Below are 72,089 nucleotides of genomic sequence, written 5' to 3'. Positions count from 1 at the left end.
GTTATTAAAGAAATTTACACCCTACTTTTAGATGTATAATTAGCATTTCTCTAAATCAAAATTTGAATTTAAATAAACTTTCTAAACTTCAGTTATTAAAGAAGTTTACACCCTACTTTTGGATGTATAATTAGCATTTCTCTTTTGCCAAGTTACAACACACAAACAGATGCTGTGTCCCAACAGGGGTAGTGTGAGGCTGACTAGTGCAGTGCCATGAGGTTGAAAGTATCTTTACCAGTATAAGCTTCCAGCATCCTTCAAATTCTGCCAAGTTACTAATAATTTCATCTAGAAACAAATAATGTATGGACAAATCATGACATTAATCTGGGGCAAACTTAACCTTGAGACTCAGGGATTACAAGTTCTCCCTGAAAAAGAAAAATTTTAAAAGAACAGAGGCTATACCAAGCAAAACTTAGTAAGCAGTAAGCACCACCATGTTTTCTCAGCAAACATAAGACTAATACCATTTTTTTAACATAGGCCTAATGTTATGCTTATACAGATAAAACTGTACCTCATTAGATACAAAGGCAAGATGCGCCTGTTTCCGCCCAATCTAGATGATGACCATTCAAAACGGTTTCTATACAGGATTGAAGGAAAAGTCATCAGCTCTTACCAAGGAAGACAAGGAAACGGGCTAAATGCGCATCATGAAAATAAAGATGATGCATTGCATGAAGAACTTCAAATGGTCAAAGTCATGAGGATCCCTTTGTCGGCCTCGGTGGCATGTTTTTGGGGCTAGTGAACCAGGTAGTATAGAGGAATTGCTTGTGAGGTCCATCGTGGTTGCATATTAGCCGCAGCTTTTGCCGCTCCCTCATCCATCTCAATACTATTTTCATGTGCCTTTTGCTCGTCAAACCTCTCAGACCAACATCCTGTAACAAGTTCCCACAGAAACCGAATAAGACCGAAGTCATACTTAAGGAAAAGTTAATATGCAACAATGTTATTTAGAAGGGTACAACAAAATACCATCATCCACCGCATTGTTCACCGCTCTAGTTTTGCCACAGCAATTATAAAACAGTAACCAGGACTTCCTCAGAGGCTTTCGCGGCCTTTACACATGGAAACATAAGGATACTTTTTATCTTATTACACTTCAAATTTTTCCCAGCATACTAGACCTTCTACTTATTTACTCTAAATACATCCATCTACAGAAAGCAATTCCCAGTCAAAACTAGAGAATGTCCAAATTTACGAATTCAGAATTGCTTCACAATGAACAAACCATCCACAAAGGCAATTATAAAAAATAAAAAATAAAAAAACAGGAAGACAGAGGAGTTAGCGGAGCGGGAGGGGCATGAGGTGCAGAACTGCGCAGGCTACAAAGGTCCAACAGAGTGAGACTGTAGTACACTGAATTTTTAAATGAAGTAAAACAAAATAAAATAGTAGCTAAAAAGTACAAAATATTGACGCTTGTTTATTCCCATACACTGAGGCTAGTTCTAAAATTTCATAGCGATCTAACACCCGAAATGCCAGAACAGAAGAATCAAAGCATTCAAATTAAGAGAAATTATTTTGTGGGTCAAACAACCTCGAAATGCCACAAAGAATGCACCGTTAGGTTGAGAAAATTATTTTCAGATTGGTTCTAAAGTTTTGCATCGTACCAACACTCGAGCGGTTAAAACAGAATCCAACAATGGTCCGCAGGACTTTTGCTCAGAAGGACATTTGACAATAAAAGTTGCTTGGAAACTTAAATAAAATATTGAAATTATCACTCATTATCTTTAGTTGAGCCAACATATCAAATTTTAGCCTAAACCAACCACCTAAAGAGCCACAATTAAGCCAAACAAGTTGAAATTACATGAAACTATAAATTTGAGAAGTTTAGGGAATTTTCTGCAAAATGGCTGAACCAGCCCTTTCTTCTTCCTCCAGCCGAGCGAAAATCTCTCTTTTTTCTAATTTCCCTATTTTCTCCAATTCCCTCTCTCACTTCTACATAAAACTATTAAAGAAACCAAGGAAAAATTTGTAGAAAATCTTGTTAGCAGCCAATTAAAGCTGGGATCATCCAACTAGTTCAAAGAAAAGAGTTGGGAAAAACCTAGATTTCTACCTTAGAGGCAAGTGCTTCATAGGTTTTAAAATTGATAATTTTTATGGGTTTGTTTAATTTACAATATGATGAGTTTAAGCTCTTGATACTTCATCTGAAATGGATTTTATGATGTTTACAAGATGTGAGGAGTATTCATGAATGTAAGGTTAAGAATTTCCTTTAAGTTACGATAAATGGGTATTTTATTGAAACGTTGGTTCAACATGTAATTAAAAATATTTCAGTACAATTTGCTAATCTAAGCATTACGTAAATAGTTCTCAAACTTGAACCTTAAAATGACTAAGTAGGAATTTCATTATAGTTTACAAATTGATATGGTACATAAATCCAAATACTAATATATTGTAGTAGCAAAATTTGATGAGAATATAACCTAGAAATTTATTCTGGTTTTAGGTCTGGCAAAATCAGAGAGGCCCGGCCAAGTTCCAAATTAGGGATTTTTGAGGCTTCATGTTGATAAGGTGGGTACTCAATCCGAAACTGGTTTAGCTTGCCCAAGTCTAAATTCTTGTTCAATATAGCTCATTTTGTTCTTGAAGTTGAAACTTGTATTATGTGGATTCCTTTATATGATTCCCTATGCGCATTTAAGTTGAAAATTGTAATTCTTGTTTAAATAGCACGTGTATTCCTGTTTGAAAATCTTCGATGTGCCTATATGTCGAGTATATACTTTCGTATTATGTTCTAAAGGCATATGGTCGTTTATATCTAGTAAGCATGTATTGTTGAAACTAGAGGTAGTCACCTTATTGATAATAATCCATTGCTTGAGAGTCAATTATGTTGGATTTGAGATTGAAATCGACATCAGTAAATATTATTGATCATGTGCATGTGAATTGCCGCTAGAATTCGCGCAAGCTTAAAACACCTCCTTTCAAGGATCGCAATCTTGTGCTAGTTGCTCTCCGGAGGCGAGTATGTTGGCTATCGGGGGTCAGTTTCCAGTTGATCATGGCGTAACGGGAGAAACTGGAGGCGGAACCGCCTGCACAATTGAACGATGCAAGACCTGAAAGATATTGGGCCCACATCGACTGGCAGTCCTGAGCTAGGTTAGCGGATCTGACAAGGACGTCACTACCCAAACAATGAAAGTTTACGACACTCTAATAATCTCACACACACACGCACTATATATATATATATATATATATATATATATATATATATATATATATATATATATANCGGCTGTTTAGGCCCAATAAGTTACTAATACTAGCGGATTGGGTCGAGTCGTTATATTTGGTGAATCAGAAAGCGTGAGAACTAAGTGCAATACACCACGGACATTGTGCGAGCCACCTATTTGAATTTGTAGAAGAAGTCGCATCTAGAATCTAACATCGCCTCGGCAGTCCTATATGGTGTTAGAATCATAAAGCATACTCATTGAGGCAAATCAACAAACAGGTGGTGATCATCAACACCGACTGAAAGGCGAAAACTAAAGACGGCGTTAGAAAGAGGGCGGGGATGGCGTTGTTTTACCTTGAGGTGCTCCCAGGTGTCAGCGATGGTGAGGGGGCCGTGCTCTTTAACGATGTCGAAGATGGTGCGGGTGATGGACTGCGTCTGCTCCGGCGGCGTCTTCAGCTCGATCGGCTTCATCTTCGGCTTCCCCTTCTTCGCCGCCCACCGCGCCGCCGTCGCGAACATTGTTGCTCGCCCTGCCGGCAGCTCGAACGCACGGGTGCAGGCAGTGCGGGGAATTCACACTGTGACCCACGGCGTGCGTCTCGCTGAAGCGGTGAACCGTCTTCGGTGCCGGATTTGCCTTTTAACTACACCATTCGGCTCCTCCGAAATTTACCCCATCCGTCACTTTGGGCCGGGCCCATTTGTAAATATTTTATTTTAGGGGCAATTGCCTATATATTCCGGAAAAGTTCCCGGTTTCTTATTTACCCCTCTTAAAAGACTAATATTGAAAATATTCTTTTTATGTTTCAAGTCTTTCTAATATATTCCTGGAGTTAAGTTCCATTAATAAGCTGCCGTTATCTCTGAAAAATTATCATTTTGTCCATTCTAATATACCCTTGTACCGTAACTAACTTTTCTTATATATCCTTCATATGGCAAATACTTGTCTTATTTGCCCTTCAAATATCAATTAATTCATTAAGCACGTCGGGAGCGAGCAGATAAACGGATGAGATCGATCGCAGCTAAACCAACCTTGGTGGCTGGAGGCATAGTTAGTTAATTCGGATTCGGCAAAAATTCGGTACGGATATAATTCGGATAAAATTCGTCTTTTAATTTTTAAATTCGTTGAAAAATACGGCTAAAAAACTGATTCGGCAATTATTCGGATACGTGATTTATACGGGTATTATACGTTCACCAATTAAAAATTCGGAATAAAAAATTTGACTATATAATAAATATATAATAATTAATATACTATATATATTATTATTATAATTTTTATATATAGATTAAATATATTTAAAATTATAATAAACATATATTAATAATATATAAGAGTTATATATTTAAAAATATTAATAAATAATTACAAATTTATAAATAAAATATTATATAATAATATTTCTATATAAAAATAAAATACTATATGAATAAATCTATTTATAAATAAAATTTTATGATATTATATAATATATAAGTATATATATATATAATTAAAATGAGAGGAGGCATCCACCCTTTTCCCGACTGCGCAGCACCCACTGCTCCCCTCTGCGCACACCGCCGCCATTTCTTTTCCTGCGCGCAACACCGCGCCCATTAATGCAAACCTAAAAATCCAAACTTTGATAGAAAAAGCACAAGTTAACAACTAATAAGAAGAGATACGAAGTGCCCAAATCCTACAAATTGGTTAGTGAACAACTAAACCCAAACACCAAACGAACGCCATCTAATGCAAACCCCTAAAATCGACTTTGAACAAAGAACACAAGTACACAACTAAAAAGAGAATAGAAGGACCCAAATCCTCAAATGGTTCGTGAACAACTAAATCCAAAACACCAAGATGAACGAACACCATTAATGCGAAACCCTAAAAATCCAAACTTTGACGACCATAGCAAAGGGAAGAGGTTGGGTTTCCTGGAAAACACTATCGCGGAGGGCATTATTAAAACCAAAGAGAAATGCCGGACGAGAATATCTCCCCCCCCCCGCCCCCCTTCCCTTCCCCCCCCCCCTGGCGTTGTGAGAACGTAGCGACCTGCTCGGTCGCGGTGGCATGCGGACGGCCTGGGCGAGACGGCATCGTCGCTGCGGCCCTCTTGCTGCCGGTGCCAGCTAAGGCGGCGGAGGAGGAGGACAAAGATGACGATAGCTGTAATAACCGAGATTTTTAATAATAAAAATTAAACCCTTTGTTGACGATGTTTTTGTGTGTAATATAATTACGAAAGCACTCGTCAAATTTCAGGTGAAAACGAGTTAAAATGGAGAAGTTACGCGACCCGAACCGATAACTTAAGTGAATAGTAACTCCGGCTTTTCGGGTGAGCCAGTGAGTAGAGAAGGGTTCTGGTGCGTATTGGACTCCGAACATAGGACTCCAATAGCTCGTTTCGAACAGATCAACTGTTCTGGACCCAATGGCACTGACAGAATTGGGTTCTGATGCACGGTTGTCGAGAAAAAGGGGTTTGATTGGCTTCACATGTATTATTACAAGTGGTCACATAGTGGAAACAAAAGAGGGTTTGTTTTGTCGCAAATCGGAGGCCAAATCGGACGAAACAAAATGCCAGATTCGATGTCCTAGTCGTGCTGAACGCGCTGGCGTAATCCGTTCGGAAATCGGACGGACGGATCTTCGGGAATCGTGAAAAGTCCGCTGAGGGGTCAAATTGGCAAAATGGTTAAATCACGAAATGACCCTATATTTTATGCGTCGTTTCGCGCAAATTCGAACGTCGAGGGACTTTTATACAAGGTTCCCATGCTGGCAGGGGGCTTGGTCGAAAACTATTAGACTAAGGGGGTTTTATGCAAGATTGCATCATGTATATAACTTACATAGATCTAGGGTTTCAAGGGAAACCTAACCCTAAAGCCTCCTCACCTCCCCAGCAAACCCTAACAGCCTCAAATCTCCCCTGCCCACGCCGTGCGTGTGTCCCGGCCGCCGATGAGCAACTCCGGCCGCCGGAAATCCCTGCTGCACCACCCTCTCCCTTTCTCCCGTTTACTCTCTCCTCCCTCTTAGCCATAGAACTCGGGGAAAGCTGTCCTAACCCTCTGGAAGCCTTCCCTTCGGCAGAGAACGACCTCTGACGCCTCCCCTGTCGGCCCCGGCCACCCTCGAGCTCCGCCGGAGCCATACTTGCTCCCTGCGGCCAGCTCGGGTCAGCCTAGCCGAGCGGGCTCGAGCTAGGGATCCGCGCGCCGCCACCGCTCCTCGCCGGTCGCGCCGCCCTCCAGTCGGTCCCGGCGACCTCCGGCAACCCCGCGCGCACGCCTCTGGCCAACCCCACACGCTGTCGGCAGCCGCTTGTGCACCTCGCAGCCGCCCAGATCTGTACGGGCTGTGGCCGAGTCCCCTCAGCTTCCAGGCGACGCCGCCGCCCACTGAGGGGCGCATCGTCTTCCTCTCGGCCTCCGGCGTCGGACCATCGTCGGGCCGAGCTTCCCCGGCCGCCGCCTTGCCGCCGGGAGACCTTGAACCCGAGAGCAATTGACGGATTGGATTGCAGCTGTCGCGCCACCGGCTGCTGCCCGCCGCCGGCCACCACCTGCCCCGGACCCCATGGACCGGCAGCTCCCATCCCCGGCCGGAGCGCTCGCCGTCCGGCCGTCGGCGGCCAACCCTAACTCTCCCCGACTCCGGTAAGGCTGTTTTGTGTTCCAGCACTGAATTCTGAGGTTCCGATCACCTTTCCGATGATCCGATAAGCCTCCTAAGCCTCGGGAAGTGAGCACGATGATCTACAACTCGTGCTGAACATCTTGCTCACCTCCAATAGGGACAGAGATGCCCTAGATTGTGCGTTAATGGCAACCTTAGCACTGTGCGCGCTGTTTCGCAGGTTTTCGCGTCGCTCGTGCGCAAGCCACAGTGGCCGGCAGTGCTCCGAAAGGTGAGCACGGCCTCCGGCACGCTGAAACCTATCAGCGAGTGCGACGGTTTGCTTACATGATCTCTAGTTTGCGTGCACGGCCCATAGAAGCCCTAAAATCACATAAAATGATGTGATTTTATGTATCGGTAGGGGCTTTTATGCTTTTTGCATTTATCGCTTTGGTTTATACTCGTACTGACCTTGCTTCGTAGCTTTTGGGCCTAGTGGCGCACTTCACTGGAGTCAGTAATTGCCCACTGGGAACTACTTTTAATAGTTCTCATGCCCTGTTTTTTTTTATGTTCTCTTTCAGAGCCTTCGGCACTAGCGGAGGCAAGGGATCGCGGCAAGGGGGTCGCGTAGCTAGCTAGCTAGCGGAGAGGCATTTTGCTCTTAGATGATTTTCTCTTTCTTTGGTTTTTGGTGCGAGAGTGTTTTGGGTACCATGTATAGAGAGACCACCCATGTATTCAATTTAGTACTTGTTATGGTATTTTATTGTATTACTTTATGCTTTTATTTAGTGATTTTAGCTCTCTACTCTTCATACTGCTTTAGATTCTAGATGTTGTATATTGCTATGATATCTCTAGATTCCTTTTATCTGTTTTATTTATCGCTTTGCTTTAGACGCCTTATATGTTTTAGACATATGGCGGGTCTATGCACGCACCGGGCGGGCTTCCGCTAGGTCCCGGGGCATGACAGATTAGTTTGGTATCAGAGCCTAGGGTTGAGTCTTAGTGGACCTAGTAAACCTTAGGCCGGTTGGACTATAGGAAATAGGCTCGTGAGAGATGAGGTCTATTTGACTTGTAAGCGAAAGTATCATGATTGGGTATCTTGATAACTCTAAAAAGTTAGAGTTGGATCGAAGTGTATGGCTTCTAACTTCGCGGAGGGTTACGTTGGTGGCCGACAACGTAACATCGGGAGTTAGTAGTGTAGAACACTTCTTTACTTTCGCATGATTTGGGAATTGTTGTCTTGAGTGGGGATGCGACAGCGTGGGTTACTAACTTACGCTTTTATGATGCTGTAGTGCGATGCCGATCACACGCTCCCAATCTGTCGGAGCGGATAACGCGGCAAACTTGGAGGAGGTTGAGACCTCCGCTACCTCCGGATCCAGCGAGGTCCGTGAGTTGAGGAGCCAGCTTGCGGCTCTCACCGACTTGGTGATGCAGGAGGCAGAGGCGGCCCGACAGCAGACGGAGGCGGCGCGCCGACAGGAGGCGCAGATGAAGCGCCTAGAGGACCTTCTTCTACAGCAGGCGGCAGCTTCTAGGGAGACTCAGGCGCCTACACCGCCAGCATCAGTTGTGGACGTCGCGCCGAGAGCGCAGTCCCCCGCGCCCAGTTCTTTGCGAGCAGCGCCCGCAGACGCGCCTCAGGAGGAGGCTGTTGTGGCGCCACCTGTTCAGAGACCCCCGGTTGGAGCTGTTTTTCCCGTGACGGTTGTGGGAGCGGAGCGGGACCGACTGATAGAGCGCCTTAATGAGTTCAGGAGGTGCAGCCCCCGAATCTTCGATGGTGAGAAGGTCGACCACTGGATCGTGGAAAAGTGGTTGATACATATGGAGAAGCTCTTCCGCGACACCTTTGTGGAGGAGAGAGATCGAGTTTGGCTCGCCACTCACCACCTAGACGGCAAAGCTTATCGCTGGTGGTTGGATCTCCAGGAGAACCCCAGCACTGATTTGGCGGCCATCACATGGAAGAAGTTCAAGGAGCTTCTTTTGGCGCACTACTTCCCGACTAGCGTCAAGAGAAAGATGGAGCAGGACCTACGCAACTTGCGCCAAGGAGACAGGACTGTTGCCGAGTACGAGCGGAAGTTTTCTCGGCTTTTGCATTGCGTGCCCTTCGTCGTGCGGGACGACGAGGACAAGGCCCACATCTTCGAGCGAGGATTGCGACCGTCGATCTTCCGGTTCATGCAATCCTCTAACCTCCAAACCTACCGGGAGGTAGTGGATCGCGCGCTCATTGTGGAGAGCAGCGCAGCGGATGTCCAGGAGCGACGAGAGGCTATGGACAAAGGTAAGGCCAAGAGGCCTGCGGCTGAGGGTGCGAGCCAGACGCACTCTAGGAGGCCGCCGAAGCATCCGAGGAGCCAGCAGCGTGGACGCGGCTCAGCAGCGCGGACGCGGCTCAGCAGCGCAGCAAGGAGGTTCCTGTGTGGCCAGGAAGGCTACGGGCGGGCAGGTGCTTCCTGTGTGGCCAGGAAGACTACGTGCGGACCGAGTGCCCGAGAGGTTCTTCACCGGCACCGTCGACTGCATCGGCACCGGCTCTACCAGCCGTCAGCCACGGGACCCCGTCGACACAGTACCAGCCTGGGCGGCCACCAGCCCAGTGGCAGAGCGAGAGTTCTCGACAGGCCCCGAGTGGGTGCATGTACGCCACGCAGACTGAGGAGGCGGCAGCAGCCGAGGATGTGGTTGCAGGTATCATTTTAATTGATGGCATTAGAGTACGCGCATTATTCGATACCGGTGCATCGCATTCATGTAACACACTGGACCTTTGCAAATTGCAAGGTTCGAGTGATTGGCCGTGTTCTGAGTTTTTCCAGACTTTCTGGTGGGTCATTGACTGTGTTCCGACCTATGGCACGTGTCCCGAGACTTGTGGTACAAAGCCTTGCACCAAAATCCGAAAAAACGGAATTTGACTGACTCTCGGATTGAGTTCTTGCAGGCTTGTACCGGTACAAGGCTGTGCTTGTACCGATACAAGGTTGATGGTTGTACCGGTACAGCCATCAGAGCTTGTACCGGTACAGAGCCGCAGAACCCAGCAACCCGAGCCTCGGGTTTGGATTTCGTGGACCTTGTACCGGTACAAGAGCCCGTGTACCGGTACAAGGAGGCTGATTTTGTGCAGTTTGAACTGCAGAGGGCTTTTGCGATTGTGGACTTCTTATTATTACCACCCACGACCCTAGGGCTGCTCTTTGAGCTTGCCACTGCAGGGAGAAGGTAAAGGGAGCTCCTCCATGCTTCTCTTTGATTTTGATCTCATTTTTGGCTTGGGATTAAAGGTTTAATCTCTCTTTTTCCCTCTTGGTGCATTTCCCTCCATGGATGAAGCTTAGAGCTTGGTTTTGGAGCTTTGTTGAGGGGAAATCTTTGGACTTGGAAAGTTTAGAGCTTGGATTGAAGCTTCTAAGAGGTAATCTACTTGTTCTCTCCCTCTAAATATGGATTTTGTTGATGGATTCAAGATGAAACCCTAGATTGGAGATTTAGGGCTTATTTTGGGTGTTTTGATTTTAGGGCTTTTGGAGCTTGATTGTTTGGATTAGAACCTTCCTTGGGCTTGGATTGGAAGGGATTTAGCTCTCTTTTGGAGCTTGAGAGAGATTTTCTACTCTTGAAGTGAGTTTTGGCCCTTTTTGCTTCTAGGTTAATGTTTGAGCTTATAGTTGATCCTAATGCCCGTGTATCTTGTCGCTCAATACTTTTAGGGTATTTTGAGACTCGGGGACAACTTTGTTCGGCGAAACGAGGCCCTACGCGACGGTTCGGTGGGTTTGACCTAGCCTACATATGAGAAATTCTCATATATGGTTATATATGTTCCGTAAATTGAAAAAGCATGCATGTTCATACTAAATGTATTTATTATGATTTTTAGAATGCTTAAAATGCATATGTTATATATGATAAAATTTTGGACCTCTATGTAGTAGAGAGTTGCTTTGGAGATCTTTGGTTGCATTTAGCATTCGTTATGAGACTTGGTTTCATGCTTCTATAGTATAAATGAGTTCGGATTCATGCATTAAAACTTGAGTTTATTTGTGACATGAAAGTTGACAAAGTTGCCATTTAGAAGGTGTGTGAACTGGAGAGCTAATGTCATCAAGCGGCATTGAGCTCGGGACATGTGTGAACCTAGTGGATAGGGCCATTAAGGAACGTGGAACATGCTTAAACATTAAATGTCTAAGTGTCATAAAGGGGCACTAGACCTAGAGAATGTTGGAACTTCATTTGTGACTTAGAACTAGATCTTCGAGATGCTAGTGACTATACCATGTTAGAGACATGAGGGTTGGATACTTGAGACTTGGACTATGCTTGCTTGCCATTTGTGCTCATTCGCACATGCTTGTGAGGGTCGCTCCCTACAAGCCGGCACTCCAGAGTTAGCCTATACGACTTATGTTCGCTCGTGCGGTATTGAGAAGCCTACGGGGTCGAGTGGGACAGACACATTCCAAGAGTAGGGATGTTGGGCTACCACAGGCACTTAGGCGGCACAAGCTGGACTACCTTTGGTAGGTCTTTAATTAGAAATGAAAATCGACACGGTGTTTAGAATGGTTGATCACTACTAGCTAGGTTTAGTAGTTGAATTACATTTATATGCTTTTAGCATAGTGTTAAGACATGTAGTATACTTGATAGTCTCCTTTTGTATTAGAGTATACTTGGTTGCCATGACGGAACTTATGCATAATGTATTCATAAAGGTTAATGACATACTATTTTGATATCATAGATGTACATCACCATGACATCGTTTATACTTGAGTTTAATAATTTAGCATTTTAATTATGCCTTTATATCGCAGTCATTATTGCTATTATTATTGTACTTACCCTTTTCTTTTGGGGCCTAGTGGTGCATTGAGCTGAAGTCAGTAATTGCCCACTGGGACTATAAATTATAGTTCTCACGCCCTCTTTTTCTCGATTTTTTTCAGAGCCTTCCACGCAGGGTGAGGCCAGGGATCGCGGGAAGGGAGTTGCTTCGAGCTAGCTTCCTTCGAGGACGAGTTGCTAGGTGGTCTACCTCTCGATTGTTATTTCTTTTGCGAGAGGTTGAGAGTTTTACCAGTGTATTAGAGATCACCACTTTTGTACTTTCGAGACAGATATTGTACTACTTATGACTCCTTTTATTGTCTAGCTTTACTTCTTTACTTTGGTGTAGATGTTAGAACTATACTCACTCTGATATCATTAGTTGCTAGTTATTTCACTTCTTCTATTTGTTCTACTACTTGCTTTTACTTCCGCTTTTATTATAGACGCCTTATATGTGTAGACATATGGCGGGTCTGGGCACGCTACCGTGAGGGCCTCCGCCGGTCCCGGGGCATGACAATTCATTTATTGATCGGCTGTTTGCCGAGTTGTATGGCATCCCTTTGATTTTCTTGTTGCATCCGGGACATGTCATAGTACCCGACCACACTCTGGATATTAGAGAGTATTGCCCTAGTTGCCCCGTACGGGTAGGAGAGTGGATTATGCCCGTGGACTTGCTAGCTTTGCGTAAGCTGGGGGATTTTGATGTGGTCTTGGGCATGGATTGGTTGACCAAGTATTATGCCACCATTGATTGTAAGAATCGCACGGTTACCTTTAGAGAACCGGGGCAGACCGATGTGGTATTTAGAGGATGCCGGAGTTCGCTGTTTGCGATGTCGATCAGTTTGTCTTGAGCTAGGCAGCTGATTAGTAGAGGTTGTGTAGCCTACTTGGCTAGTGTGGTGTTGGGGGGCGACGATAACACCCCTAGGATTGAGGATATTCCGGTGGTACGGAAGTTTCGGGATGTGTTTCCAGCTGAGCTACCGGGTATGCCTCCTGATAGGGAGATTGAGTTTGTAGTAGATCTCGTCCCTGGGACTACTCCAATCTCGAAGGCATCCTATAGGATGGCACCGGCAGAGCTGAAGGAGCTGAGGGCACAGCTGCAGGATCTACTGGATAAAGGCTTCATTCGACCAAGCGTCTCGCCTTGGGGAGCGCCGGTTCTGTTCGTCAGGAAGAAGGACGGATCACTACGCCTTTGTGTGGACTATCGTGAACTTAATAAGGTCACGATCAAGAATAAGTATCCGTTGCCGAGGATCGACGACTTGTTTGATCAGCTTCAGGGATCGTGTGTGTATTCCAAGATCGACTTGCAGTCGGGATACCACCAGTTAAAGATCAAACCAGAGGATGTGTCGAAGACGACTTTCAGGACACGGTATGGACATTATGAGTTCACAGTTATGCCGTTCGGGCTCACTAATGCCCCAGCAGCTTTTATGGATCTAATGAACCGTGTCTTCAAGCCTTATCTAGACAGGTTCGTCGTGGTGTTCATCGACGATATTTTGGTTTACTCCCAAAGTGATGCGGATCACAAGGAACATTTGAGGCTTGTACTTCAGATACTTCGGCAAAAGGAGCTTTATGCCAAGTTGACAAAGTGTGAATTTTGGCTTCGAGAAGTAGCTTTCCTTGGACATTTGATTTCGGGATCAGGTATAGCCGTGGATCCTAAGAAGATTGAGGCAATCAAGGATTGGACGAGATCGACGAGCGTCACGGAGATACGGAGCTTTCTGGGATTGGCCGGTTACTACCGGAGATTCGTTGAGGGGTTTGCCAAGTTGACTACTCCCCTCACGAGACTCACGCATAAAGGAGTCAAGTTCATTTGGAACGATGCTTGCGAAAGAAGTTTCCAAGAGTTGAAGCGCAGATTGACGACCGCCTCAATCCTAACCTTGCCAGTTGCTGGAGCAGGGTATGTGGTTTATAGTGATGCTTTCCTTAACGGATTGGATTGTGTATTGACGCAGGACGGCAAGGTGATCGCGTACGCTTCTCGCCAACTAAAGGAATATGAAAAGAACTATCCGACGCATGATTTGGAGTTGGCGGCCGTAGTCTTCACATTGAAGTTATGGCGCCACTACTTGTATGGCGAGCGGTGTGAAGTATACACGGATCACAAGGCTGTCTGAAGACTCCTCCAAAAGTGCGAAACAAACCTCGGGTCTCTGTCTGATACGATCGAGATCGGCATACCATGCAACCTAACAATCTCATCCAGATATAGCTGAGCGAGTCTTTTCCTGGACCAGGTGGTCTGTACTGGTAAGAAGTAGGCAGACTTGGTCAGTTTGCCCACTATCACCCAAATAGCATCGAAAGGACCCTGTGCTCTCGACAATCCGACAACAAAGTCCATCGTGATCTGCTCCCATTTCCACTCGGGCACTAGTAGACTCTGAAGCTTGCCAGCAGGTACCTGGTGCTCTGCCTTAACCTGTTGGCAAGTTAGACACCGAGCCACATACCTGCCAATGTCTCTCTTCATTCCATTCCACTAGAAGTGTGCCTTCAAATTCTTATATATCTTTGTTCCACCAGGGGAAACCGTATAAGATGAGTAGTAAGCCTCTTTCAAAATCTCCTCTTAGATCCCTAAATCTATAGGCACACATAGTCGGTCCCTGTATCGCAGTACTCCCGAACCATCCACAGAAAAGGCATCTGCCTGTCCCCTCTCTAACTGCTCTCGAATCCTTGACAAATGAGAGTTTTCACTCTGTTTCTCCCTGATCTTGTCCAACAAAGTGGGCTACAAAATCATAGACATCAGTTTTGCAGTAGACCCAGGGGACACTACCTCGAGCCTCAACTGCTGCAGCTCCTCAAGTAACGGCCTCTGCTGAGTAATCATCATGCTCAAGCTTTGCACTAAATTCCTGCTCAACGCATCTGCCACCACATTTGCCTTGCCGGAATGTGCTGAATACTAATATCATAGTCCTTCAACAACTCCAACCACCGGCGTTGCCTCAGGTTCAACTCCTTTTGGGTGAACAGATACTTAAGACTTTTATGATCAGTAAAACCTCACGGTGCTCGCCATATAAATAATACCGCCACAACTTTAAAGTAAAAACCACTGCGGCAAACTCCAAGTCATGCGTGGGGTAATTCTTTTCGTAATCCTTCAATTGCCGTGAAGCATAAGCAATTACCCTACCATACTGCATCAGCACAACCTAACCGGCTGTGCAATGCATCACTGTATATCACAAATCTTTCCCCATCACTGGAAGGGCAAGGATAGGAGCTGAATCATAAACAGAAGGTCCAGAAACCAGAGGAGGAACAGTCGGCGGAGCAAGGGGTACGGTCATCGGCGGAGCCTCAGGTATATGTACATCCTGACTCCCAGATGCCGCTGTTGTCGCCTGTCGTGACACTAGATCCTGCAGACTCTTCATATGCTCCTCCTGTCTTTGCATAGCCCCAATCAAAGCGCTCACCTGAGCACGCAACTCTCGAACCTCGCTAGATCCAGACCGCTCCGGCACCTCAGGAGGTGAGGCCGGAGTGGATCTCGTCGCACGCCGTGGAGGCATTTCTCCTGAAACAAACCATTCACATCAGTAAAACAAAATCAATCAGGCGAAAACAATCAAGCGTATTTATACCCAACCCTTAGCTTTATGTTGTTGGCCACCAACATAACTCTTTTCGTCGTGTATAAATATCACTTGGATCAACCCCTAATTAACATTAGAGACTTACTAACAACTAATCCAATTTACTTGGCTTTCGCTATCATTTGATTCATGCCACTCGCGTTCCTAGTTCCTAGGTTTCCAAATCTTAAGTCCCCTAGGTCATCCTAGACTTTTACTTATCACTTGTTCTGATACCACTTTATCTGTCACGTCCCGCTATGGCCAATTTGGTCGATCCGGGCCCGTACACAGACGCCGAATGGACAGAACCTCCTCTGTCCGCCCAAGGCTCAACAACAACGAGTACATGTATAAAGAAATAAACAATTTCCAGGATGACATTTCAATATACATGGCTTGCACAAGGGCAAGCAACAATCACAAGTGATAGTAAGCTAACTAAACATGAAATTCACTGTAATTTAAAACTTTTAAATGAAATCATACATAACGGAATAACTGTAACATTTAGTTATTTACATGCTTTATAATACATTTATTTACATGTCTCTGTACATCAAAATATCTCACATGAACTCAAAATGGCAAATCACTAGAACTCTGGTGTCCACTAGCTAGGATGCTAGGCCCTTGCCGCGATCCTCGGCCACACCGCTCGCGCTGGAACCTGTATGGTTAGTGGTGTGAGAACTACTAAAAGTTCCCAGTGGGTTCGGCCGCCGACCTCGCCGACTCACCCACTAGGTCTATTCAGGCATATGTAGGTAAAAGAAGTAAACAGATAGTATCAATCCCGAATAGCATCAATCTTCTTCGGGTCCATTGCTACTCTAACTGCAGAAATCACATGGCCCAAAAAAGAACCTCCCGAAGCCAGAACTCCCACTTCTTCAGCTTAGCATACAACTTCTTCTCCCTCAGAAGTTGTAACACAATCCTCAAGTGCTCATCATACTCGGCATCACTCCGAGAGTATATCAGGATATCATTAATGAAAATCGCTACAAATCTATCCAAGAACGGCTTGAATACTCTATTCACTAGATCCATAAATGCGGCAGGGGCATTCGTCAATCCAAAAGGCATCACAGTAAACTCATAATGCCCGTACCGAGTTTGAAAATTCGTCTTGGGAACGTCCTCGGCCCTCATCCTCAGCTGGTGGTAACCGGACTGGAGATCAATCTTCGAGAAGGCACAAGATCCTTGCAGCTGATCTGTCACGCCCCGAGTCCACAACAGAGGTCGATAAGGACGTCAACAGACCCGCCGAACGGACAGAGTTTCCCCGGTTCGAACGAAGCGACAACAAAATCGACCAGTAGAAGACAAACCACTGAGATCAAACATGAGCGGTATCCACAACACATGAATCAAGAAGAGGTACCGAATAAACAAATAACATGTATCAGAGCGCTATTTCCAAACTAAGTTGCCGTACAACACGAACATCACTAAATGAACCTCAAACTCAAAAGAAAAGTACACGAAAACAGCCTAGCCCCTCGCCAGTGCAGGCAGGCTGTACAACATAGCACTCTATCTGGTGGTCCTCTACTGAAAAGGCATGCTGGTAGAAAATGCTAACTACTGCGCGATCCCCCTCACCTCGATCAACCGACAGTATACGAACCCCTGAAAAATAAACCACCAAAGGGTGTGAGAACTAATGATTAGTAGTTCCTAGTGGGTATGGTCAACGATAACCACGACCTTCCCACTAGGTCTACTGGAAGCCAGATTAATTAATAAACAGTAGAATATATGGTAAATAAGTAGTTGAATGCAAGTACACAGGGTAATTAACTGAACAGGTAAATGAATGACCGAAAGTAACAATCAAGATAATTGGCTCTAGGCAGTATAAATGAATGTCAAGTACAGTAAAAGACTAACTGACTATGACCTACATAGGCAAATGTAAAGTAACAGTAAATGAATAACTGCATGTAATATAAACAACTCTCTATACCTGTCTCTATACCTGTTGTACTATCATGTCCCTGTATACGTAACGAGAGGAAAGGAAAGAAACTGAGTAGTGTATGCAATAATGTAGCTACTACTAAAGAAATACGGGTAAATTGCATTGTTACCCCCTAAACTTTTGGCAAAGTTTCACTTTACCCCTCGAACTCCTAAAATAGACATCTAACCCCCTAAACTTTAATATTTCGTTCATGTTACCCCTTCCGTCAGTTTTCCGTTAAGCTCCGTTAACCGGAAATTGACGGAAGGGGTAAAACTAATGAAATATTAGAGTTTAAGGTGTTAGATGTCTATTTTAGGAGTCTGGGGGGTTAAGTGAAACTCGTTAAAAGTTCAGGGGGTATCAATACAATTTACCCAAATTTTTACTATAAATTATTTTTAAATTTTTATATTAAAAATTTCTAATTGGCTGAAATGAAGTACAAAAATTTTATTTAAGTATATTTTATAGAACAATGCTTCTAAAGATAAAAAGGACAAACGAGTACTACAGAAAATTAACTGAGAATTAAAATCTCTATATCCGAGTGAGGACACCTATTGTAAATCAACTATATTAGCGAGTACACCAGGATAGTAGAGTGTTCAAGCATCGTAGTTAGTTAGTATCGTTCTTTTTTTACCTTTAAGCCACTCTAATTCATTTCTTCCACTTTTATTTTATTACAATAAAATATAGGATACATTATGGTATGATTTATTTTAGGATAAAAATATATATAAATTCAAAATTAAGCATGATCACTAACTTGAGGATTAGTAGTCAATGCATAAGTAACATATTATAATAAAATAATTTATAGTCAAGAGTCCCGTACTGAGTAAATTGCATTATTACCTCCTGAACTTTTGTCGAGTTTCACTTAACCCCCCAAACTCCTAAAATAGGCATTTAACACCCTAAACTCTAATATTTCATTCATTTTACCCCTTCCGTCAGTTTTCGGTTAACGGAGCTTGACGGAAAACTGACGGAAGGGGTAACATGAACGAAATATTAGAGTTTAGGGGGTTAGATGTCCATTTTAGAAGTTTGAGGGGTAAAGTGAAACTTCGCCAAAAGTTCAGGTGGTAACAGTGTAATTTACCCAAACAAATACTGTAATAGTACCCAATCATAACGACCGACTCGTACGTTCGGTCAAGCCTGCGCCCGCCTAGTGCCGGAATCGCACTCCCGCAGGTGCACCGTCGACACCTAGGCTCTACCCCCAGCCCGAACACCACTCCCGCAGGTGGGTCGTCTTCCTAAGGGTACACATATCTCTGATATAACTGGTCAGCATCCGGAGCGGCACTCGAAGGGGAGCGACCCCTACCGAGTCTAGTAGCACGTAGCACTATCAAACTCAATGTGGCTCTGCAGGCTATAATCTATGTCATGGTCAACAATATCACAATGCCCAATCCAATGTCTTCAGGGTAGTCATAGAGTAAACAGTAGGTCAAACGTCATGATAGCATAAACAAAGGCCCTCTCTATGTCCAAATCTCTACACACTACCGCCGCGCTATGCACGGCCACTGACGCACAATATATGGCATGCATGATACAAGTGACTAATAGTGATGCATCAAGATGACATTTCTTATCACATAGTATATATATGCCATGTACGATACAAGTGAATAATAGATGACTCAACCAAGATACATGAAATGTCAATTGGCCTCCCAAGACCTGAATTAAACTATCTAAATATTGCTAACAATTACTATATCATGGCAAGGAAAGAAGTGTGGCTTACATTAGTTTTCATCTATGCATATGAACTCAACTTCATGCTAATAGCATCTTTTTCAACAAATAAAATCACGAACACAGACATAAGTTACGTCTATTCAACACAATACTCAAGGATAAATTATCGTGTACATATGAGCTTATGAGAAATCTAGATTTCTACTCAAATCCATGCTAACATAACTCTTAGATGCTCATGAACATATGGATACAAGTAGACATAGAAGGAAATCCGTTATTTTCGACGACTCGGAACCCACCTCAACGGCTATATCGGCTCCGGCAAGGAAAGCACTACTCACGTACATCCTCGGCTCATGATTGCCCGAAAACACTTACAATTCGATTAGCCGGACGTGCGTCACAAACTAGATCACATGCCTTAATACCCTGTAAGGTCCAATTTGATGATAGGGGTGTGAATTGCGCCAATGTCACTTTCGTTTCAGTATTTCATTTCATTCCTCTTTTCTTTCTATCTTTTCCTCTTTTTTCTTTTTATCCCTCTCTCTTTCATTCTTTTCATCTCAAACTACCCTTGCAGCTGCTGCAGCTGCTGTTACTGCTGCTGCTGCTTGTGCAGTCAGCAGCAGCAGTAGTTTGCTGCTGCTGCTCTGCAGTGAGCAGCGGCAATGAGCAGCAGCAGCTGCTCTTCTCGCAGCAGCAGCTCGCGGCAGCATGCGGCTGCGGCAGTAATAGCTGCAGCAGCAGCAGGGAGAGGGGGTGAGAGGGACAGAGATAAAAACAGAAAAGGAAAGAAAAAGGAAGGAAGAGGAGAAGAAAAGAAACTAGAAATCCCACCTCCTCTTCTTCTTCTTCTTCTTTCTTCTTCTTCTCTTTCTCTTCTTCTCTATCGTTTCTTTTTCCCCTTCTGCTTTTCTTTAAAAATCTGAGAAAGAAAAAGAGAAGAAAGGGATAAGAACAAGCCATTTTGCAACTTGGCCCACTATTTTTGCTATTTGCAATTTGGTCCCTCCTAATGAAACATTGGCCCAATTCATCCGTTTTCGTGTCAATTTCGCGCCAAAACGGTTTCACCTTATTTCATCTTCGTGCCCACACGTTAACCGGCAACGTACACAGCGTCCAAATGAAAACAATTCAGTATTCCACATGATCAAACATATTATTAATGCGCGGCAAATGATACTTGTTCTTGATGGTCACTTTATTCAGCTCTCGATAATCTACACATAACCTAAGTGAACCATCATTCTTCTTCACGAATAACACCGACGTTCCCCAAGGCAATACACTGGGTCTCACATACCCCTTATCCATTAGATCCTGAAGCTACCCCTTTAGCTCTCTCAGCTCTGCCGGTGCCATCCGGTAGGGTGCCTTCGAGATTGGTGCAGTTTCAGTAACTACATCAATCACAAACTCGATCTCTCTATCTGGCGGCATAGTCGTCAACTCCGGGGGAAACACATCCGAAAACTCGCGAACTATAGGAATATCCTCGAGTTCCGGTGCCGCCGTAGGCACCTCCACAACCGTCGCCAGAAAAACGATTCATCCTCTACTCATCAGCTGTCGAGCCCTCGCCGAAGAAATCCAAGTGGCAAACAACGTACTCCTGCAGCCTCTATAAGTAAACTCCTTCTGGCCTGGCTCACGGAACGTCACTTTCCTCACTCCACAGTCAATCGTAGCGTAATATCGTGCCAGCCAATCCATGTCAAGCACAACGTCAACGTAAGGTACCGGACTTCTAAAATTATGAAGTTACGGTGTACGTTTAAATGGTTCCGGTGAGATTGCGGTGGAATGTAACGTACCGGATTTTAAATATAAAAGTGAAAATAAATAAAAATAGTATGAGATACTATTATAGTGGATTTAGAGAAGTGAAATATAGGTTGAGAATGACCTGTGCTGAAATCGGAGCGAAAACAGAAGATTTAGAATTTTCTGTGAGAAACGGGGCAGATAAATTAGCAGAAAATGCACAGTATCAGAAAATTATGAAAACTGGAGGATATGTCAAAAATATTTTTATGAGGCTACATTTCAAGTTTCATATCATTCTGACACCCGGAAGGTGAAAAATAAAATCGAACTGCTATCTGCTAAAGATTACAGTTCGGCACAGCTTTCGGTGACCAAACGGGATCGAAACTGAAATATTAAAATTTCTTTGGACTTATTAAGTAAAACCGAGCTTGGGTCTACGATGCGAGCGAGAGACACTATGCGTAGTTGCGATAGATTTAGGCGGTAGGCCTACGTAGTATTTGCGACTGTTGGTCCACATGTGAAAGCCGACGTAATCAGTTTAGCTGACAACTCTGTGGAGGAGTTGGAGTAAGGAAGTGAATTCTCGAAATACGAGAGTTGGACTTCCCTCAAAATCGACTAATTGTCAAGTGGGAGTGTTTTGGAAAAGCCGAAGAAGTCAAATGCACCAAAAGTGCATTGCTACGGATTCGCGAGAGCAAGTTATGCCAAATCTGCATTTGGCAAAAATTGCCCTCGGAGACGGTCCCTGGCAAGGAGAGACCGGTCCCACCCGCTGGTGGTTGCGGCAACGCGCGAGGCAACCGGTCCCCGGGCCAGGGAGACCGGTTCCCGAACGCGTGAGATTGGGAAGGTCCTCTGGGACCGGTCCCTGGCAGGGAGAGACCGGTCCCCGAGTGTGAAATTTGCCCAGGCAGGCTCGGTCTTGTTGGAGGAGTTGGAGAACTTGAGGATAATGCTCTTTTGTGGATCGAGATTCGAGAGGCGCCGAAGTGGGCCATCTCTCAATAGAGCAAAGGTCCGAGTGTGATTGGAGCACTCGCGATTGGTCGATGCACCAACGATATTGCTTTTAAGCAATGCCGGTGATTGAATCGGAGTGTGTTCCCTGGCGGGATGAGAAATGCAAAGAGGAGTTCTTTGCAGGCTGGTTGGTGAGAGGTGTGAGAATGTGTAGAGTTGTTGAATGTCAACTTACACTACCACCGAGACTCGCGGAGCCGTAATGCACTTTTAGAGTTACGCTTAGCAAATGTGAGTGAAATTGGTCTCACATCCTCCGTAGTGGGCCTTTGGATGATTCCAACGAGTGAAAGGCCACTCCGGGATGGAAAAGTGCATTGAAACCCTCGATTACTCGATGAATTAAGTTGAGGTATGAATTGGAGTTGGATTTGAAGTGAGTTAGTTTCGAGGATGAAACTCTTTTAAGGAGGGGAGGATGTAAGGTACCGGACTTCTAAAATTATGAAGTTACGGTGTACGTTTAAATGGTTCCGGTGAGGTTGCGGTGGAATGTAACGTACCGGATTTTAAATATAAAAGTGAAAATAAATAAAAATAGTATGAGATACTATTATAGTGGATTTAGAGAAATGAAATATAGGTTGGGAATAACCTGTGCTGAAATCGGAGCGAAAACAGAAGATTTAGAATTTTCTGTGAGAAACGGAACAGATAAATTAGCAGAAAATGCACAGTGTCAGAAAATTATGCAAACTGGAGAATATGTCAGAAATATTTTTATGAGGCTACATTTAAAGTTTCATGTCATTCTGACACCCGGAAGGTGAAAAATCGAACTGCTATCTGCTAAAGATTACAGTTCGGCACAGCTTTCGGTGACCAAACGGGGTCGAAACTGAAATATTAAAATTTTTTTGGACTTATTAAGTAAAACCGAGCTTGCCTATTAAATTTGAGCGCAAACAGACATTCAGAAGGGCTCCGACGAAAAACGTCAGTTTGTAGCTGCTTACCGCGTGTGAATAGTGTATTGTTGAGGGTGTTATATGTAAAAGAAGCATTTGCTTCTTCCTCCCTCAACCGTGCAGCCACACCACACACACACACGCGCGCATGCATGGAGGGAGAGAGAGATCTCCCTTTCTCTCTCTAAATCTCTCCCAAAGTTGATGGATTTGGTGGAGATTGGAGCTTAGGGGAAGATCAACATCATCATCTTCTTCCTCCTTGGTTCAAGAGCAAGCTTAGAGAGGTAAGCATCATGCTCTCTAATGGTAGATCCTTGTAGATGGGTTTTTAATCCCTAAAATTGGATTTAGAGGAACCCTAGCATGCTAAGGAGTGGATCTATGCTTGAATCTAGAGGTTTTATGTGAATTTCTTGCATAGTGCAAACCTAGGGCATCAAAAATAGAGTTTTGTAAAATAGTTGGGTTTGATCTCAATTGACCCTCCATAAACCTAATTGCTAGGTCTACGAACACGCTGGCGAAGTCGGTTCGGCAATTCGTCGAGCCGTTGCGAAGTTATTAAAGAAGCGGACGTTTAGGCTTCGTTTCCGCATGGAGGGCCGAGGCGACGTCCAAAGATCGCGAAGTTGGATCCCAAGCACCGTAGTAAATTAACGAAGACCCTTTTTATCCGAGGCTACAAAGCGTTGCGCGGTTGGTGCTCATTTGCAAGATCGAGGCGAAGCGGGTCACGAGTACCGCGGGAGGCCGATTGCAAGTGACTATAAGCAATCGGAGAGCGAATCGAGGTGGGTTGTGCTTACCGAAGCGACTAGGTCGCCTTTATGTCTAAGAGAAATGAAAATCCATGTTGATGCATATAAATGTTAAATGATGCATGTAGCTAATGCTAAATAATGCATGTTGATAATATGATGCAAATGCTAAGTAGATGCATGTAAAATGATATAGAGATCATAGAATGCATGACATGTAAATGCTGGAATGCATGATGAGCAAGTTATATAATGCTAGATAATTACATTAAATGCATGTTGACATTGTGAAGTGCATACTAATATAAGATATCATGCTGGATTCATAAGACATGAACTTGGTTGATAACTCTAGATTGAGTAGAGAACTTGACTTTGGAAATAGGAACATGAGAACTATAGAATGCTCGATTGGACAACTAGGAATTGAATAGATCGAGTGGCATCTAACCTAGTGTCGTAAACAGAGGTTGAACAGAAATGACAATGAACCTAGTGTTAGTAAACATAGGTCGGACATAGGGATGTTGAACCTAGTGTCAGTGAACATAGGTTGAACCAGTGAACCTAGAAGCTGAGATCTAGGTAGTGATGATATAGAACTTAGAGTTTTGTAACCTAGGTTGTGATATAGTAAACCTAGAGTGGCTTTGAACCTAGGTTGTTGAGTATAGTGGTAGCAGCCACTAGGATGTTCTAGGTCGACAGCTTAGGGTTGGTTATGGACCCTTGACCTGTGGAAGTGGATTCCGGAATCCTAGGACCTGTGATGACCTTGGTATCAAGGCTAGGGCGTGTGCGACAATTTCGCCGCCGAGATTGATACCAAGGAAGGATTGGGAGGTGAGTGTACAGAGATCACCGCCCGGGGCTTGAACCATTGTCGTGGCGTGTGCGACGACTTCGCCACCGGATGGTTAAGTCAGTTTGTGGATTATACCGCCAATTTGACTTGAGCCATTGTTGGGTGAGGTGCGATTCGTTCACCGCCAGATGGCTAAGTCAAGGGACTTGGACCAGTGTTCGGCGAGTGCGACGACTTCGCCGCCAGCTGGTTAAGTCACAGAGGGCGGCCAATGCGCGGGCTATCCGCGAATGATTGACTCGAGGCCGAGTCGAGTGGTTAGCTTGATTAGGTTAATAGAAACCTTATAAGCTAGTGATAAAGGTAAAAAGCTAAGGTAATAGAGACCTTAGAAGCAAGTGGGATTTAACTTGAGAATCTAAGGTAGTAGGAACCTTAGAGTTGAATGACATGAGCTAAGGCTAGCTGAGTTGAATGTAGAATCAATAGATCTACTGAATGGTTGCATAATTGCTTAGAACTGCATAATATTCATATTGCATATTGTGAGACATGTTATCTGTTAGTTGCATAATAACATTATGATATATATCTATAGATGTTTTTGGACTAACATAATTGCAGTGCCTCCTTGGACCTAATGGTCGAGCTTTTCTCTTGGGTAGCCGTACCCACTGGGAACCATGGAGTTGGTTCTCACCCCACGTTGTTTTGGGGTGTTATATGTTCACACGTGAGCGGCTCGGCGGCGCGAGGAAATACTTTAGCCCATCATGTGACCACTCCGGAGTGCACTGCCTGGGGGAGAGCGACCACCACCAAGCTAAAACAGATTATGTGAGTAAGATCTGATCCCCCTTTAGAGGATTCCACTGAGAGACAACGTCTCATTTAACTCTAACTAGTTCTTTATGCTAGTTTCACAAGTTCATTTCTCGATGCTAACCAAATCTCTAGTTAGAATGTCACAAAGTTCACTATTGTTATAGTCCATGCATTCATAGGGTTCTATGTCCACATTCTATAAGCAGCATATGTTAAGAAGAATTCACACTTTTACTTGCACAATGCCAAATACCCTTATAATGCGTGACTATAAATATAAATATGCTCAATGAATTATCATAGACATAAAAAGTGATTCGAAGATTTCGGATAGCACCACCCACCTGTAGTGGTGTCAATAACTAGAATCCATGTCTCGGAATGCGTTGACGACTATCTCTCGCGACTCGACGCAAATGGAACTAGAACGGCCTCTATCGTAATTAGCGCGTCGTCGACCTGTCGAAATGTCAATTCAGACTTTCGAGCATGTTTAACCTTCAATTATACGCTAACAATAGGGATAAGGGTGAGCATTAAGAGTGAAAAGACCAAATTGGCCTTGCTGCTACTCAGCTGATGTTGCTGCTGCTTGCTGTACCGGTACAGGATGATGGTTGTACCGGTACACCAATGCGAATTTCACAGGGCAATGCTCATTTTGGCTTCCCACACTCACGTCACTTAACTTCTTTTTCCTACCAAGTTTCTACAGCAATTCCATTCCTTCTAATCAGAAATTAACATTACTTTCATTTAGAACATAGGGCTCATCAAATTCAACTTGCTCAATTAGCTAGCTTCTACTCCACTAATTAATAGAAGAGAGTTCAAAGCTGAAATTCAGCTTTTGGAAATTCTGCATTTACTTCTCAACTTGGGAGTATTTTATAATACCCAACATTACCTAAGCTTCTTTTATGCAATTATAGAAATCCTAGCTGAGAGGCAAGTTACTTACACCAATTTCCAAGTTTCCTTTTGCTGATTTCTAATTTAGCAGCTTTGCTGATTTCCAATTCAGCAACTTCAATCAACCTGAAATCCAGGTCTGCCCATTTCAGCAGCAAGAAAGCCTTCTAGAAGTCATCTCTAAGGTAAGTAAGTGATCGATAATAAAATATATGAACAAGCTTACCTTAATTAGGTATTCTACCAGGGTGTTTTTAGCTTCAGCAATCGAAATTCTGCTTCAAGGTTTCTCCGCAGCTGCAGTTTCAGTAGTACAAGGTTTAATTCCATAAAGTTTTTATCACTTAGAACCTCCTCTTAAGAATTTGCGCTAATTCCAGCTGGAAAGTAATCCTTTACCTGAAGCTCCAAGTTTACTTTCCCAAGTGTTTCTGAGTTCGGATTAGCAGGGAGTTTCAAGCAAGCACCAATTCTCCATATCAGTCTTTACTGAAATTTCCTGCATGCACAGGTCAGTCTACACATTAAAAAAAAAAACTCTCTTAAGTCACCACCTACATCTTAAGTAATACACTAGCACTTGCCTCAGCTGATTTCCCTGCTCGGATAAGCAAGGCTTCAACTTCACGAACTTCACCAAGCCTTCAATTCCTGACAGCAAGGAATCCTCTTCAACTTTTCTTTAAGGTAAGTAACTTAAGTAGAATCAGTTACTAGCAAGCTTCTCACCTTAATAGAGATCTTCTTCTAATTAATTCCAGCCTTAAAACCTTCCTTGCTGCTCACAGCAAGAAGCACTCAACTCCAATCAGCTCGAGAACCTCTAGGCTGTCAACTGCACAAAACTATATAAATATCCTCTCTAAGTATCCTCTCTAAATAATTAACTTAGCTAGGATGAAATACTAATCAAGTTTACCTTGATTAGATGCTGTTCCAGGTGATTTCGCAGCTCCAATCAGCTCATATTTCTTGCTTGGATCAGCTTTACTCCTTCAGTCAGCAACTACTCCAAGCTGCCAACCTCAAGTCCTCAACCTTCTTTGTCTAGAGAGAGAAGGAGAAGGTATCAGATGACAAGGAAGGAAGAGAAGTTCTGCTTCAGCACTTGGACAGGTGTATTCCACTGAGGTTGAGATGATAAGGGTGAAAAATTGCATCTTAGCCCTTTAAAATACTGAAATTGCCTTGTTGGCAATTGCTGCCCGCAACTGTATACCGGTTCAGCAATCAGCCTGTACCGGTACAACATGCAAATTTTGCCCTGGCAGCGGCTTGACAGCAACTTCTTTCGCAGCCCTTTACTCGCTTCTAATTCATTCCGATTTCCTTCAAACACCTCCAAAACATGCCAAATGAACTTCCCAAGCTACCCAATTAATTTTAGAAGCAATAATTTTCAATTTGGCATCAATTTGACCATTTTTGACCAAATCGACTAAAATTTCAGCATTCACATAGAAATGGCAATTGGATATCTGTAACCATTCCGATTCCATTCTTGTCTATTCTCACATATCAAAAATATGTCAATTACTGTTCTCAAGCCTCTAATTGAGTTGAGAAATGCATAATTTCCATTTTAGCATTATTGTGACCACTTTAATCACAATTAGCTTTTAATCCAATTTCAGTCTATTACAAGCATATCCCATCGACATAGCTTAGGGGTATAGAAAATGAAAGGAATACAATGTATCAAATTTGCAATAAGTAATTGTTGTAATAACTTAGATTGCATTTGGATGAAAAGAATAGTAACTGGGATGTAAAAAGTATGAATGTAAATGCTTGTAATAACATAGGATGTGTTTATGTCGTTTGATACCTTCCTTATGCAATCTTGATTGAAATGTGTTCCTGGTTGGAACTTCGTACATTATATTAATTGCGATGCCTTGAACGTACAGGGGAGACTCTGTCTGTAGTACAGGAAAAATCCTGTCCGTTCGGCGGTCTGTCGGCGCGCCGCGACCCCTGCCAAATAGGCGGGTGGTTGCGGGGCGTGACAGTCAAAGTCCTGTAGCTGCCCTAAAACCAACAGGTCTGCGGGCATGATCCAAGAATCTAACTGCACCCGACACGACCAACAACACTCTGCTACCTGTAAGACATGGTCGGGAATCTGCACGTCTCGTGCTTGCAACAACAGCCCTACCTATGACCATGCAACAATGCAAATGCTCGATTAACAAAAGAATGTGATGCACCGATATCAAAAATGGTACGAGCTCGAATACCAGAAATTAAAATGATACCTGCCACCACTCGGTCGGCTGTTGTAGAGTCCTCCACCTAAGCTGCATATACCCTGCCACTCGGAGCCTGCTGTCGCCGCTATCTCTGTTGCGATATAGACGCTCCGTCCTCCTGGCGATAACTCGATACTGCTTCGTAAGACTGCTGAGCTGTCGGCGGTGCTGACGCCGTCGATGGTGCTGGGTATGCTGCTCGGGGACAAGCCGCTCTCATATCTCCAGACTGACCACAAGTAAAACAGCGGCCTTCTATCTGCTCACACTGTCGAGGCCACAAATCCACACTAAGGAGTCCCCCGTGACTGTCCCTGCTGACGAGATCCTCTGGCACGCTGACGCCCGGAAGACCCACGACCCTAAGAGCATGATGGTGGAGGCCTCGGCTGATGCCTGCTGCTCGACTGTTCTCCATCATCTAGAACCGGGCGCTTCCTATCTCGACTCTGCCCCTGTACATGAGTTCGCTCACGGATCAATACATCACCTCTCTCCACCCAAAGAGCCTGCTCAATCGACGCATTCAAGGTCCTCAACCTCTGCGCCTGTACCAACCGAAAAATCTCTACCCTCAAGCCTCCCTCATACAGGTATGCCTGGTGAGCCTCGTCACTGGCTACAAATGGAATACAGTTAAGGAGCCGAGTAAACTCGCGGGTGTACTCCTGAACTGATCGCTCCCCCTGCTGCACTTCAGATCCTCTTCGAGCTTCTGCTTCGCGCTGTTTGGGAAATACGCCCCGTACAACATTCCACAAAACTCATCCCACCTTATCTGCAAAGCCACCAACCTACAGGTCTGCCTCATCCTCCTCCACCAAGAATGTGCATCGCCAGCCAAGTAATGTACTCCCAAATGAACCTGCTCCTGCTCTAGTATAAACAGATCCTCAAACAGTTTCTCCATCGCGCTCACCCAGCCCTCTACAATCCAGGGCTCCGTGCAACTGCCGTCAAAGTTCGGCGAGTCAAAATGGCGGAAACGAGCAAGCCACTCAGTCATCCGCTCCTGTTCTGCCTCAGTCATCTGTGATGCATCTCCAGAAGATGTAACCAGCGCCGTGGGAACTGTCACTGGTGGAGGTACCGCTGTGGCTGGTGCGGTCACGGGAGTAGTAGGGGGTGGAACTGACTGCTCTGGTGCTCTCGGGCCTGTACTCTGTGGCGGAGCTAATGCCTCGCACATTCTCTGTAACAATGCCCCCTGCTGCCTCGTCACCTCCGTCAAGGTAGCTAACTGCTCACTCAGATCCGGGGGTGCACTCAATCCTGCCTACTCAGGCATCTCAGGAGGTACGGCGCGATCACGCGTCGGTGGTCGACCTCGGCGTCGATACATAGCTGCATGAAACAAAACAAGGGTCAGATACAAAACACAAACACTCTCGACCCAATCAAGCGAAAGTCTAGAAGGCGGGCCCCTGTTTCTCCTCAAAATTATATCGTCTGCAGCCAACATAATTTTTCTTGGCCGAAACAGACACTCCTTCAATCATTCACTTCACTCTAGGAGGAGTTAAAACAAATCAATCGCTGACTTTCGCGATAATTCACGCCTCTCGCGTCTTGCCTTCCTAAGGTTTGCCAAACTTAAGGTTCCTAGGTCCCAACGACCTAATGCTAAGCTCTGATACCAACTTAATTTGTCACGCCCCAGATTACTCGTTTTCCCGGGCACGCCGACAAATCCGCCGTATACAAATAAATTTTTTCTGTATACGAAGCGATAGCTGTACCTGTAAAAATACAATACTACAACAAATAGGATAGAGCTGCTAAATAGAAAAACATATATAAATAACATCGGTTCAATGTATATACATAGCATCCAGATACATAATCACTCGCTCCAACGAGTGATAAACATCAGTATGTAGAAAAATAAAAAACCAACACTACCTGCGGCTGGTACTCCTCTAGATCAGCAACAAAACGGGAAGGGATCTAGCTCGCTACTCCCTTTCCATGATCCATATCAGTGACAGCAGCAGTCAAAGAAGAAGCCTGTGCAAAAAAGGACCCAAAACTGGATGTGAGAACTACTGCAAAAAGGAGTAGTCCTCGGTGTATACCGCTACCGACCTCAACGGCTCACCCACTAAGTCTACAGAAGTATGCTCAAGAATAGTAAGAAAGCTGAAAAAACTCTACAGTTATATGCTACTATACTATCACTAACCAACACTCTGCAGGTATGGAAATGCACTGTCTGACACAATCTCACTAGGGACAATGAACACACCCATCCCGCCTGTCGAAGCAACACTAACTACCACCATGCTGGGCCGTCAGTAGAGAGCGAGTTCAACAAGGACACAACGACAACAACGCAGAAGCGCAAAGCCCGACTCCGGAGTGGCACTCATGGTTGCTACCCAACCGAATATGCAAGCGTATATCTGTTGAGCTCAATCATGCTCTCACAGGCTATAGTCAAAGCAGAAGGGTCTAACTGGTCTAACAATCATAATCTACATACCCTCGGCACAATCCGATGCTAAAACAGCAATCATGGTCCATCGTCAACCACAACGGCACCCGACAGTCCGGAACAGTCTATACACTACTGTAAAAATAAACTCGGCATCCCAGAACGAGCGTAAATGCATTCTACACTTCTCTGGGTATCCACCGTCTACAAACTGTGGCGATACAAATAAACTACGGCTTCTATAACTAAATCTGGTAGTTTTAAAAAATGACGGTGTAGAATCGATAGTTTTCTCCTAAGTCAATTCCAAGTCCAACATGTGTAATAAAACTATCAACTAAAGATCTAATTCAAATTCCATTTAAAAACAATGCAAATCTACAAATTGAGCTAGTAACATGATATACGAAGCCTAAAACACATGCTATCAACTTCGGCTTAGAAGGAAATCCGGCGATTCTGGTAAACATTAACCCACCTCTAGCGTGAGTCTGACAAAGACTAGAAGTCGCTAGGAGAAGCTCAGCCAAGATCAACCACGAACCAGCAAAGATCTTCTCTAAAGATCTAAACACAAAAACACCAAAATTTTCATCAATACCCTCAAATTTAGCACTTAAGCTTAATTCCTCCAAATTGCAATGTCAAACTCACCTTCCAATCCTCAATTCAGGTGAAGAAAAGTCCCAAAATCAGTGGAGAATGATGAAGCAACTACCTCTGGTCCGAATTCCAGCTTCCTTAAAGAATTGATCCAAGAAAACCATAAAATTCCTAATTTCAGCTCAAATACACCAACAGCTCAGAAAAACATCAAATTGGCCAAGCAAACCTCAATCAATTGCTGTCAAATTAGCTCCACGAGATCTCCAAGAAGTCTGGTAACCACCAAACCAAGTTTCGCAGAAATTGGATCTTCCTACGTCGCACACGAGCCAAAAAGCCGAAGGCCGCTGCTGGAATTCTGCTGGAATTGGAGTCCTCAATGTGTAATTGTGTAATTTGGAGAGTTAGAGGGACTTTGGTGTAAAAATCCAGGTATCACTGTGAAGGAGGGTGAAAATCCATCTCAGGTGATCGATCACTTCCTTTTATAAATAGGTGAAAGGGTACAATAAGCCCCAAGAACAAGGAATACTAACGTGCTGTCCTGCAGGAAACAGGACTTTCGAGTGCCCGAAACCCACAATTGGGCGCCCGAAACTCCCAGGCTATACAAAAACTCTTCCTTGGTTCCTCCCCCTACGGTATGCTATGCCCTTAACCTGGTTCGATGGTCCCCACCTACCAACATATACATGTGTCAAAGCAAACGTTAATCACGAGGTGAACATTCGGGCACACTTCTGGGTGCCCAAAACACAGGGTCCGAGTTGGCTTCCAGTTTCAGTTCAGTTCAGCACTCAAGATCCGGGCGACCTAAACCATGTTCCGAGTGCCCGAAACTGGCAAAACTCTAATTTTTCTTATTTGAGTGTGCCAAGTCCGTTTCTACATCATTTTTTTGCAAAAACGACTCCGATTCAGTCCGACACTCTCCAGACGTGTCGACCAGTCGCTAATACTGTAGCCAATCCGATACAAAGCCCCCGAGACACTACAGCAGAGGCGGGCGAGGGAGCAAGACCGCCCGTCGCCGGGAAGGGGCCTGCGTCGCAGCAGCGAGATCGTGCTGTAGCGGCCGCCGCCGGGGTCGCAGGTCTCGAGGCTCGCCTTCGATGCCCTCAAGCAGCTCACCGTCTACGCCGACCTCCTCCTCGTGGGAGATGGAGTGGTGCTCCCGAGGGCCATCCCAGCGGCGCCGCCGGCTAACAACGGCCTCCGCCGCCTCCTTCTTCTTCTTTTTTGTATCCTTCTCTTCTCCTTCTTCTTCTTTTTTGTTGTCATCATCAATGATCCGCCGCTGCCGCCGTCTTCTCCCGCCGCCCGAAGAGGAAGAGAAAGAGGATGAGGGTGAGGACATTTTTGCAAATGTGCTTTTGGAGGGACATATTTGTGAGGGCAAAATTGTCATTTCACAAGCATACTATTAAAAAATTAATAGTTTTCTAACGGATCCTAACCAGAGGGACATATCTGAATACATTAGGACTTTTGCGAGGACAACTTATGAAAGTTGAGCTTTGCAAGACTATATCTGCAATTCACCTGATTTGCAGAGATGTGTATGCAATTAACCCTATAAATTCTTAGGGTGGTGACCCGCCGATTATGACGAATAAAAATTATTAAAAAATTATAAAAATAAAATATTAATAAAATTTAAAAGTAGCATATAAAAATTATATTATAAATAAAAAAATTTTAAATATAAAAGGTTATATTATGATTAAAAATTTAATAATTTAAAAATAATCAACCGTGTTTAAAAAATTGCATGACATGAAAAACTTTGCTTTTCTAAGCTTTCATAATAAAATTATCAAATATAAATGGTATAGTAATTATACCATGTCAAAAGAGCATCAAACTGTAATAGTCAATTAAAAATCTGTTGTCGTCGTCATGATCACTACTATGCATTATTTCTAAATTAGAAAAAAGATCAACCTCTAAATAGAGAAATTTATTGAGAAAGGGCTTTTAGAGATACAATAGGGGGTTTAGGTTATCGAAACTTCGAAAGATGGAAAGACAGAAAGCGGTGAAGAAGAGAGTAACAGAGTGCTAGAGATAATGGCTTTGAATCTCATTAGGAGGGTGTAAGGATTATAGAATACAAAGATACGGGATGAAAAAAAAAAAAACAGAATGCAAAGAGAGGATGGAAAGGAGGAAAAAAAACATAATGAGCCCCTTTTTTCCCAATATTAAGGAGATGGTGCCACGTAATATTTTAATAATGAGAAATTATATATATTAATAAATAAAAAATTTATTATTATGCAAAGAGAGGATGGAAAGGAAGAAAAAAAAACATAGTGGGCCCCTTTTCCCCATATTAAGGAGATGGTGCCACATAAGATTTTAATCATGAGAATTTATAGATGTTAATTAATTGATATTTTTTTTATCTTAAATAGGAGTAGACACGTATGATTAATTAGACTTTTACTGATTTCCATTTTTAATAAAAATGGACAATTGTGATCATTTATATATTTATTGTCTCCTGTCAATACATCATATAATATAATACAAACTGCTAGGAGCCGAATTTCTCAACCCTTTACCTGGTCAAAGGTCTCCCTAGAGAAACATGCAGGGATTAAGTATGGCTTCAAGTAGTGACCCCCGAATTTTGCGCCCTCCAACGGATCAAGCAATTCGGCTAATGAGGGATCAGATCAGCCGAGTCCAAACATGGTGAATGGTTCACCGTGAATGGTTTATCGTGTCCAAACATCCTTGCCCCATCTCCGCTCGCGTGGCGTTGACGGCGCCTGCGTGGCAGGGACAAGGCCAAAATTGCTATTACAAATTTGGTGGGGCTATTTTTGAAATAAATTTTTTTGAGGGGGCCAAATGCAAAAAAAACCCTAAAAATATATTGCTCAAAAAGGAGAAACATTTCGCTATCCTACTCTGTAATATTTAAAATTTGTTTTGAAGTTTCCTTCTAGTGGCACCAAGAGATCTCTCTCAGAGATATGAAACAAGCTTTGCCAACATATTCTGGTAATATGCAAGGCGGGTTTTACCATCATATACTGACCATTTGTTACTGTGTTATTGAGGGACCGATTGTTGATTACTCGTCATATTTACATTCGCACGTGTGTTTCTGCATACGATATATGCTACAATTCAGCCCCCTTGTGTGAATCACCTCCATACTTTGTTTTCCGAGAAGCAACCGTGCAAAATATTTTTTGCCGAAAAAAATAGCAAACCTTGTGCATCATCCATCATTTTGTAATTTTGGAGGCGAATAACTTGATATATTTTGCGGAGAAGATTATTTGAGAAAGATTCTGTATTCTGTATTTTATGCTCGGACCCTGGTTAGGGTTGTCGCATGTGATTCCATGCCACAAATTTCTTTTAAATTATTATTTTTTTTAATTTGATAAATCATCCCTCGAAGGTAATACGGCAATCAAATATGACCGGATAACTTAATTATTCTAACGTTTGGAAGTGTCTCTAATTGGATCCATGAATAATCTCTTGTTCAAGGTGTCATCTAATTGGATCAACAGCATCAATATCACCGACCCCGACGCCACGCCCACGCCTCCACTTCGGGCGATGGCGTCGATGTCGTCCTCGCCGGAGAGCAACGGGTGCGAATTACATCAGTGGTACCATCATACCGGCGGAGGCGGAGGCGTAGAGTCAGAGAGAAAAACAAGAGCGTAAAAAAAAAAAGAAAGAGAAAAGAGAAAAAAGATATTTTGATCACAGTCCTGAAAATTCGGATCGAATCTACAAAATCGAGAAATACGGTCCAGTTTTGCAAAAAGCTCAAAACTTGTGAGTTTTTTATGCAAATATGTATTAAATGAGGATTCTCACCTCCCGAGAAAAAGTACATAAAATTATAATTTATCTATTATACTTTCTTAAATATTTACATATTATATTGTAGTAAGCATTTAAAGAGTCAGATTATTTAAAAGTACAATGGATAAGTCATAACTCCATGATTTTTTTTTTCTTTTTTTCAGGAGACGAGAATCCTCATATAATATAAAACTAAAAATAATATAATATGCTAAGAATAATATAGTATATTTATATTATAAATAATGTATTACCAATAATATAGTATAAATAGTATAATATATTATACAAATGGTACAATATTTGTAAACATGATGAAAATATTGTACAATTTATATAAATATTATATTGCTTAGGGAGAATGTATTGTATCCTTTCTTCTTTGCTTATTGTATTTAGTTTTTTTTATTATTTTTGTATTAGATGATGTTCTCGTTTTTCGAGAAAAAATGTATATAGATATGACTTGCTTGTTGTATTTCAAAAAATTTTAATTTATGTATTTTATCTGTTTATTATTAGAATAGGAACAATTTGGTCACATTTTTAAAAAATAAATAAATCAGCATAATCTTAAAAAACGGAGTAGATTTGTTCAAAGCGCAAGATCGGTAGACTTTTTATGTAAAAAGGCCATAAACTATTTAGTAAAATAATTAGTTTAACAAAATAAAAATTGTTTTTTGAGGCTGTGGCCTGTGGAGGGCTTTTTTTTTTTTCCTTAATAAAAAAAGTAAAAAAAGAAAGAAAAAAGAGAGGGAAAGGGTGAGAGAGTTGGACACTTGGACTTGGTCCTGGTAGAATGGGTACGGGTCCAGTAACCGAATGGCGGCCTTTCCGACAACAACCCGATCCGAGACGATAGGACTGACAGCTCACGGCGGGACAACCTGCTGCCCCGCTCTTTTCCTTTCTTGCTCGTCTTCAACCTCCGTCCAACTCGATTCCGTTGGCACCCCAACTTCTTCCCTCCGGCCGGCCGTTCCTGTGATTTTCTTGGGTTGCCGACGGCTGCGACGACCATCATCTCCTCTCTGTCTCTGTCTCTGTCTCTCTCCATAAGAGCTGGGTATTAGGATTCTACAAAATCGTAGAGAGGTTAGACAGGGGTAGTGTAGTATCCCGAACTCGTCGCAACCACCGAGGATGAGAATTTGCTGAGATGGTATGGCGACGGGGATGATGGGTATACTACGGCCTCCAATTTAGCGAATTGGGATAAGAATTAAGAGGAATTTAAGGTAAGAGGTGAGGGAAGGATAGAGATAGAGATAGAGAATTGAGGTAGAGAGATAGAGATTGGGATTAGGGTAGAAATAGAGGAGAGAAGAGTAGAGAAGAGAAGAGAAGAGAAAGGGGTTGGATAAGAACTTGTGGGGGAGAAATAGACTTAATTCATTTCATTTCATTCATCCCTTCCAATTACATCAGGTTAACTATAAATATACTCTATGCAACTTGTATGGAAATGTAATTAAACTATTCTACGAGGGCTATATTGTAAAATTGGTAAATAGAGGTGTGGGCCGGCGGTACCTTGGGCCTCGGTTTGAGCTTAGCAGGTCCCTGGAGCCTTGTAATCGGGCGCGGGTTATCGGGTACCCCTCCGCTTGACCCTCGGATTTGCGCGCCGATCCTCGGATTGGGTCGCCCGACCCGCCAGAGCGGAAGCTACTACGCTCCCTCGCCTAGATCCAGCTTGCCGCTCTCCGCTCGATCTCCTCCTCCCCCTCCTCCTCTTTGATTCGGAAGCACCTTACCGTCTGATCAGCTTCTCGAGCTCCCCTTCCTCCACCTTGCGGCTGCCGCTTATCCCTTCCTAACTGAGTAAAGTTGTTATCTTTTTCCCCATTTTACTAACTACTACTATTATTTTCCCAGGTTGTTACAATCCCTTCCCCTTAATTTCATCCTTGTCCTCAAGGCTGGAGCTCATGAACATATTTGAACTGGGTTTGGGAGTGCCCAGTTGCCTCCTAAGTAGCACTTCTTCTCCTTCCAAGTTACTTCTTTTAACCCACATTTCGAATCCTTTGCTCTGTTTTCTTGCCCCCTTGCGCCGATCTGAGGTGTTTTCCAATTATGTCTACACTCGACCATCTCCTCCGGCTGGTAGCATGGACGGCGGCCCTGTTGGGGCAGGAGTTCACCCTTGGGACCATCAGGTAGTCGCAACCTGCGCGCCGCCGATCTTGTTTGCTCCGAGATATAGTAAAGTCCAAATTGGTTAATTGTGAGCCTCAGATACCCTTCCAGAGACATGATAGGTTGCTCACAGAGTAACAACTTCAAGCATAATTGCTCTATAACCTTGTGTCTGTCCTGCTCACTTTGCTTACTCCGACTTGAAATCAACTCCACTAGAGTATTCTCCGAAAGGATTGATACATAGGCTGGTGGAAAATAACCAAATACAGCTCGAAAGAATTGCACTTGTGTTGAAGTGTGGAAATTGTCGCCAACCCATCCTTCTGCAAGGGACCACCATATATAGCTCTGTTTCGGCTTATTTTCCCACTCAACTCGCAAGTAACTGTCATATTCTTGCACTAACTGTTGTAAATTCCTGATCATTCCTGCGCAGCGAAAGAACAGTTCAATTCTATGATAAATTTGCCATATTCCTGAAGTGTGAAGTCCAACAGCCCATTCTCCATTAGATTCCTTCAGCTTGGCTTGTTCGTAGGCCAATGACAATGAACAAGGGTGTGGCATTTTGAGCATTGCCCCTAGTTCGTTGTATTCATTCGCAAAGCCCCACACTTGGCAAGCCTCTGCCAGGTTAGAATTGTGGATTGGTTTTTGAACTCTTAAGTTCTCCGATCTGGCTCGATAGTCTTCCAGTGCCCTGCTTTGCATTTGCCTGCAGAACACATCAGTGTCATCAGGTAGGCACTTGATGTCAATCCTCTTCCACCTATCTGCAGGAATTTTCTTCCAAGGGGGTTTATCTTTGTAGTTATCAATTTCTCGCTTTTCTGCCTTTGCTTTTCCAGCTTGTAATAACCCAATCATCGTATCAGCCTGATCTGAATAGCACCCAATTTGTAACAGCCCGATCTGAGTAGCGAATTGGGATAAGAATTAAGAGGAATTTGAGGTAAGAGGTGAGGGAAGGATAGAGATAGTGATAGAGATAGAGAATTGAGGTAGAGAGATAGAGATTGGGATTAGGGTAGAAATAGAGGAGAGAAGAGTAGAGAATAGAAGAGAAGAGAAAGGGTTGGATAAGAACTTGTGGGGGAGAAATAGACTTAATTCATTTCATTCCTCCCTTCCAATTACATCATGTTAACTATATATATACTCTATGCAACTTGTACTGAAATGTAATTAAACTATTCTACGAGGGCTATATTGTAAAATTGGTAAATAGAGGTGTGGGCCTGGTGGGCTGCAATTTCGGCGGTAACTTGGGCCTCGGTTTGAGCTTAGCAGGTCCTTGGAGCTTTGTGATCGGGCGCGGGTTATTGGGTACCCCTCTGCTTGACCCTCGGATTTGCGGGCCGATCCTCGGATTGGGTCGCCTGACCCGCCAGAGCGGAAGCTACTACGCTCCCTCGCCTAGATCCTGCTTGCCGCTCTCCGCTCTCTGCTCGATCTCCTCCCCCCCCCCTCCTCCTCTGTGTCGGAAGACCCCTAGCCTCCTCCTGCTCCCTTTTTCCGCGTCGGCTGGTCGGAACTCCTCCCGAAGCACCTTATCGTCTGATCAGCTTCTCGAGCTCCCCCTCCTCTACCTTGCGGCCGCCGCTTATCTCTTCCTAACTGAGTAAAGTTGTTATCTTTTTTCCCATTTTACTAACTACTATTATTTTCCCAGGTTGTTACAGGTAGGAGGGGAGATGGGGAATATATTCACGAAGAAGCCCAAGATCACGGAAGTCGACCGCGCGATTCTCTCCCTCAAAACGCAGCGTCGAAAACTCGTGCAGTACCTGCAGCAGGTCAGATATCTTTCTCTTTCTCTTTCTCTCCCTCCCGCTTTTTATCGATTTCTTCTTCTTACCAATTATCTTATTTATTTATTTCTTTCTTTATGCTTTTTGAATTTGGATTGCCCTAATTATTTTAGATCATCCTTGTAATCGAATTTTTGAATGTCCATAAGGTATTGATTGGTCTTGTTGTAACGCCCCCAATAGTCCAACATTGGATGGGATACTGATTTCGATCAGTTTATATGAGACCTACACGCTAGTAATAATAACTGGGCTTAAGCATTTTGGGCCGGTTGTTGGGCCCAACGAGTTATTGTTGCTAGCGGGTCGGGTCGTTACACTTGTTGTGAGAGATTTGCCGAATTTCTGTGATTTGAGGGGGTAGACATACTAAATCGATGGCGGGAGAGATCTGAAGCTTAGCTTTGGCCCTTAATTTTAAGAGAGAACTAGGAATTTTCTTGGTCTTCTGCTGTTTTTCCTTTGCTGGATAAGGACAAAGATTGTTGCATCTTTGCATTGAAATCACCTATCATTTTGGGGCATACTAATTAGTTACAGTGGCGTGAAACTCCTGTTATCTGAGCATTCTGCTTTTAGGCTGAGGGGTCTGATTTCTCATAGAGTAGTGCCTTTTCCTTTTTCTTTTTTTTTTTTTTTTTTCTTTTTTCCTTTTTTGGTTCTCACAATGAGAGCGGCACCATTTATTGCAAATCTCAGATATCGCCTGAAGTAGAATTGGCCTGTTGCCTTCAATGAAGGTTTCAGCTCTGATGAAGCCAAAGGCTACTTACTTCATTAACCTAGAGATGATTTAAAGTGGAGACTTCTTCATATCCATAGTTGAGTATAACCTACTGCAAATAATGTTTCTAGACACGCTGCTCTGCAAGCTCATGGTATCAAGAAATCAGAGCTTGAAGTTTATAAACTCAAGTTCTTCTCAGAATTTTTCTACTTATTATGTGTCTCACTTGTTGGTCATCGATGCTGCAGTCAAACAGAAATCCCCGCTAATGCTTCTACTTTCGCTTGCTTGATGTTCGCTATAAACTGCAGTCGAGTAAAAAAAAAACTTTGTTGTTGTTTGTATTCTCTCTACACAACTCTTTCCATTGATGTAGTATTGAATATCTGGTCTTGGAAGCTAATATGCTGTAATACATGCAAATAGAATTAATCATAAAAGACGAACTGGCTATCTATAGATTCTATGAAAGGCAACTAAATCATTTTTTGACTCCAGGTACTGATCATTTAGATGGCAAGTCACCTCCTGATCGTTTTTCTGGCAATTCCTCGTTTATAGGTAGACACAAGACTTAAAAGAATTTCATTTTCTCTTATTAAAAGGGTAATCGACCTGTAGATCTTTCAAATGAATTATAAGCGTGTTCTCTGTTGCCTTTCCCATTTAGCATTTTCATACATCTTATGCTAAGTTATACCCCACATAGTGCCTCTGAAGGGAAAATACACGTATCTGTGGCATTGTCATGCAACAGCTATACAAAGAGGATGTTTCCTTTATTGGACTACACAAAAAGCTTTTTCCTAGATATATGGTTATGTCAATTATGTAGATGGACATTTATGCAATATGTCTAACTAGTGGAATTGTACGAAATGTGGATGCATATTTAAAAACTTTACATCAAATGCTAATATCATATTATTAGATAAAAGTGAGATTCTATGAAAAATGTTATGAGAATGCAAATATCTAGTTGCTGTAAGTTCATTCACTTGTCTATATGTGGGCATATCCAGCCATTGCTGGGTCTTATTTCTTTGCCATTAGGCTCTATATCAATTTATCTAATTGACTAGTACATCACACTATATCTTCTATTGTTTCTCGAGTATCAAAAGTTCCACTTCAGGTAATTTAGACAAGAAAAATCTGCTTGCTTTTTCTTTTTAGTATTTTCGTGATATCAGTAAATGTGAGAGAATTACTCACTTTTGGAAAGAAGTACATATCTGAAGGCTGTCAACTTTCCTAATCCATTCAATGTAATGTGTAGTGGTTTCTTATTTTTCACGGCTTGTAGAAGTTCTACTGCCTATGTAAAATGTTGGGCATAACCAGTCTCTCAAGATGCCTTGCTTTTGAAAGGTTCCGAGAGCAAAGCCCATGGGTTTTTTTTTCATCTGTGGAACTGCTACTTGTTGCTTCGGTGATGTGCCACGAAGCAGTCTGCCAACAAATTCAGAAGTCTGTTGGTCTGATGGTCTCTATCATTGCTATGAAGTTAAGATTACTACAAGTAGTGTTTTAACGTTTCGAGTTCATATAACTCTTCGCTCTGCTCGGCTGCTAGTTGGTTAGACAGTTGAGCTTTCTGAAGATTATGCATGTAGTGGTCCCGGCCATTGTCCTCCTTTATATGCATGAAGTGTATTGAGTCCCTTCCTGACCTAATCCTATGGGACTAATGTTTAAGGTTCTAGTTAGTAACTATGGTGTGTTCTTTGATTTTATAATTCCGCTAAGATTACTGAAGTAGACTCAACATATTTATTTGTTCCACCAAGTAGAAAGATGATTCGGTTTCTGAGATTTCCGTGCTAGTTGAGACCATCTGTGAGATACAATTTGTTTTGGAATATCATATTCAGCTCTTATTTTTTTTGAAGTTATGTCTTGAAAGAATTGTTGTGTCCATTGGTATTAATTATTATGTTCTTTCTGTTTTACCAGCTTGAGACAGTGATTGAGGTTGAAAAACAAGCTGCAAAGGATCTGATTAGGGAAAAGAGGAAAGACAGGGCCTTGCTGGCCTTGAAGAAGAAGAAAGCTCAGGAAGAGCTCCTTAAACAAGTTGACGCATGGCTAATTAACGTTGAGCAACAAGTAAGTGGTTATATATGTAGAACATTAATTTTTTCTTGTAAATGAAATAGAGCAAAATTATTTGTCAAAGCATAATTTTCCATTTTAGCTGGGCTTGTTTGGTTCAGTTTTGAAATTATAACTTTGGTGAGAACAACTTTTGACCGCGAAACTTTTTCTTGGAGTACTATCAGTGAAAAGTTTCTTTCCGTCTGAAAGAGTTACACAAGGAAGTTTCTAGATATTTCTTTTACACGCTTGTATATGTCATTAGAAAAGTGGCTTTTGATATCTAGATAATTAGGAAAACTATAAATTTTTTATGATAAACATGTTTCACTGCAAAGTAGATTATTATAATTTATAGAATTTCTTTACTCGTAAAAGTTATATTACTTGCCAATAATCTAATTCTAAACCCTTTTAAGGCAAGTATTATAATAAAGTAATAGCATATTGAAGTACAAATATCCTTCGTTTTCACAAGTTCTCTAGTTTTTATTTGTCAACCTATGGAAACTTGAAAGTGAACATTATTTTTGATTACTAAGATAAGGTTAACAAACTTATATTCAACTAACTCTACCTATTTACATGTTATCTGTGCTATATTTTTATATTCAAATTTAAAAATTGTGTCATTCACAAATTTTGAATTATATTTTAGTTATGATAGCTGATTATCTAATGTGAGGATGTATAGATCAACAACTATACTTTTCTACCTAATAAACAACTTGTAAACATAAAAAATTGCAGTCGCATATCATTTACACTTATGTTCGGCACTTATGGAACTTCTGTAGAAGTGTTGTTTGAGTAGACTTGTTTGAAAAACATTAACAACATTTTTAATAAGATCTCCCAAATAGCTCCATTTTGTAGTAGAAACAGAAGTTCCAAATCGAAGCTTCTAGTTTTAGGGATCGAAGGCTTATTTCACCTTTCCTCCATGGCCAAAGCATTAGATTCTTTTGTTTTGCTAATCACTCCGCTAGAGGCGTATGCTGCTAAGGATTGTCATGCCACTCTACATGGTGGCTGTAACGATCCGACCTATTAGCACTAAAAAACTCGTTGGGCCCAAACCACTGATCCAACATGCTTAAGCCCAGTTATTAGTTCTAGTACGCCCATCATATATAAACCCATCACACTCTCCCACATTATCAGATGTGGGACTATTGAGGTATCACATGTTTCTCCCGTTTTAGGCCTTAATGTCTTTGTTAACTCAATCACACACATAGCTCAAGGTCATCAGGCGATGTGAGACCCTCCTTACACTTTCGGCTAGTGCATTGGCTCTGATACCAACTATAACGATATGACCTACTAACACTAATTATTCGTTGGACTCAAAGCACTAGCCTTGCTTAGGCGCAACAATTATCTCTAGTATGCCCGACACATATAAACCCGTCACGCTCTCCCACATTATCCGATGTGGGATTATTGAGGTGTCATTGTGACGATGTGCCAGCTTTTGAAGTCACAAAAGTGCCTTTTGGCATTATTTAAGCCTAGTTTGGGAATGTGTTCCCAAAACACAACCACTTTTATGTTGTAGGCCTAGCTTGGGAATGTGTTCTTCAATTGCTTTCATGCTTTTGAGCTCCAAGAAAGCCAGGAATATCATTAGCTTGGCCAGTCCCTATTGCAAAACGGTGTGAGAACTTCCATGGAGAAGTATCTTAATGGATGCTTTTTTAATGGACGTTCCTGCCACAATTTTGCAGCATTAGAAGAACTGATCTCTTACATTCTTTCCTACTTCTTGGGAACTCTAAGGCATGTTATGAGATTTTGGTGTCCAAATACACTTGCTTTCATGCTTTAGAGGGGCCTGAAAAATCCGAAAGCGTTTGGAGTTTCCTTCATCGAATGCTACTGAATTATGGTGGGAACTGTCGCATGAGGAGCAAGTATTTTTGCCTTAAAGCATGAAAGCAAGTGCATTTGGTAATGCAATTGCAAACTAGGTCTACAGCATCAAACTGTTCAAGGATGCATTCTCAACTAGCCCTTAGAGAATGGGGTGAAAATGATATTATTCTATCCGACTCGAGTTTGAAACCGACACTAACGGGATATTGATTGGGATTTTACTTATATATATATATATATACTATATATATATATATATAGATTGAGCTAGAATACTATCGATAGCAAACGGGCTCTTTTGCCAACCATTTGTTTTCGATGATGGAGCTCCAAATCGACGATCGCACATTGAACATGATCTATACTACTTGAAGTGTTTAGAAATCAAATTTTAAATATTTTCGACATCATTTGCCTAATGATCAAAGGGCTTCAAAATTGTAATTTTAACTGGTCGATATGAGGCGTTTCTCGTTTAACGGTGTAAAAATATCCAAATTAATTGAATTTTTGTTAGGAAATTCTTTAAACTATTTAAAACAGATCTATACTTTTGATCTTGATTACAAGAACCTATCATCATTTTTTTAAGAATATTTATTTTCAGCCCTTCATTTTTATGTCCATTCGATGGATAAGAGACAATATCGAAATGTATGAAATTTGATTTCTAAATACTTCAAATGGTGTAAGATCATGTTCAATCGTGCGGATCATCAATTTGAGGCTTCCAAATCATCCAACAACAATAGTGGCAAAATGAGCCGGTTTGCTATCGATAGTATTCTAGGGCTCACTCCTCTCTCTCATCTCCTCCTTCCTCCTCCTATATATATATAATATATTATAGGGTCCAGCTACTATACTATTATGAGTACGATCGCTCTCGTACTCATAAATTATTTCGATGATGGAGCTTCGAATCGACGATCCAACATACTGTTAAACTTATTTATCAACATTTAAAACTTTAAAAATCAATTTTATAATTTTCGACATCATTTACCTTACGATCAAGAGGTCACAAATCTAAAAGTTTTTAATGGCCGGTATGGGATACTTGCTAGTTTAACGGTGTAAAGAATGAATTGTTGAATGTAAAATCTATCAACTACCTGATAAAGATCCAATAACTCCGATCTTGAATTGAAGGATCCGATCATCCTTTTTTATAACGTGTTCGTTTTGACCGTTCATTTTATGCCCGCTTGATGGACTTATTAATGATTTCAAAAATTTAAAATTTATTTCTAGAAGTTTCAAATACTTCTAGATCATATTTAACGGAGTGGATCGTCGATTCGAAAGCTGCAACATCGAAACAACTTATGAGTACGAGGGCTCAATACCATAATAGTATAGTACCACGACCTATATATATTATATAGGCATAAGGTATATATATATATATATATATATATACATATATATATATATAGGCTAGGGTAACTATACTCTTATGAGTATAGAACCTTTCATACTCATAAGTTGTTTTCAATGATTAAGCTTCCGAATCGACGATCCACTCTCTCTCTCTCTATATATATAGGCTAGGGTAACTATACTCTTATGAGTATAGAACCTTTCATACTCATAAGTTGTTTTCAATGATTAAGCTTCCGAATCGACGATCCACTCTCTCTCTCTCTATATATATAGAGTCCGGCTACTATACTCTTATGAGTACGATCGCTCTGGTACTCATAAATTGTTTTCGATGATAGAGCTTCTGAATCGACGATCCACACCGGTAAACATTATCTAGAGCATTTAAAACGTCTAGAAATCACATTTTATAATTTTTCAACATTATTACCTTACGATCAAAAGGTCAGAAAAGTGACAATTTTTAACGGCCGGTATGGAATATTTGCTAGTTTAACGGTGTAAAAGAATTGAAATTGGTGAAATTTTTGATAGAAAATTCTATTCACTACATTGATAAAGATCAATAACTCCGATCTTAAATTGAAGGATCCGATCATCCATTTTTAAGACGTCGTTCAATTTTGATCGTTCATTTTATATCCGCTTGATGAACTTTATTTTGATTTCGAAAAATTATGAAATTTATTTTTTAGAAGTTTCAAATACTCTAGATCATATTTAACGGAGTGGATCGTCGATTCGGAAGCCCCATCATCGAAAACAACTTATGAGTACGAAGGGCTCTACTCATAAGAGTATAGTAGCCCCACTCTCTCTCTCTCTCTCTCTCTCTCTATATATATATATATATATATATATATATATATATATGTATATATAGTCCGGCTAGGATATTATTGATAGCACCAAGTGTTTGATGCTATCAAGTTTTTCGCCGTTAGATTTAAACCTTTAACTATTTTCACCCGTTAGATTATATTATTAAACCAATAACTCACTCAACCCTAGGGGGCCCACATCATCCTAACCGTACATTTTTTCATCCAAAGGCCGAAAACCTAATAGCACCAATAGCTTGGTGCTATTGATAGTATTCCAGCCTAGGTCTCTCTCTCTCTCTCTCTCTCTCTCTCTCTCTCTATATATATATATATATATATATATATATATATATATATATATATATATAGAGGGTCTTGTGTGCTATTAGGAACACGGAGGCCTCCGTGCTACTAAGTCGTTTTCGATGATGGGACTTCTGAATTGATGATCGGCTCTGCTAGATTTGATCTAGCGTATTTAAAATATCTAGAAAATAAGTTTTGTTGTTTTTCGATATCATTTACCTAGCGATCGGAAGGGTTTAAAATCAATAATTTTTAATGGTTAATGTATATCTTTTACAAGTTTAATGGTGTAGAAGTATTCAAATCAGATGAAATTTTGATAGAAAATTATTTGTACTATTTATTGCAAGATCAATATCTCTGATAAAAAACTTTAGAGCTATATCACCACTTTTTGTGAGATTTTTATTTTCAACCGTTGATTTTGAACACTTTCAATCACTATGTAAATGATATCGAAAAATCGCAAAATTTATTTTCTAGATACTTCAAATATGCTAGATCAAGTCTAACGGAGCCGATCGTCGATTCATAAACTCCATCATTGAAAATGGCTTAGGAGCACGGAGACCTCCATGCTCCTAATAGCACACAAAACCTACATATAGGCTAGGGCTACTATGCTCTTATGAGTATAGAGCCCTTTGTACTCATAAGCTTTTGGCCGTTGGATGAAAAGATGTATGGTTATGATGATAGTGGTCCCCAGTTAGAATGATAGTGGTCCCCTAGGGTTGAGTGGGTGGTTGGTTGAATAGTATGATCTAACGGGTGAAAATAGTCAAAGGGGTTGATTTAATGATAGAAAACTTATGAGTACAAAGGGCTTTATATACATAACAGTATAGTAGCCGGACAATATATATATATATATATATATAGCGTTCGGCTACTATACTCTTACGAGTACGATCGCCTTCATACTCATAAGTCGTTCTCAATGATAGAGCTTCAGAATCGACGATCTATACCGTTAAACATTATCTAGAGCATTTAAAAGTTCTAGAAATCAAATTTTATAATTTTTCGACATCATTTACCTTACAATCAAAAGTTCACAAAATTGACAATTTTCAACGGTCGGTATGGGATACTTGCTAGTTTAACGGTGTAAAAGAATCGGAATTTGTTGAATGAAAATTCTATTCACTACCTAGATAAAGATCAATAACTCCGATCTTGAATTGAAGGATCCGATCATCCTTTTTTAATACGTAGTTCGATTTTGACCGTTCATTTTATGCCCGCTTGATGGACTTTATTATGATTTCAAAAATTTACGAAATTTATTTTCTAGAAGTTTCAAATACTCTAGATCATATTTAACGGAGTGGATCGTCGATTCGAAAGCTGCAACATCGAAAACAACTTATGAGTACGAGGGCTTCAATACTCATAATAGTATAGTAGCCACGACCTATATATATATATAGGCTAGGGTTACTATACTCTTATGAGTATAGAGCCTTTCATACTCATAAGTTATTTTCAATGATTAAGCTTCCGAATCGACGATCCACTCTCTCTCTCTCTCTATATATAGAGTCCTGCTACTATACTCTTATGAGTACGATCGCTCTCGTACTCATAAATTGTTTTCGATGATAGAGCTTCTGAATCGACGATCCACACCGGTAAATATTATCTAGAGCATTTAAAACGTCTAGAAATCACATTTTATAATTTTTCAACATTATTACCTTACGATCAAAAGGTCAGAAAATTGACAATTTTTAACGGCCGATATGGAATATTTGCTAGTTTAACGGTGTAAAAGAATCGAAATTAGTTAAAATTTTGATAGAAAATTCTATTCACTACATTGATAAAGATCAATAACTCCGATCTTAAATTGAAGGATCCGATCATCCATTTTTAAGACGTCGTTCAATTTTGATCGTTCATTTTATATCCGCTTGATGAACTTTATTTTGATTTCGAAAAATTACGAAATTTATTTTTTAGAAGTTTCAAATACTCTAGATCATATTTAACGGAGTGGATGTCGATTCGGAAGCCCCATCATCGAAAACAACTTATGAGTACGAAGGGCTCTACTCATAAGAGTATAGTAGCCCTACTCTCTCTCTCTCTCTCTTTCTCTCTCTCTCTCTCTCTATATATATATATATATAGTCCGGCTAGGATATTATTGATAGCACCAAGAGTTTGATGCTATCAAGTTTTTCCCCGTTAGATTTAAACCTTTGACTATTTTTACCCGTTAGATTATATTATTAAACCAATAACTCACTCAACCCTAGGGGGCCCACATCATCCTAACCGTACATTTTTTCATCCAAAGGCCGAAAACCTAATAGCACCAATAGCTTTGTGCTATTGATAGTATTCCAGCCTAGGTCTCTCTCTCTCTCTCTCTCTCTCTCTCTCTCTATATATATATATATATATATATATATATATATATATATATAGAGGGTCTTGTGTGCTGTTAGGAACACGGAGGCCTCCGTGCTCCTAAGTCGTTTTCGATGATGGGACTTCTGAATTGATGATCGGCTCTGCTAGATTTGATCTAGCGTATTTAAAATATCTAGAAAATAAGTTTTGCTGTTTTTCGATATCATTTACCTAGCGATCGAAAGGATTTAAAATCAATAATTTTTAATGGTTGATGTATATCCTTTACAAGTTTAATGGTGTAGAAGTATTCAAATCAGATGAAATTTTGATAGAAAATTATTTGTACTATTTATTGCAAGATCAATATCTCTGATAAAAAATTTTAGAGCTATATCACCACTTTTTGTGGGATTTTTATTTTCAACCGTTGATTTTGAACACTTTCAATCACTATGTAAATGATATCGAAAAATCACAAAATTTATTTTCTAGATACTTCAAATATGCTAGATCAAGTCTAACGGAGCCGATCGTCGATTCATAAACTCCATCATTGAAAATGGCTTAGGAGCACGAAGACCTCCGTGCTCCTAATAGCACACAAAACCTACATATAGGCTAGGGCTACTATGCTCTTATGTGTATAGAGCCCTTTGTACTCATAAGCTTTTGGCCGTTGGATGAAAAGATGTATGGTTATGATGATAGTGGTCCCCTAGGGTCGAGTGGGTGGTTGCTTGAATAGTATGATCTAACGGGTGAAAATAGTCAAAGGGGTTGATCTAATGACAGAAAACTTATGAGTACAAAGGGCTTTATATTCATAACAGTATAGTAGCCGGACTATATATATATATATATATATATATATATATAGTGTTCGGCTACTATACTCTTACGAGTACGATCGCCTTCATACTCATAAGTCGTTTTCAATGATAGAGCTTCAGAATCGACGATCCATACCGTTAAACATTATCTAGAGCATTTAAAACTTCTAGAAATCAAATTTTATAATTTTTCGACATCATTTACCTTAGAATCAAAAGTTCACAAAATTGACAATTTTCAACGGTCGGTATGGGATACTTGCTAGTTTAACGGTGTAAAAGAATTGGAATAGGTTGAATTTTTGATAGAAAATTCTATTCACTACTTAGATTAAGATCAATAACTCTGATCTTAAATTGAAGGATCCGATCATTTATTTTTAGGATGTCGTTCGATTTTGACCGTTCATTTTATGCCCGCTTGATGGACTTTATTTTGATTTCGAAAAATTTCGAAATTTAGTTTTTAGATTTTTCAAATACCCTAGATCATATTTAACGGAGTGGATCGTCGATTCGAAAGCTCCATCATCGAAAACAACTTATGAGTACGAAGGGCTCTATACTCATAAGAGTATAGTAGCCCTACTCTATATATATACATATTTAGATTTTGTTATTTTTCTAGTAGTTTTGTAGAAGTTATAGGAAACTCATATATATCTTTGCAAATTTTTTTTTCTTATAGTTTTATATATTTTATTAAATATCCAATTCGTAGCCATATCTATTTAATATCTAACATGTCAAAGACTATTTTTACTGGATATGGATTTGATGTTTATTATCCGTCCAAATGTCCAATATCTGAATTTGTATCCTGATCTGATTTAAATTTATATATATGAACAGGGATAAACATTGAGTCCGTATCCAATCCATTTTCACCCCTACTTAGAGCTTAAATAGGAAATCTGAAAGCTCTTATTGCTCTGCCCAGTTCTATGCGTCTACGTGGATGTATACGGAGAATGCATCCTAAGCTATGGTTTTAGGGAATGTGGTATTAGTATGTATTATTGTAGTATTGTGTGTACCATGCTGGCATTGAACCAGGCGTGACACGGGGTTATTGCCTTCCTGTAAATGTATTTAATGCTTGTTACTTGCTCTAAATCCTGCGTGGCTGCCTGAAAGTTGAAGTAAACAAGCCTTAGCTTGATCTTCGTGAAGCTTTCTTTTCTCCATGGATTGTATGATAATATGTTTTTTATTTTTATTTTTATTTTTATTTATTTTTTTTTTGGTGCTTACTACTTGCTTTAGTTGGCAGATATTGAACTAGCAAGTAAGCAAAAGGCTGTGTTTGAAAGTTTGAAGACAGGAAACAATGCCATCAAAGCTATACAAAGTGAGATCAAGTTGGAAGATGTTCAGAAATTGATGGATGATACAGCTGAGGCAAAGGCCTATCAAGATGTAAGTCTGTTGTATTTTACCTTTCCTTCATCTGCTATTTATTATTGAAACTAGTTGAATCTTTCAGAAGCCCTTAACTGTGGTAGATTCTCTGACTATCTTGATATATATTTTCTCCAGCCATCATGTAACTGTTATAATCTTAAACAGTAATCACTAGGGAAATATTTTTCTTCTTATTTGTATCTTAGTTTTGTTTATAAATATCAGTTTAGTTTCTTGTTTGATGGTTGTTTTCTAGCTGCAACATGATGAAGCTTTGCTTGCCAGTTGCTTGTTAAGGTTCAAATATGATTCATGTTTGGGTGAGGGCAATTTCACTGATGTTTAAACTTGCAAGTGGTTAAATTGATGTTTTAGCGATGCAGCAAAATTAGGAAAAAGTGTGCAAGTCCTAAAGGCCTCGATTGTTGAACTTTGCAACTGAAGCTCTAGGGGAATTTCTGGATTAGCATTAAGGAAAGATGCACCGGCTGGAGCTCATGTCATGTTTGACACAAATATATGCCTCTGTTTGGTTTAGTGGTTTACTCTATACAACCAGGAAATTTTAGGTCTAGTTTGGTAATANATGGTTTGATATTTCACATTGACTCAAAAAAAAAAAAAAAGAAAAAAAAAGAAGCAAAAAACGCTTCCAAGTGTCCCTCCTCCAATGCTAAAAAAATTGCAGTGGCAACCATTACCAGAGAAGCATGTGGTTATGTGCTTCTCCGGTGGCGGTTGTCATCACAATTGTATAGCATTGGAGTAAGATTGAAAGTGCTTTTGAATTTTTGCACCTTTCAGAGCATAAAGGCTGTTGCTTACAGCTACATAGACAAGCAAGGCTGAAAATTAGCATCTATGCTACTGAATATCGCACATGGTTGTACATTTTGGATTGTGATTTCAGGCACTAATGCGCAGTATTTTAGCTTCTTATAATAATATAGCTTGTATTTTAACCCTTGAGGCCATACTTGGACCAGTTCTCTATCTCATGAGAAATGACTTTAATTCTTTTAAAGACGATACTCCTCTTCGTCTTCCCATAGATAAGGGGTTGATCCTCACTTCTTTGAAGAATAGTGTCACAATCATAGCGGTGGAACCAATTCCCTCATTAGAAACCTCTTGAGATGCATTTTCTCACAACCCGCATGTCCTCTTTACTATTGAAATGCAACTTCTTCCTATAAAACCTTTCTTGTTTGCCACAAGTCAATGTCCAACTGTAGAAGTTCTAATTGGAAATAAAATTGTGTGGATAATGAGAAGCTTACTGTACTCTTATGATTTTCAAATTGGTGAAAAGAATTATGATCTGTTGCATGTCTGCTAAAATTATTGCTATTGATTAATTTTTTCTGGCATAGTAACTTATTGTCTATTTTTGCAATTATCTGCTTAGTTCTATGAGGGCTTGAGGCATGATTGGGCCTGACTTGTTGCTTATGTTTATGCTAATAGTTGATTTTGTCATCATTTACTTATTGTAGGACTTCCAATCATGAATTACTAGTGCTTTAGGATTATCTATTTCAAATAAATTGAAGACTGGTCTTATGCTTTCTTCTGTCGTTGCAGGAAATAAATGCTGCATTAGGGGAGCAGCTCTCAGCTGAAGATGAGGAAGCCGTTTTGGCAGAATTCGAGAACTTGGAAACTGAGGTTTGTTTACTAAATTGCTCAAGGGCTCTTTCATGCCACAAGCACATTCACTGAGATTAACAAAGAGAAAGGCAACTACAAGCTTGCATGAGCAGCTAGTTTTGTGCCAAAATAAACTTTGTTCAGATTTCGCTGTCTATGTTTATTGGCGTCCTAGTAAACTGTTCTGGCTTTTTTATCTTTGCAGCTCACACTACAATCATTGCCGACAATTCCTGCTTCATCAGTGCCAGCTGAAGAGGGTGCTAAACTGTTTGTTGAAAAGCAGCCTGAAGCAGAATCTCAGGCAGAGGAAAAAGAAGATGAGACTCTCGACCTTCCTGATGTACCCACGAAAATTCCTGTGGCCGCTAAAGATAGTGCTGCCAAAAGAACTGAAGGTCTCTCTCTCTCTCTCTCTCTATCTCCTCTCTCTCTCTCTCTGTGCATATAGCATGTATGAACATGGCTATAAATGTGCGCGTGCACATGCACAAAAATGTCTATATGACTCTCTTCGATTTATATTTTTGTCTGTATGTATTTTGTAATTGCATATCTTTGGTTGAGCTATTTCCTGCTACAAATTTGGTTGCTAAGAAATTGCTTCTGATCAAAATGAACAGTTTTGGAGGAGCCTCTACCTGCCTGATCAATGAATTGTGATAAGGAACAATTTGGACTATAGCTGCTTGCTCCATGCTTCGATCAACAGACTTGTAAATTGTATGGATCCTGCTTTGTTGCTTTTATCATTCCATTCAGGCATCTACGTGTGCTTACTGAAACTTAAAAACTAAATTCAGATCTGTAAAAGGTGTAGCGAAACATTGCTTTTTTATGTCATATATGTTTATAACTTTCTTCCACCCTTACATGTTCTTTTAGGATTATATCTGCCTCTGTTAAAGTTGATTATTTTCACAGTTACACTGGTTACTGCTATGTTTTTGTATTAGCGGTGCTATTCTCATTACAGTGATGTGCTCGGTGATGGCAAGCAGAGGAATAAATGCGATTTAAGTGTAACTTGCAGATGTGTATTGCATTATAATCTTGTGTAGCTCGGTATTCTTGTTGTTTATACGCTTCTTAACGTGATCGAAACAAGCTGCTCAACATTAACAAATTGTGTAGCCCAAAAGACATCTTGGCCGCCTTTCTCTGTATAAGTATTCTTTAGCCTATCCTCAAGCCTGTCTATATCTACTCGTAGTTGTTATCTTTTTTCGCTATCTGTAAGTCTATTCGGCTGCTGAACATTTCATCTTTAGTGCAATCCATTGATGGGTGATAGTGTTGGGCCACTTTTGTTAGTGATTTTACAAATTATGTTTGGTTTTATATTCATTAAGACATAACTTTATATTATCTTCTTATTTCCTAGTTCTTGAAAATTAATTGATAGTCATAATACTTCTGGGAGTAGACGGTCATTTGCTTATGAATTGTTTGACGATATGTCATCCGAATTTTGATGATCGATATTATTAAACACAATTTAAGCTATTTAAATTTCTTGGGATTCGGATTTTGTGATATTTTGACTTCATTTGCGTAGGCATCAAGTGGTCTCAAATTAAGCTTTTATTAGTCGTTGAAAAGAGTAAATTTGAGACCATTCGAATACTTGGAAATGGTATTAAAAAATTGTAAAATTTGAAACCTAAAAAGTTTGAATAGTTTAGACTAGTTTAACAGTTTTGATCGTCAATTTTGGATGCTTTAGGTTTGTCTTCGTACTCATAAATTATTTTCGATGAGTGCGAGTTTGATTGTCTTCGTACTCATAAATTTAAATAATTTCGATGATAGAATTTTCAAATTGACGATCTATCTATGCACGAACTTGACTCATGACTCATTTTTTTACCACTTTTTTCGAAAAAGAATTGTAATCAACTATTGGTGACCAAATAATGGCGTATGCGAACTATTGGTGACCAAATCGAATTGGCGTATGCGAATGTGCATCAGGCTGTGGCGGATCATGCTATATGCTCAAGTAATCGAACCGTGATGGAAAGCCGCAAGGCTCACGAGGGGCAATCTACCGACCACGAAGGTCCAATCTCATATAGAGTATAGCCAACTAACTAGGTCCATCATATATCATATTCATAATCGACTACGACAGACCAATAAGGTTAAAATCCACGAGAGAGTAATTACATGCTAACCAATCCTACTCTGTGTCATATGTCCAACAAAGATATGCTCTATGCATAATAATCATTATGTAATGCATTAAACTTGTGCAAATTAATTTGCGGAGTTTCAATGAAAAATAGCTTAGAAGACTATTCGAATAGTTTTCAGCGAGGTTTGGGGACTATTCGAGTGGTTTTGGCACAAATTTGGTGAGAAAACGAATTTGGGGAAGTCAAATTTGCTAAAACTATAGATTTTGTATTGAGTAATGGTACTAAATTGGAGTATTGAAACTTTGTTTCATGAGAAGAAAAAACAATGTTTAGGTTCTGCAGAACTCTTCCCGAGTACCGCTACTAATTTGTTGAGTACCGGTATTGATTTTGGTGAGTACCGATATGCAATAGAAAATTCAGAAATCTAATGTTCAGGTTCTCAGGAGCTGGGTGATGGTACTAGAACTAAAGATCATGCATCGGTACTAAAATTCGAGTTTCAGTACTCAATGCTGCGAAAGTCCAGTTTTGGCTAGTTGTAATTAGAAAAATGTGGGGAGTAAGTTGCAATTATTGCAACACCTATAAGAAGAAGCCTTTCCCTCGGGATATTGTACTGCCAAGTGCAGGGACGAAGCTAGGATTCAATTTTGAGGGGGGCCAAAATATATTTAAATAGAAACTTTAGTAATAAATAATAAGCAAAATTTTTCCTAATTAAAAATTTTTTATTAAAAAATTTTTAATTAAATAAATAATGTAAAAGTATGAACTTTTTTTTTTATTTATTTTCAGATGTTTAACTTCTAATTATTTTATTTATATTATTACATTAAAATAAATTAGAAATTTTACTAAATCTAACAGTAATTTTTTAGTTTTTTAGTAAATAAAATTAACATAGCTATTAAATTTAGTACAATTCTTGATTTAGTCAAATAAAAGATCTCACCTAAGCTAAATAAAAGTAAAAAAAAATTATTAAATAAAATTTTTAGAGTAGAGAAATATATTACAAAAGACTCTATAAGCAAGAAGCTTTTAATATATTTTCACCCATAAAAAGAGTATACCGATTAGGAGAAAGAGAGAGAGAGAGTTATGTTGGCACCATACTTGTCACGCCCCGGGACCCAGCAGAAGCCCGCCCGGCGCGTGCACAGACCCGCCGTGTACACCAAACAACCACAGTGCACACAAAGCGTCTACCAACAACTAGAAATGAACAAGATAAAGTTCTAACAAGGCTATCTGAGCGAGTAATATAAAATCACTAATGTTCTAGCATAAAGAGATCCACAATATATCCAAAATGTATACAACTAAATCCAAAAGTCTAACATAATCTCTAAACAAAAATATATAATAAATCTTTCCACAAAGTACAAAAAAAGAAAGATGATGTCGGGTCCCTTTAATATAATTCCGTAGGGGCTCTAGCTAGCCGCTAACCCCTTGCCACGATCCCTAGCCACTCCTGATGTAGATGGCTCTAAAACAAACAACAAAACAGAGGGCGTGAGAGCTATTAAACAATAGTTCCCAGTGGGCAAATCGCTGACCTCAGCAAAATACTCCACCAGGCTAACATAGGCATGCTATAAGGAAAATTAAATAAGCAAATATATGAAAAGCAAGTAATTAAACAAGATTAATCATAGTCATGCCTCTACTACAAGCTTAACTATCATGTATATGATGTTTTACTTTTACTTGATCAACTATATGTCAGTGTTGATTAACATGCCTAATCAAATGTATGCCAATGTCCATTTACATGCATAATCAATGTCCATAATGCTCCATAGAGTAAACTATGCTTTTTAATGTTATTCTAGCAATGCATACATACTAGTCCACAAGAATATAGGTTCACTACCACTAAGGTTACCAATGTCACAATGTTCCACAAAATGTCCAACTACTAAGTATGCATCAATTAGTAGTGTAAGGTAACAAACCACATGTATGAACACCTACTATGTATGCATCAACTACGATGATGTACATTGTCAAGTTAAGTCTTAATACCCAAATTACAGGGAATGTACACGTGGTAATGTCTCGGCTCGTGCCGTGCCTTAGTGGTCCCGTGGGGGTCATCATTTTTCCCGCAAGAAAAGAGACTCCGCTTACGGCATCCCACTTCGGTGCCCAATCCCGCACGGGCGATCTATAATCGCAAGGCTAAACTCCGGAGTGCTTGTTTGTAGGGAGCGACCCTCACAAGTATGTGCGGATGAGCACAAGGGCAAGCAAGCGTAATCATAGCATAGGGTCCACAATTTGGAATGCTCAAACATCATGTCTAAAATATGGAATTGTCACTCATCGACTCAACGGTCGGATTCTAGATCATTCATGTCATGTTTACAACTACTTGGCTGGTATGTCTCTACCGACCCATATATTGCCTAAAGCATGCATAGTTCATATGACAATATCCTACCTAGGATAGTTCACTATTGTACTCAAATCTCCAGCAAGGTCATGACATGGAGATACAACAAATTTTCACAAGAAACATGTACTAATGCCACATGCAAGAGAACTATGAAATGTTCGTAATTATCACAATGCATGTTATGCACATGTCTTTCCACTAACATCCCTACTACATGGAGTAGAAATATTATGATGCAATTATTTAGATTCCGCTAGTATTACGTGCAATCATCTCTATTAGGGCTCGCCCCAAGGGCTATACACTCTCATTTTCCTCATGTCTAAAACACGGAATATAACTATCGAACCCTAGGTTAATTGTAATGTCACAATGACAAATACTAGTCGTTCTTCTAATTTAATGCATCAAGTTACCATGTCACATGTTTAGTTCTAGTTGTCCAACTAGGCTAAATATCAAGTTTAGCTTCATGATGACCTTATCATGTCTTATGTCCCAATGTCACTACTACCTTGTCTACTAGAAGTATAATGTTATCATGCAAGTAATGCTAATTTTCAATCACCTTATCTATAACAGGTGTACTATCGTCATCATGTAAGTAATGCTACTTTCTAATTCATTCACTAGGTACCCCCTAATGGGTCATAATATTATTCATACTCTAACATGCTTTCAATGGTTGCATGAGAGAGGAAACCTCAACTATTGTCATTTAGTGCCCAAATCCACATGTATGCCTCTACCACCTAGAGCATAATTTTTCACTATACATAACATGTATATATTATATTTTCATAAATTCTAGCATATCACAATGAGCATGAAAAAGCGTCTATTTAAGTCCTAACACCAAAAGAAAGACGTAGGGGGAGTTCACCCATTTCGGTGAGGTCAAACCCATCGGAAGCACTTCGAACGAAGTTGTCTCCCAAGCTTCTAGCACCCTAAAAGAAATTCTAAAGGGTTAAAAGCCACAAAACGACTGCTTCGAAAATTACACGTATAAAAGTGTAAAAATATCTTGGGTCAAGAAGAGCTTGATCAAAGCCCAAATCGAAGCTAGAAAGCTTCAAATCCAACCTATAAGAGTGTTCTACACGCCCCGATCCCCGCCAATTTGGTCGGGTTCGGTCACGTGAATAGACGCCGAACGGACAGGGCCTCCCCTGCCCGCCCAAGGCACAAACAACCTGTATAATTAAGCAAACAACAAAGAGATTTGCAATTACACAAGGCTTGCACGAGGGCAAGCAACAACGGAAGCGAAGCTCTATGCTAAAATATAAAAACCATACATAATACTTGATTGCATTTGCACCAAATAAAAGTAAACTAAAACTGTTACATCATTTTTCCATTCATTACACTTCCTTACAATTTTAGCCATTCACCGATTCATACAATTGTTTACAACTTTGAAACTCTAAATCAACAAAAGAAAGTTGATAAAAGTATACCCAAAAAGGAATGACTACAAAATAAAAGAAGTTCCGGTGGTCGCTACCTACGGCGCTAAACCCTTGCCTCGGTCCTCCGCCGCCCCGCTCGCACTAGGACCTATAGGGTTAGTGGTAATGAGAACTAGAACGAAGTTCCCAGTGGGTTCGGCAACCGACCTCGGCGACTTACCTACTAGGTCTACTCAGGCATAAGTATTTCAAGAAATGAAAGTAGTAACCATAACACTAATGCATCTAATACTATGCCTACAAAAAAGATTGTCAGTGGATAAATAATCAATAATACTTGATATGCATGCATGCAAGTTCTTTACCTTTCCTTACCCAATCTTTCCGGTTAACATTGTTAACCCCAACAGCTCACAGTTTCTTTCCCGTCTACCGGGGGAGGCATTTAGCACAACCACCCGAGGGAATCATCGACGGGGTTCTTCCCCGTGGTGTCTATACTCCGGAGTACACCGCTTGTGGAGGAGCGACCTCCCACAAGCCTAAGTCCACGTGAGCCTCGATCCAATCCCGAAGTTGAGGATACATAGTCACTAGTCACAGTGCCGATGTCTTGATAGGTTCTTACCTATTGTTCATGTCATGTACTAAGTCATTCTTACTACAATGTCATTATTGTCAAACCTTGTGTTACAATATCATTTTCAAGGCCAATCATGTCTCTATTGTCAATGTCATCATTGTTTACTATAATCAAGGTCCAAATCTCACATTCATACATGTTTTAGGGTCCTACATTGTAACATATGGCATCCTGGAGTTGTGATGTCAACTTTGATCCAGGGGATCAAAGTGAGGATTGAGCTAGTTGGACGTCTTCCCCGAGTGATTTTGGACGCGTGAGAATGAATTCCGAAGATAAATAATGTTTCGGCGCAAATTGGGCGCGAAACGAAAAAGGAAAAAAAAAGAGTTTTCGGATCATAGCGTTGATCCTAGTGCTAATTCGGCTCAAATGATGTCAAAATGAAAGTGGATTGCTTCCAAATTAAATTGGTAGCTTGTGAAAGTCCCTTGATATGTTTTGGAAGTGTTCGTGTTGAAATCGGAGCAAAAACAGAAGATTTGAAATTTTCTGTAAAGAATGGGACTGAGAAATTAGCAGAAAATGCACAGTGTCAGAAAATTATGAAAATTGGCAGAGATGTTAGGAACATTGGTATGAGGCCAGATTTCAAGTTTCATACTATTCTGACACCTGTAGAGAGAGAAATTGGATCCGAAAGCTATCAGATAAAGATTACAGTTCGGGACAGTTCGCAGTAACCAAACGGGGTCGAAACTGAAATGTTAAAATTTTAGTGGACTTGTTAAGTAAAAACGAGCATTCCTGTCAAATTTGAGCTCAATCGGACTTTCGGAAAGGCCTGCGAAAGGTATTTGATCCGTGTCGCTAAACGGATTAGTTTAGGGCATTATGGTAATTATGCATGCCTTAGTGGATTTCCACTAACCTGCTGCCAGGGAGTTCCATCCTTATCCCCCCTCTTCTTGCTGCATACGTAGAGAGAGAGAGAAGGAGAAAAGAAGAGAAAAGAAGAGAAAAGAAAAGAGGAGAAAAGAGAAGAAGAAGAAGAAGAAGAAGAAGAAGAAGAGAAAAGAGAAGAAGAAAAGAGGTAAGATTTTAACCTCTCCCTCTTGCCTCTCTCTCCCTGTTGTCAGCTCAGCAGCAGCAGCTGCTAGAGTAGCAGCAGCAGTAGCCGCTGGAGTAGCAGCAGCAGTAGCCTTTGCTGCTGCTGTGAGCTGGAGCAGCAGCAGCAGCAGCAGCCTGAGCAGCTTCAGCAGCAGCAGTTTCAGCAGCTGGAGCAGCAGCAGTAGCCAGCAGCAGCAGCAGTAGCCAGCAGCAGCAGCAGCTTATGCTGCTTAGCAACAGCAGTGGCAGCAGCAGCTCAGCAGCAGCAGGAGAGCAGCATCAGCAGCAGCAGCAGCTGCAGCTTAGCAGCAGCAGTAGCACCAGCAGCAGCAGCTGCTGGAGCAGTAGTAGCCAGCAGCAGCAGCAGCAGCAAGCAGCAGCAGCAGCAAGCAGCATCAGCAGCAACCAGCAGCTGCAGCTTAGCAGCAGCAGCAATGCATCAGCTGCTGCTAGCAGCAGCAGCAGCAGCTATCAGCAGCAGCAGCAGCATGCGCAGCAGCAGCAGCAGCCTCAGCAGCAGCAGCAGCAGCTTGGAGCAGCTGCTGTCAGCAGCAGCAGCTGCTGCCCTGCAGGGGCAGCAAGCAAGGAGAGAAAAGAAAAGAAAGAAAGGAAGAAAAGAAAAGAAAGAAAGAAAGAAAAGAAAGAAAAGAAAGGAAAGAAAAGAAAAGAAAGCAAGAAAGAAAGAAAAGAAAGAAAGAAGGAAAGAAAAAGAAATGAAAAATGAGATAGAGAGATGGAATGAAATGAAAGAAAAGAAGGAATTGGAATAATCCTGTATTAGGGATTGAGGTAAGTCCTTTAAACTGATTGTTTAAGGTTCTTTGGCCTAATACAAAGTTGAAATACCTTATGTAAGTGTGAAATTGCATCGAAACTGGTTTCTATAGAAACTGACCTCGATAATGCACTTTTGCAAAATAAGAGTCCTAATGCGAAATTGATCGCGTGTAAACCAATTGAGGGTAAAAGAAACGCGTTGGCGAAGTCGGTTCGGCAATCCGACGAACCTACGCAAGATATCGCCAAAAGAAGGTTTTCGGCTATAGTTGCCGCTTCATATAGCATTGAAATGCTAACTTGTAAAATATGAGTAATGACTCTAGTTTAATCTTTTCTAATCCTTTATAAGTGAAAAGTAAACATGCCCAAGAGTCTAAATTGACTTTCCGACAGGTCGACGACGCGCTAATTACGGTAGAGGCCGTTCTAGTTCTATTTGCAAGGAGTCGCGAGAGAAAACTGTCGACGCTTTTCGAGACCCTGATCTTAGTTGATTGACACCGCTACAGGTGGGTGGTGCTATCCGAACTCTTTGAATCACCTTTTATGTCTATAATTCTTCGTTGAGCATATTTATATTTGTAGTCATGCATTATAGGGTGTTTGGCATTGAGCGAGTGAAAATGTGAATTCCTATCAACAATAAGAATTTGTGAACATTAGATTGTGGACATAGAACCCTATGAATGCATGGACTTTGACAATAGTAAACTTGGTGACATCATGACTAGAGATTTGGTTAGCATCGAGAAATGTAATTATGAAACTAGTATAAAGAACTAGTTAGAGTTAAATTGTGACATTGTTGTCAGTTGAATCCTCTAAAGGGGGATCAGATCTTACTCACATAGTCTGTTTTCTTAGCTTGGTGGTGGTCGCTCCCCCCAGGCAGTGAGCTCCGGAGTAGTCACTTGTTGGGCTAACGTACTTGCCCCAGGACTAACGTACTTGTCCGACAGACGGTCCCATCGGGAGGCAGCTTAGGGCCCGTGAGGGATTTCGTTGGTGAGTTATTGTTAACCAAAGGGTTAACCACTGAATTGGGTAAATTTATGGGCTAACGTACTTGCCCCAGGACTAACGTACTTGTCCAGCTGTTAACCAGAGGGTTAACCAAAAGATTGGGTAAAGTTAATGAAAAGCATGCATGCATATTTACAGTTTTCATATCTGTTACTTCTTTCAGCTTTGTACAGGCATTGTAGTAGTTACATGTTATAGTTGGTTACTATCTGCTTACTTTTCTTGCCTACATATGCCTGAGTAGACCTAGTGGGTGAGTCGGCGAGGTCGGCAGCCGAACCCACTGGGAACTTTCTTGTAGTTCTCACACCACTAACCATACAGGTTCCAGTGCGAGTTTTGAGGCCGAGGATCGTGGCAAGGGCCCTGCAGCTTAGCTAGCTGACACCAGAGTTTAGCAATTACCATTTTGAGTTCATGTATCATCCATTTTGATGTACAGAGACATGTAAATGAATGTATAAAAGTATGTATATAACTAAATGTTTTAGTTACAAGTTCAGTTGTGAAAGTTTTAAATTACAGTGAATTTCATTGTACAATTAGTTTACTATCACTTGTGTTTGTTGCTTGCCTTCGTGCAAGCCATGTATATTGAAACGTGATCCTGGGAATTATTTATTTCTTTATACATGTACTCGTTGTTGTTGAGCCTTGGGCGAACAGAGGAGGTGCTGTTCGTTCGGCGTCTGTGTGCGGGCCCGGATCGACCAAATTGGCGATAGCGGGACGTGACATACATACATGTCAACTAGGGTTCTTGTTCAATCACTATGTTCATCTACAACAAGAGCATAATATTGAAATTCTAACCACTAATCACATGTATTTATCCCTACTATGCATGAATGACTATATACAATGCTCAAATATAAAGTGACATAGACATAGAAAGAAATTCAACGATTCCGGAATGCACCCCCCACCTTTAAGGTATGAGAAGGAGAACTCGACACTTTCCACGCTCAACCGTCGCCTAATCCGCGACCTACAACCCAAAAGAACGCTCATTTTAGGCCCGTTTATACATGAACCTTACTTAAACATTTTCGTTTCGCAATCAGAGTTGCCCCACGCGTCGGGGACACCCCTAATTAGGTTTCTACGAGGTCAATTAGCCTCCGAAAAATCCTAGGGCAAAAGCTCCAAATTTGAGCCCTAACAATGCCATCTAGGGTTTCCACCTAGATTGATAAAGTTGCTAAGCAAAAAATAGCTTAGAATTACTTGTGAAGCTCTCTAATAAGGTTTCCTAGCCTTTAGAACTAACCCTAGGGCGTCCACTTTAAGCCCTAGTGATCCACCATGAGAGGGGTTCATGAACACCATGGATTTCATGGTTTCATGGCTTCGAGAGAGTTTCTAGGCTAAAAAGAGGATCCAAACTCTAAATCCCAAAGTCAAAACCCAAACCCTAGAAGTATTTGTACCGAAACCTCACCTTTGCCCAAGCCCTAGCAAGCTCCTTCTTGTTGGAGAGCTCCTAGAACTCCCAAAGCCACCAAAATCCACCTTCCCAAGCTTCTTCTCCTTCTCCTCCAAGTTCTAGGGCAAGATCTCTAGAGAGAGGAAGAGGGAAATGAGAGAAAGATGGTGGAGAGGTGTGTGCTGCTGTGAAGGGATGTTTGGGGACATAAGGGGTGTGTCACAATAGCAACAAAACCCTCCAAACTCTTCTATTTGCAACAGACTTCAAAATTGCTGCGGGCCCAGTTTGTACCGGTACACTTTGGTGTCACCGGTAACACGACCACGAACAGCCCCCAAACCCGAGAGCAACTTCTGCTCGGTTTCGCGACAAGTGTACCGGTACACTTATTTGTACCGGTACATTTCGGGCAATTTCCAAACCCGAGAGCAATTTTCGCTCTGGCAGCGTATCTGTACCGGTACAGATACTCTTTTGTACCGGTACACTTTGCTCCAGACCTTGTTTTAGCTCCTTTTCGACCTCTTTTCGTGTCGAGTAAGGCTAAAACCATTTTAACTGTTTTTAACTCATCTTTAACCCTTCCAATACTGTTGGAATGCTAAATGGAACTCATCCATTTATTTCTCTCGATACTTTATCCAATTTGGTTAAAGTTCGATATCTCGCTTTCGGGTTTCGATATGTTACAGCCTCCCGGGCAATCTCGGCCAATATGGCCCACCTGGCCACACCAAAAACACCGCCCCTCCCGCTGTGGGCAAGTGATAACTCGGTGGTCTCCGCCACATATTACACACGAGTAGGTAGTCTGGCTCTGAGTCTGACTCCTACCTCCCCGCCACTGCGATCGCTGATGTCGAGGGGGTCACTTAGAACTCGACTGCCCCGCGGATCCACTAGATGCCCGCTTTCTTGGACTTCTCCCTCTCCTTGTCCTTCTCGAAAGCCTCGCGCTCCTCTCGCGCAATGGCATTGCTACCCTCTACCCAGAGCGCACGATCAAGCACCTCCTCGTAGGTCTTCAGCCGGAGCGCATGCACAATCCTGAATATCTCCGGCCGCAAGCCGCGCTCGAACGTCTCCGCCCGGTCCCTATCGCCGTGGACCAAGCTCGGCACGCAGTTGGTAAGATGCGTGAACTCCCTCTCGTACTCCCGCACCGATCGGTTTTCTTGCCTCAACTTGCGAAAATCCTCCTTGATTTTCCGCCTATCACTGTCGGGAAAATACTCTAGCAGCAGTATCTCCCGAAACGCCTCCTAAGTCATGGAAGCAGAGTCCAACGAGTGATTCTTCTTTGCCTGTATCCACCATAGCCGCGCCTTCCCCTCGAGGCAATGAGCCGCTAGGTGAACCTTGTCTTTGTCGAGGGTGTAGATATTCTCGAATAGCGCCTCCATCGCGGCTAGCCATGACTCCACCAACCACGGGTCCTTCACATCTGTTACGGATTTTGTATTGGCAAGTTTCGTGAAGAGAGTCGGATTCTTGAAGGATCGGTGAGTATTGAAGAAGATCGACGAATCCAAGACTTCGAAGAAAGTGGAAATAACTCACGACGTAAATCACGATGCTCAGGTAAGATTTTAATTCATGTTATGGTGTGTCACGACCCCGCCCCGAAAACCCCTACCAATTTGGCACGGTTCGGGCGCGGCGGACGGATGCCGAACGGACAGCGCCTCTCCTGTTCGCCCAAGGCTAACCAACCTGATCAACTACAATTAAGCTCCCAGGAAGCGCTTAAATGACATACAAGATCAACTAGAGCACACAAGTGCTAACAATTAAGAGCAAGAACCACGAGTAAAAGTACAAGTGTATAAAGAGAGAAGGAACTAGCTATTACAACCATTCAACATTTGTACAATTTGATTACATTTTCATCTCCCAAAATGTAAATACATGTTTCTTTTCTTCTAAAATACAACATAGCTTTTCAATGTTTATCAAAGTACATCTAGTACACGAGGGTACTCTAATGCATAAAGGAAAAGCTACTAACTAACTCAGGGCGCTATGCCCTTGCCGCGGTACTCGCTCGATCCACTCCTGTGTGTACCTGTACCCCAAAACCACATGGGGTGAGAACTATATAAATATAGTTCCCAGTGGGTTCAGCCACCGATTCCGCCGGTTTTCCCACTAGGTCTAAGCTGGCATAAACAGAGAGATAGGGAGATATATAATGGAAATAAACTGCAACTACTCTATCATGCCATCAACGATAATAATACATGCAATACCCCTATCATGCTAGTATCATGTCATGAGTATATGAAAATGCATAGTAATGGAATCTACAACATTCACTATGTCTACTCAAGGTAATATGCAATTCTACTTTGCCATTTATGTTTGTTATTACCCAATCCACTTGGTTAACCCGTAGGTTAAAACCCTCGACTCACTCTCAATCTCATAGGTGGGGAGAAACTGCACTCGCGTAACGAGACCGTCTGCCGGACAACTACGTCTGTCCCTAGTGAAGTGCTCCGAAGACTCGTGCTTCGGTGGAGCAACCACCGACAAGCGAAAATAGACTAGTGAGTATGATCCAATCCTCATAAGAGGATACCCTTCTACTAGGGTCAATGTGCCTCTGCTGCACAATATAACATGCATCCTAGATGCCGGGATCTCTGTTATCCAGAAACCATGTCATGTTTACTACACTAGACTCGATGCCACCCGTTCGGTCATTGTAGTAATGTTCTCTAACTAGTTGACATGCCACTCGTCAAGTTTAGTGTTTCTACTACACTAGTTCAATGTCACTTGTTTATATTCAGTGTTTCTACCACACTAAATCAATGCCACTCTACTAGGCTAAAAATGTCCAAGTTTGGCTCTTTATGCCACTATAGGATCCTCATGTCACAAGACCCAATCCTCATGCTACCTAGTCCATGTGTCCAATTCATTTTACACTACTAAGAAGCATGCAAGGAATTGAAATTAACAACTATGATCCTATAGTGCAACATGCTCAATATAAATAACTTAGACATAGAAAGAAACCCGGATGCTTCGGGTGACACCCCCCACCTCTTGAGGGTATAGAGGCTCTAGAAATCCCCTCCAACGAACGTTACGAAAAGCCTCGGCCTTCTTGGTCTAAAATGAAGCTTGATCGGCCTTGTTTTGCCAATATCTTTAAACCCGCTCGACGAATCGAAAATCCGACTTCGCCCCCGCTTTTCGTTACCTAGCAATTAGGTAATAGTAGGGTCAAATGAGATCAATCTCATGTTTTACTGAAAACCCCCATTTGGAGCCCTAGGGTTAGCACAAGCTAAACCCACTCCAAAACCCTAGATTCTAGCTCCAATCCCACCATTCATGGTGCTAGGGTTCCATTTGACCCCATCAAAAGAGCTAAACCCCAAAAATCCTAAGATTCATAAGCTAGGGTTAGAAGCCTACCTCTTGCTTGGCTTAAAAGAGAAAAGAGAGGAAGAGGGAGAGCTCCAAAAGCTTCTTTAGCTTGATCTCTTTCTTCTTCTCCTTCCCTTTCTTCCTTCTTTTCCTTCTCTTTTCTTCTTGTTTTTCTTCTCTTGTTCCTTCCTTTATAGAGAGAGAGAAGGAGGAAGAGTGTGAGAGAGAGAGAAAGAGAGGGTGATACGAGAGAGTGAGAGGGAGAGAGAGGCTATTTCACCTCATATTGTAACAATATCCACATGGCCCCCTCCACTTTTCACTTTTATGCACTGCCCCTCACTGGGCAGTTTCGCCCAGAGGGGACCGGTCCTCCAGACCAGAGACCGGTCCCCGAGAGCCCTCTGGCTGGGGTGAGCTACGGGAACCGGTCCCCAGGGCCAGGGACCGGTTGTATCGCCCTCGGCCGCAACCCCACGCTACGGGAACCGGTCCCTCACCTCAGGGACCGATTTCCGAGAGCTAAAAATCCTCCAGAGAGCAGACTTGCACTCAATGCTCTCGTGGACTCCAACCCCAATGCACTTTTGGTGTTCTTAGCATCTTTGGCTCTTCCAAAGCACACCAACACGACCCTAGGTCGATTTTAGACGAAGTCTAATTCTCGTATTTCGAGAATCCACTTCCTTACATCCTCCCCTCCTAAAAAGGAGTTTCGTCCTCGAAACGAATTTAAACACTTCAGTTAACTCATACCTCAACGCATTTCTTCGAATAGGTGAGGATGGTGCACTTTCATTGATTCCTCTAGTTCCCATGTAGCTTCACGATCGTCGTGATTAGCCCAACGAATCTTCACATAGGGAATCTCGCGATTTCTTAATTTTCGTACCTCTGAGCAATAATCATCACCGGAAACTCTTCATAGCTCAGATTTTCTTGTAGATCCGGCGGCTCGTAATGCATAACGTGCTCGGGGTCATGGACATACTTGCGAAGGTTAGAAATGTGGAATACATCATGCATTCCCACAAGCTTCGGTGGTAATGCAAGTCGATATGCTACCGCTCCAACACGTTCCAACACTTTGAATGGTCCAATATATCGGGGACTAAGCTTTCCCCGCACCCCAAAGCGTTTCACACCCCTTATAGGTAAAACCTTCAAGAAAACGCGATCACCCACCGCGAATTCTAGATCTCTGCGGCGTTTGTCAGAGTAGCTCTTCTGTCTAGACTGTGCCGTAAGTAATCTCTCGCGAGCAAGACGGACCTTTTCTTCCGCCTCTCGCAATACCTCTGGGCCCAATGCCGCATGCTCACCTACGTCACCCCAACATATCGGGGATCGACACTTTCGTCCATATAGAACCTCGAACGGTGCCATCCCAATGCTAGTTTGGTAACTGTTGTTGTAGGCGAACTCGGCCATTTTTAAATGATCTGCCGAACTACCCTTATAGTTAATGACACACGCCCGCAACATGTCCTCCAGAATCTGGATAGTTCTCTCTGACTGCCCATCTGTCTGGGGATGAAAAGCGGTACTGAAATCGAGTCGTGTGCCAAGTGCTCTCTGCAGGCTTTTCCAGAAATGCGAAGTAAAACGGGGATCTCGGTCTGACACGATCGACTTTGGAACCCCGTGCAACCTCACAATTTCATCAAGATATATCTGCGCCAATCTGTCACCCGACCAGGTGGTGTGAATCGGTAGAAAGTGTGTCGACTTGGTCATACGATACATAATCACCCAGATCGCATCGTGGCCACCCGTCGAATGGGGTAATCCGACCACGAAGTCCATAGCGATATTCTCCCATTTCCAAACGGGGATAGGTAAAGCTTGGAGCTTTCCCGCTGGAAATCGGCGCTCAGCCTTTACCTGTTGGCATACTAAGCACTGAGCTACATAGCACCTAACATCTGCCTTCATGCCCGGGCACCAATACTGTGTTTTCAGATCACGGTACATCTTGGTGCTGCCCGGGTGAATGCTATAAGGAGTCCGATGTGCTTCTTGCAATATCAATTTCCGGACCTCCTCATTTCCCAGTACGCACCACCGATTTCGGAACGGGAGTGCACCTTCGGCGTCAACACTGAAATCTCTGCCGTGCCCACTTTCGATGTCTCGCCGCACCCTTTGGAGGTTAGGGTCCGTAGGTTGCAACCTCTTAATCTGCTCCAACAAGGTCGGTTGGACAACGAGAGTCATAAGTATAGACGGGACCTCCGGAGCCACTACCTCGAGCTCCAATCGCTCCATTTCTCTCCACAGCGGCTCCTGATGTGTGACCAACATCGCAAGATTCTCCACTGATTTCCTGCTTAGCGCGTCGGCCACCACATTGGCTTTTCCGGGGTGGTATAGGATTGTAACATCGAAATCCTTTAACAGCTCCAACCATCGCCGTTGTCGCATATTAAGCTCCTTTTGCGTGAAAAGGTATTTCAGACTCTTGTGGTACGTATATATCTCGCAACGCGCGCCATACAAGTAGTGCCTCCATAACTTGAGAGCAAACACCACCGCGGCCAACTCCAGATCGTGGACAGGGTAGGTCTTCTCGTAGCTCTTCAACTGACGGGACGCATAAGCGATCACTTTCCCGCCTTGCATTAGAAGACACCCTAAACCCGATTGTGACGCGTCGCTATACACCACAAAGTCTTCATTCTGCACCGGTAGGGCGAGCACCGGAGTCGAAGTCAATCTATCTTTCAACTCTTGGAAACTCCGGTCGCACTCAACATTCCAATTAAACTTGGCGCCCTTCTGCGTCAGACGGGTAAGTGGACTCACCATCTTAGAGAATCCCTCCACAAACCGTCAATAATAACCCGCCAAACCCACGAAGCTTCGAACCTCCGTGACGTTAGTCGGGTGAGGCCAATCCTTGATCGCCTCCACTTTCCTCAGGTCAACTGATACTCCACCCTCGGAAATGACATGCCCAAGAAATGCAACCTCTCGGAGCCAAAAGTCGCATTTCTTGAATTTCGCGTATAGCTTCTCCTCCCGAAGGGTTTGAAGCACTATGCGCAAATGCTCGGCATGTTCCTCATAGCTCTGTGAGTAGACCAAGATGTCGTCTATGAAGACCACGACAAATCGGTCCAAGTACTCCTTGAAGACACGGTTCATTAGATCCATGAACACTGCCGGGGCGTTAGTAAGCCCAAATGGCATGACCGTGAATTCATAGTATCCATACCGCGTGCGAAACGCGGTCTTTTGAACATCTTCCGGCTTGATCTTAAGTTGATGATAACCGGATTGCAGATCAATCTTCGAATAAACCCGAGACCCTTGCAACTGATCAAATAGGTCGTCGATCCTAGGCAGCGGGTACTTATTCTTGATCGTGACCTTGTTCAACTCGCGATAGTCTACGCAGAGTCGAAACGATCCGTCCTTCTTTCGCACGAATAGAACCGGGGCTACCCGCGGTGACACACTCGGCCGTATAAATCCCTTGTCAAGGAGATCCAATAACTGAGCCCGTAATTCCTTCAATTCCGCCGGCGCCATCCGATACAGGGCCTTCGAGATAGGCGCGGTTCCGGGTACCAAGTCTATTACAAACTCGATCTTCCGGTCCGGCGGCATCCCCGGTAACTCCGGAGGAAATACATCCCGAAATTCTCGGACTACGGATAGCTCCTCAAATGCCGGAGTCGTCCTCTCAACGTCCACGACGATCGCCAAGTAGGCCACACAACCGCCGTTAATCAGCTTTCTCGCCCTCGTCGCAGACACCATAGCGGCGAAGCGTGAACTTCTACAGGCCCGGTTGGTAAATTCCTCCTGACCCGGCTCTCGAAATGTTATCAACTTGCTTCTGCAATTTATGGTTGCATAATACTTCGAGAGCCAGTCCATTCCCAAAATGACGTCGAAGTCCTTCAATTTCTTGAACATCAACATGCGGATTGGCATTATCCAGTCGCCTAGCCACACTGGACAGTCCAAACGCTCCTTGTGGACCACGAAGTCGCGCCCGGGGCCCGATACCCTCCAAGTGCTTTCACTCTCTTGTAACTTTATGTCGTGCATTTGTGCGAATGCTCTACTAAGGAATGAATGTGTAGCACCTGTATCAAACATAGCCCTGGAGCGAACTCCGTTAATTGAAATCATACCTGCGAGCACATGGCGGTCCTCCGCCTCAGCAGGCTCCTCGGCTTTGGTCTGAGCAGCAAACACCCGCCCGCTCGGAGCCAACCTCGTCGCCTCGGGTTGACGTGGCACCAGTGCACGTCCAGCTGATGTCGCAGCAGGTGGGGCTTCTCCATAATGCGCCGGAGTCGCCGGAGCCGACACGACCGAAGGGGCGGGTGAAGCCCTCGTCGGACAGTAGCGGCTCATATGGCCCGCCTGTCCACACGCAAAGCACCTCCCCTCTCGCTGATCGCATGCCCTCGGCTCGTGATTCCCACCACAAATCACACACCGCTGCGGTCCGCGATTCTTGGACTACGTTCGCGGATACTTCGGGGGCCTCCTCGATTTCGATTGAGCTCTCGAACTACCCGACGCCGGCTTCTTGCCTCCGTTCTTCTCGGACGCCTCACGCTACTCACGGACATGAGCGTTCCCCTGCTCCGCCCACAGCGCCCTATCAAGCACCTCCGCGAAGGTAGTGAGCTTTAGTATGTGCACCGACCGGTAGATATCAGCCCGGAGCCCTCGCTCGAACCAGTTGGCTCGATCCCTGTCATCCCGCACTACATCGGGGACACAGTCGATGATATGTGAGAACTCCCGCTCATATTCCGCTACCGTGCGGCCACCTTGCTTTAACTTTCAAAACTGCTCCTGCAACTTCTTCTTCTCGCTGTCGGGAAAGTAGTTGACGTAGAACAACCCCCGAAACTCCTCCCACAACATCGGCGGAAGGTCGGAAGCCCGGTCCCGCTTGACCCACTTCCACCACACCTTCGCCGTTCGCTCTAAGCAATGAGTGGCGAGGGGGACCTTGTCCTTTTCCAAGGTGTAGAGGTCCTCAAATAAGGTTTCCATCGAGTCCACCCATGACTCGACCATCCACGGCTCGACCTTTACCCCATCGAAAGTCAGTAGATTGAACCTTCGGAACTTCTCGAGAGCCGCAAGCGCGCACTCCCTCTCCGCCGCCAATGCCG

The 72,089-nt window shown here is 42.1% G+C and overlaps 2 protein-coding genes and 3 long non-coding RNA genes across 6 annotated transcripts; 2 read left to right on the top strand and 3 right to left on the bottom strand.

Annotated features, from left to right (window-relative positions):
* Positions 321-4,252, bottom strand: LOC109717028. The gene is made up of 2 exons (XM_020242672.1): positions 3,608-4,252; positions 321-893 (listed from the first exon to the last, which is right to left on the bottom strand). Exons 1-2 carry the CDS (start codon positions 3,773-3,775, stop codon positions 711-713), a joined length of 351 nt encoding a protein of 116 aa, XP_020098261.1. The 5' UTR covers positions 3,776-4,252; the 3' UTR covers positions 321-710.
* On the bottom strand, positions 16,791-26,621 carry LOC109717091. Its single transcript, XR_002218115.1, has 4 exons — positions 26,516-26,621; positions 26,343-26,413; positions 25,549-25,663; positions 16,791-17,041 (listed from the first exon to the last, which is right to left on the bottom strand). It is a non-coding gene; the product is annotated as an uncharacterized LOC109717091 (long non-coding RNA).
* LOC109717092 lies at positions 26,697-27,176 on the bottom strand. Its single transcript, XR_002218116.1, has 3 exons — positions 27,036-27,176; positions 26,846-26,961; positions 26,697-26,767 (listed from the first exon to the last, which is right to left on the bottom strand). It is a non-coding gene; the product is annotated as an uncharacterized LOC109717092 (long non-coding RNA).
* On the top strand, positions 38,746-53,705 carry LOC109717806 (vacuolar protein sorting-associated protein 20 homolog 2-like). Of its 2 annotated transcripts, XR_002218311.1 has the most exons (7): positions 38,746-39,192; positions 41,891-42,043; positions 50,886-51,038; positions 52,608-52,691; positions 52,879-53,071; positions 53,297-53,396; positions 53,598-53,705. XR_002218311.1 is itself a non-coding variant. In XM_020243730.1 (6 exons), exons 1-6 carry the CDS (start codon positions 39,091-39,093, stop codon positions 53,320-53,322), a joined length of 711 nt encoding a protein of 236 aa, XP_020099319.1. In that variant the 5' UTR covers positions 38,746-39,090; the 3' UTR covers positions 53,323-53,699. The 2 variants fall into 2 exon arrangements, 1 of the variants encoding a protein (XP_020099319.1); XM_020243730.1 differs by having other exon boundaries at positions 53,297-53,699.
* Positions 61,366-62,661, top strand: LOC109717793. The gene is made up of 2 exons (XR_002218305.1): positions 61,366-61,618; positions 62,457-62,661. It is a non-coding gene; the product is annotated as an uncharacterized LOC109717793 (long non-coding RNA).

The sequence above is a fragment of the Ananas comosus genome, linkage group 11, assembly GCF_001540865.1.
Source record: "Ananas comosus cultivar F153 linkage group 11, ASM154086v1, whole genome shotgun sequence".
NCBI classification, from domain to species: Eukaryota; Viridiplantae; Streptophyta; class Magnoliopsida; order Poales; family Bromeliaceae; genus Ananas; species Ananas comosus.
The sequence above is the reverse complement of the archived record's forward strand: the minus strand, read 5'-3'. Positions and strand labels throughout refer to the sequence as shown.

Bases quoted from the DNA above. Each gene is read 5' to 3' on its own strand.
- LOC109717028 (XM_020242672.1), bottom strand. From the start codon at position 3,775: ATGTTCGCGACGGCGGCGCGGTGGGCGGCGAAGAAGGGGAAGCCGAAG. The intron at 894-3,607 runs GTAAAACAACGC...AACTTGTTACAG, and splicing joins ACACCTGGGAGCACCTCAAG to GATGTTGGTCTGAGAGGTTT.
- LOC109717806 (XM_020243730.1), top strand. From the start codon at position 39,091: ATGGGGAATATATTCACGAAGAAGCCCAAGATCACGGAAGTCGACCGC. The intron at 42,044-50,885 runs GTAAGTGGTTAT...TACTTGCTTTAG, and splicing joins TAATTAACGTTGAGCAACAA to TTGGCAGATATTGAACTAGC. The intron at 52,692-52,878 runs GTTTGTTTACTA...TTATCTTTGCAG, and splicing joins TCGAGAACTTGGAAACTGAG to CTCACACTACAATCATTGCC.